The sequence below is a fragment of the Lissotriton vulgaris genome, unplaced genomic scaffold (genome assembly GCF_964263255.1).
Source record: "Lissotriton vulgaris unplaced genomic scaffold, aLisVul1.2 SCAFFOLD_1199, whole genome shotgun sequence".
Classification (NCBI taxonomy): Eukaryota; Metazoa; Chordata; class Amphibia; order Caudata; family Salamandridae; genus Lissotriton; species Lissotriton vulgaris.
Genome location: NW_028251169.1, coordinates 5376 through 77464, shown reverse-complemented (window position 1 = coordinate 77464; position 72089 = coordinate 5376). Strand labels below are relative to the sequence as shown.

The 72089-nt window shown below is 44.9% G+C and overlaps 4 non-coding genes across 4 annotated transcripts; 2 read left to right on the top strand and 2 right to left on the bottom strand.

The window, feature by feature from the left end:
* Positions 1 to 31335: 31335 nt before the first annotated feature.
* Positions 31336 to 31407, bottom strand: TRNAQ-UUG (transfer RNA glutamine (anticodon UUG)). The gene has a single exon. It is a non-coding gene; the product is annotated as a tRNA-Gln (tRNA).
* Positions 31408 to 33302: 1895 nt separating this feature from the next.
* On the top strand, positions 33303 to 33374 carry TRNAP-AGG (transfer RNA proline (anticodon AGG)). The gene has a single exon. It is a non-coding gene; the product is annotated as a tRNA-Pro (tRNA).
* Positions 33375 to 33491: 117 nt separating this feature from the next.
* Positions 33492 to 33563, bottom strand: TRNAP-UGG (transfer RNA proline (anticodon UGG)). Its single transcript has one exon. It is a non-coding gene; the product is annotated as a tRNA-Pro (tRNA).
* An 857-nt stretch (positions 33564 to 34420) lies between these two features.
* TRNAF-GAA (transfer RNA phenylalanine (anticodon GAA)) lies at positions 34421 to 34493 on the top strand. Its single transcript has one exon. It is a non-coding gene; the product is annotated as a tRNA-Phe (tRNA).
* Positions 34494 to 72089: the final 37596 nt, after the last annotated feature.

Sequence of the window (72089 nt, the reverse complement as noted above, 5' to 3'; positions counted from 1 at the left end):
GTAGAGTGTAATTGTGTGGCGTGTAATTATGTGGCATGTGTGGTATTGTTTGGAGTGTGTGTTGCATTAAGTGCAGTGTAATTATGTAGCATATAATTATGTGGCACTGAGTGGTATTGTGTGGAGTGTGTGTTGCATTCAGTGAGTGTAATTATGTAGCATGTAATTATATGGCACTGAGTGGTATTTTGAATGTATGTTGTATTGAGTGCAGTATAATTATGTGGCGTGTAACTATGTGGCACTGATTGGTATTTGGAGTGAATGTTGCATTGAGTGTAGTGTAATTATTTGGCGTGTAACTATGTGGCACTGAGTGGTATTTGGAGTGTATGTTGCATTGAGTGCAGTGTAGTTATATGGCGTGTAAGTTTCTGGCACTGAGTTGTATTTGGAGTGTATGTTGCATTGAGTGCAATGTAATCATGTGGCGTGTAACTATGTGGCTCTCCGTGTATTTGGAGTGTATGTTGCATTGAGTGCAGTGCAATTATGTGGCGGCGTGTAAGTATCTGGCACTGAGTGGTATTTGGAGTGTATGTTGCATTGAGTGCAGTGTAATTATGTGGCACTGAGTGGTATTTGTAGTGTATGTTGCATTGAGCGCAGTGTAATAATGTAGCATATAATTATGTGTCACTGAGTGGTATTGTCTGGAGGTATGTTGCATTGAGCGCAGTGTAATTATGTAGCATATAATTATGTGTCACTGAGTGGTATTGTCTGGAGTGTATGTTGCATTGAATGCAGTGTAATTATGTAGCATAAAAATATGTGGCACTGAGTAGTATTGTGTGGATTGTGTGTTTCTGAGCAGCCAGGCAATACAGAACCATTTCAATTATTTTGCGCACAAACAATCAGAGAAACACTCATAGAAACATAACTGTGCCTGTCTCAGCACTGTATCACACAACTACCGCAAACTGTATCAATTTATTTTCATAGATTGAATAAGTTACACCAAAAGCCAGAAGGCGTCAGTGGACATGATCAGTTGAAATGTTCGAGCCCTTCTCATGTGCAATCCTCTGATAGAGTACTGAGGGCTAGTGGGATCTCCATTTGTCCTGCTCCAATTAGATACTGAAGTGGAGAACGACAGAGAGAAGGAAGGTGGTGAAGGAGAAGAATGCCAGAGCGCACAAGAGGAATGGAAAGAGGGAGCACAGGGAAGAGGGAAGGGAGAGGATTAGCGGGAGAACGAAAAGCGCAGATTATAAAATAGTCAAAGTAACAAGAGACTAGGTTTAAAAAAACGCCAAAAGATTCACGCGTGGATGCACCACACATTGCTGTGGGAAGTTCTGAGCAGCCAGGCACACACAATGGGGGGGCAGGGGAGCGCATTCCTTTAAAGTGTTTGAAGTCTGATGCCGGCTGCAAGCAAACCAGCATAAGTGCGGAGAGAGGCTCACAGGTTGCCAAATGGTGTGCGGTGTGCTGCACCCGCAGACATGCACTGTATGCAATCCGCCTTTGGGTGCTTTTTTGAGAGCCCTTACTTAAGTCTCGCTGAGAACGCATACACGTTGGCTCAGCGACACCTAAACACCCGTGTGTAGCGTCACGTGCTGCTCAGCACCACCTAAAGAATAATGCATATTTGTGCAATGACCACACACTGCACTATCTCATGTTAGCAAAAAAGGCCACTTTATTACAACAGGTTTGTAGAATCCCTTCATCACCTTACAGAACCAAACCTAACTAATACTTTGCAACTCCTGTCATCCCCTCAGAAAACTCTCAACTTGAGTGTGAAAATGTCATTAACAAAATCCCCGTGCTTTCCCACCCCTTTCCTTTCTTCCTTAATTCAGCCTTTTCCTTGCGTTTCCCCCCTCTCTCCGATCACAAATGCAGCAATCAGCCCAAGCAAGCTTCCATAATGTTGTTCCAAAGCCCCAAAACATCATCTTCCTCTTCCACCTGGTGCCCCTTCCACCCGAGGGATGGATATGCCCACACCAGACTTTCCATTCCCCAGGCAAATACAGCCACACAGGAAAACTCTTGGTGCCCCAGCCCCCCTCGCCGTTTGCTCTGAGTAATATGCTTTATTAAGATATTACTGTGCTCCACAATTTTTCATTCCATAGTTTACCCAGAATGTTTCCTCATTTCCATTATATAATAAACTTGCCTGAACTTTGACAAAGTGTTCCATATACTCGAAAAAGATAAGCATCTCTTTCCCTTTCAATTTTGTGTGATAAGATTTCAGTTCCCATTTACATGCAAAAAGCTGGTTATCTCTATTTAACTTCCTTCTAGCTTTGTCCATAGTTGCCTGATTAATCGCCCCTCTCCAATGTCTCTGATGCAGGGCTGCTCCAGAAATAATAGCTAAAACTATATCACCTTTCCCTGAAGTACCAAATCATACATCTACTCATCAGTGGGGCCCATAACACTGCGAGTTACTCACAAAACACTTCCATCCTACTTCATGGATTGGTGAGATTCAGAGGAGAGCTGCTGTATCATAGTGGAGTGTCTACACTAAAACTGAATATTTATACTATTAACACCTGCAGTTTAAATGAGTTTACCATGGCTTTTATTAACAAAACATTTATTTAGACACACCACAAATTTAGTGGACCAATCTGCTAGTAAAAAATTAGGCATAGGAAAATATAAGACTAGCTTAATTCTCCATTTATCTAATTTTTATTAAAAGCAAAGTTTAGCATGTCTAACAGTTATTCGCTTTATTTCTTTATTCAAAGTAACTTTTAAAAGAAATTTTTTATTTCAAATAGTCATTTTCATTTATTTTAAAGATTCAGAAATAGGCATTATTATTTAGATTTCAGAACACAAATATTAGGAGAAGAAAGATAGTTCCCAAAATTCATTTTCTCCTAACTTCCCTAACTAATAACCTCATCTAAAGCTCAGTTCTCACTCAAAGAAATAAAACATTTATTCAAACAAGTCTTACATCTCAGGAAAAATCAGCATTTCCGACAGCATCTCAGGAGGAAATCGAAGAGGAGTTTTTCTTAAGGAAAATCTACATAAGTAATTATCAGCATAAAATCGAGTTCTGATTGGACAATTTGGGGGTGGATGAGCATCACCTCATCATTCTAATATTTAATTTCAGTTGTGTCAGATGAATTTTAAAGAGTCCTTTGTTTAAGAAAATGTCCGGCCTAGTCACGTTCTCAATTTGTTATATCAGGCTATTTTCCCACATTATACAATAGTGAAATCCACAATTGTTGGCAGTCGTCTGTATTCTCGGGGCATGATTTCCTTGAACCACTTTGCTCAGGCACAGTCAGCTCGCATTCATTTCTGTTCAAAGTGCCCATGCGCACTCCGTCTTTCAATCATGGTTTGGCACAGCAGCCATTTTATTACTAGGCCTCACAGGCCAGAACGGGAACTATCATAGAAACAAACACAATTTGATGTTAATTATTGAATTTTTAGCCCTTCTGTTTACCTCCCTCCATACTAATGTTTCCCTGTTAGTTATTACCTAGCAAAATAAGCAACAACTATGCACAATATGCTCACTTGTCTTCAGGTTTCTGCCACAAAATACATAAGAGAAGGCACCTTTATGCCGCTTTTCATTAATTTAAATGTTGCATTAGTAAACAATATGACGACATTACTAAATTAGTCAATTACAGTTTTCCATGCAAGCAGATTAGTATTCCCACGTGTATTTGTGTGTGCATTCTATACTATGTTGGTTAATGTTTTCCACACCACGCAATTAATAAAAATTACAGTTATGAGGAAATTACTTCGCGAGGGGTAAACAAAATTTTGTTTCTCCACCTCGCTTCATCAACTCCTTGGCGCAAACTCTGTCCAAACAATACAAGTGCCAGCCCATTGGCTTTATATGACTGTTAGGTCCTCCTACATCTGTGAAATGAATGTTAAACCTGACATTATTACCAAATCGTTGTCCTCCAAGTGTATAACCAGCATATTAGGATACCCTCAGCTGGAAAAGTTCAGCTAGGATTGATAGTTAATTACCCCATCGCCTACTTCTGGAAAGTCCAAGAGAGTGACCCTGTGAAGAAGTACATTCCAGATATAAGTTGGATAAAAGGTTTCTTTATTCATTTCAAAGAAGGAAAGGATCTCATCCACAGGAGGCACAGGCAGGCAGCAGCAGCAACTGACAGAGTCCTGGCCACCCTTAGAATCATCACAAGACTACATCATAACATTCTATAAGTAACATTCTATAATCAGAAACTACTACACATACATAGCCCATAGAAAGTACATAGAAGGATACACAGAAGGATACCACACACCGTCCCCTGAAACATAAAAAAAACAAAAAACCTATTTCAAAATATAATCATTGAGAATTGCAGGATCACGGGTCAAACGTGAACTTTTTCTGACAGGAACATCGGACTTGACATGATCTCCCCTGTCAGTCACAGTACTATTAGGTAGGGTCTTGCCAGAAGAACCTGAACATGAAGCAATACGATTCAAATTCCAAATCCTTCCATCATTTAGTTTAACAGCATTATGGAAGAGTTTTGTAACATAAAAGGGGGAAGAGAATTTGGCCCCAGAAGATCTAAGTGGAAGACGAACTCTTACCCGATCCCCAACACACACCTTGGTTTGAGCAACAGCATGTCTTCTATCAAAGTTTTCTTTCCTAAAATTGGACTTCATCTCCTGTTTCAATGAACTCAATTCCTTGCAGTGAATCCCTGCTTCCACCGCTAAATCTCTCATCCAACTCTGAAATACGGAAAAGCACAAAAGGAATATCACCTGTGGTGGAATGGGGTGTAACCCTAAAAATCATTGCTCTGTCCATTAGATTATTTTTCCAATCCAAGCCCTGGTCTTTAGAGATCTGAATGGACTCCTTAAGTACGCGATTGAACCTCTCTACCATACCATTACATTCCAGATGGTAAAGTGAACAACGCTTGTGTTTGATACCTTTACTTGCCAAGAAATCTTCCATTTCCTTTGACACCAGTTGCACACCATTACCTGTAAGGATAGTCTCAGGGAAACCTTCCCTACCAAAAACTTCACGCAAGAATTTAATTACATCTTTGGTCTCAATATTTTGAGTTATTTTTATCTCTGGCCAACGCGAGAACATATCCATCATGACCAGAACATATTTCTGACCATTCCCAGAGGAAATGGGACCTAGAATGTCCAAAGCTACGTCCTGCCAACAACGTACCAGCACATCTCTGATAACCATTGGTTGTGTTCTTGTTTTACACACTTTGTCGGAAGAGTTACATTCAACACAATCACGAATCATCCGCTCAAACTGAAGATCAATGCCAGGCCACCAGAAATGTAACCTTATTCTCTCCTTAGTTTTTGATATGCCTTGGTGTCCTTGGTGAGCTAAGAGAAGAATCTTCTCCCTAACAAGAGAAGGGGGAATAAGCTTAGTGCCTCTCCACAACAAACCATCTTTTACTGAAAGCTCATCCTTGACATTCCAATACCTTTTAGCGGGAACACTCAAATTCTTAAGACATGGCCAACCTTTGCTCACCAAGTCACAAACTTCTTGTAACTCAGAGTCTGTACCCAAAGCGTCTCTCCAATCACTTTCATGTACCACTCCTTCAACCACCTCGCAGACCTTGAACTCATCAACTTCCCACGAATCATCCAATGATAAAGAATCCTGGTCAGTTTGTTCCACGACTAACCTAGAGAGACAATCCGCAACTTTGTTATTCACCCCAGGTAAATATCTCACCTCAAATTCAAACTCCTGGAGAGCAATAACCCACTTGCAAATACGTGAAGAAATGGCATCCAAACCTTTTTTATAAAAAACCTCCTTCAAAGGTTTGTGATCCGTGTGAACGACAAATGAATTTCCCCATAAAAAAATTTTAAGCTTCCTAATAGCCCAATAAATACAAAGTGCCTCCTTTTCAATCACCGAATATGACAATTCTGGGCCAACCAAAGACCTAGACAGAAACAAAATGGTAATCTCTTTCCCATCTCTTATTTGTTTGAGCACAGCCCCTAAACCTCAAGAGCTAGCATCTGTGATCAAGATTGAGTCATTATTCACATCAAAACTCTGTAAGGAAGGAGCTGAACTCAAATCATGTTTCACAAGCTTATACTCCTTTTGACACATCTCAGACCAAGAAAACTTCATTCCTTTTTTTAACAAAGCTCTCATGCTAGCAGTTTTGTTGGCAAAATGAGGCACAAATTTGTTATAATATTCTGCCATACCTAAAAAGGTAACCAATTCCTCAATAGATTTCGGTGTAGGCAAGTTTTGTATGGTCTTCACCAGTTTATCCTTTGGTTTTACACCATTAGGAGTTAAGCAATGACCTAAGTAGTCAATCTCTGACAGATTGAATCTGCATTTATTTTCCCTTTAAGTCAGACCTCTGTCTTCAAAACGCTCCAAAACAGATCTAACTCTAAAATCATGTTCACCCTTATACTCATCACAAGACTACATCATAACATTCTATAAGTAACATTCTATAATCAGAGACTACTACACATACATAGCCCATAGAAAGTACATAGAAGGATACACAGAAGGATACCACACACCCTATATCTGTTGATGCACACATTCCGCTGCCCATTTTACAAATGAGTGTCCTACTATCCATGTAAACATTTTAACTGAATGTTAACCTATTCTTTACAAATCTTAAAGTAAAGGAAACATATGAGATACATTGTGAAAGAAAAAACTATTAACAAAAAGATTTTAATTTTCTAACATATTTCTCACAACATTTTGATTTCCATCTCCTGTTCCCTTTGTTCTCTGTCCAGGAGAAGCCCAATCTTGCAGCCTCTGCCACCGTCCCAATACAAAATGAATGTGTCCCAAATACTTCTCATGGTAAACCATTAAAGCCATGGTCAATACTGCCAACAAATTAGATGTCATAACCTTAGCTCCACTTTTGTGGCAGAACATCTCTTCATCCGACAAGCTAAATTTGTTTTGAAAGCCTACAGACTCATGAGCTGGACAAATGTCTGCCATCCAACTCTTGTTTCATCAAAACCCACTTCCCTCTGCCCACTTGACCTGTTTTTGAAGCCCTCAACTAAATCCGAATTCTATCCTTGTTTAGGAATACATCATTTACCTTTATGCCAGTCAGCCCCCATAAACCCAGCAGCTCCCAAACTCTAAAGGCACATTAAAGCATCCATAACATACATAACCGAAAAAGATGTGCCTGAAATATAGAACAACAACAATATTGTAAAACCAACAATAACTGTTGCAGTGACTCAAATGGTACTGATTCCCTATTGAGGCATATGAGAAACCTTTCGTAATAATGACATCACAGAATTCAAAATGTGTTTGTCCATATCAACTCAGTTATCATCTCCCCTGGAATCTGTATTACCATGGCTCTGAATTTAATGCCCAGATTACAGATAACTTCTTCTGGCTGATGATGCCAGTGACTTGTCTACTAACTCAACTGCTCGCATTTCCCCATGCCAAAATGTTCTGGGGCATTTCTGTCTTCCCGCTGTCCACGCCGGGAGCCAACCTGAGAATGTTCTGCCACTGTGAATTGGGATAATGCGTCAGCTATAATTATTATATGTCCCAAGTATAAATCTCACTTTGAAAACAATGTTCAGCTGCAAATATTGTAACATAAATGTGCACAACAGCCTCAAAACTCTACGATTTCTGGGCTGTTACTTATTTACTAGCTTCACAACAGTCATATTATCCACCCTGAACAATACTGTCCTATTTGCAAGCTTTTCCCCCATAACCACAATTCAACCCCCAAAGGAAAGAATACGAGGAAATCAATGCTTAGTCCTTGCCTCAGCGACAGGATGATTCTCTACACACCATTGACCTTCCCAGAAAATACCAAAACCTTTTGTACCTGCAGCATCAGAAAAATCTGTACTTGCCAGATAGTAGCCTTCTCAAAAAAAGATGAAGAAACACCATTGAAGTGCTCCAAAAAAGTCACTCATATACATAGATCTGCTCTTACTGCAGCTGAAATACAGATTCTGTGATGTGGCAGAGAGAGGCATCAGATATTGAAAATCCTAGCTGTATAGAAAATGTTCTCCCTGATCTCACTACTCTGCAGGCAACATTTATGTAGCCCCAAAACATTTTCACTTTCTTGAATTCTAACTTTCGTTCTCCATTTACTGACTCTAAAAAAGATGGCATTTCTTTTACTTTATGTGTAGGTAATCGTGCCATCATTTCAATGGTTTCCAGCTCAATTCCTAAAAAAGTAATCGTTGTTGTTGGACAACCCATCTTTTCAGGGGCCAATCGTACACCCAAATCAAGAGCCATTTCTGAAAACTTTGTAACTCCTGCATACATTGCACAGAACCTTATGTTCCTACAAAGAAAAAATAGCTGCTCAGATAATGACAAATCAATTTATGCCAACACTGTTTCATGAAGAGCCATTGCAGGAAAGTACTAAATGTTTCAAATAGAGTGTACAGTATAGCACAACCCATCGACAAGACTTGTCCACCTACATGACTCCTCCAAATTGCATTCCCAACAAAACAAAATCTGAGGAGGGTACCGGTAGTAAGCTGAAAGCAGACTGTATGTCAATTTTTGCCAGCTCTGCCCCTACTTCTATATACCGTACAAATTTCATGGCAACATCAACAGATGCATACGTGACTCTAGAGTCTGGTTTGAAAATTAAGTAATTCACTGACTGTCCCTCAGGCCATGATAGATGGTGTATTGATCGATTCTCGCCGCCTGCCTTTTTAGGGACAATGCCTAAAGGGGAAGTTTTCAGATAATTTAAAGGCCAATATCAATACGGGCCTGCAATTCTTCCTGCCCGCATTTCTCTATGGCAATTTAGCTTGAGCTTTCTGGCATTTGATTAGTAGATGTTAGATTATCTGTCCACCTTCATTTTTCGGGACCATGATAACCCATTCAAAAACCTTGTTTGAATCTCCACCACAATTTCACTACTGCTTCCATATCTGGATAATACTGCAACCAATACTCTAAAATGTCCAACTTAATTGGAGTATGCACCCTTCTGCCAAGGTTGTAACTGTTGTCCTCTCCCCCTCAATGGTCCATCTTGATTACTATAGTTACCTGCCACCAAACATTGGGTAAGAGAGTGTCTATCCTCACATGTTGAGCATTTGTGTTTGTACCTGCAAAATTATCATGGACAGAAACCTTTATTGAAACCCCACCATGCCGCTGTTGCAAATGCTTGTACCCTAACATACCACCCGTCACTGGTTCAGTGGGTGATGTGGAAAGAGCCGATAATTCACCACTAAACCACTGGCTGTATGTGTAGTTGCCGGTGGAATGCGTAGACGACATCTATTACAGCCACAACTCAGAATCAAGTACACCCCATTACTTGTCTGTATTTAAGCTCAACCTTGTTCTAAAGTCTTCATCATAGTGTAGATATGCATAGCCACCAAAATGCATTTAAGCCTTCCCAATAATATCCATATATTTTAAAATAGCAATAGCTCTGCCACTATGCTTCTCCCAATTAATGCTGACATGAATTAAAACTGCTGATGTCCAATTCTCCATATTTAGGCAGACTCCCAACCTTCTTGTGAGCTTCCATTCCTCTTCCTTAGACCTCTTCTTTGCTTGAATGTCTTGATGAACTCTTTCTTTGTTGAAAATAGTAAAACTGTAAAGGATATCATCGCATCCCCATTGGCACGGTCAAGCAGTTTATTAACTCTGAGGATCGGAACCCTACCATTTTAGCTACATTCCCTTGTATCCGAGATGAACTCTTTTCCAAAATGCTATGGTCAAGTCGGGCTCTCCAAAAGACCCTTGTTATGTTATGTTATGTTATGTTAATTTGGATTTGTTTAGCGCTTAATAACAGAAAGGTCTCTAAGCGCTATAAGAAGAGGGGCGAACGATCTCTGTAATCCCCTATCCTGTATTGTCCCTACTTAACTCTTCGTTATTCCAAGGATGTGTCCCTCAGTCACTCATCGTTGCACTTGTAATTCCTCTTCAGAAGAAATCTGGCAAAGATCCTTTATTGTTAAAAAACTTATCATCCCATCTCTCATTTGTTTTTTCTGGGAAAACGGTTCGAAGCTCATGTAGCGCAGTGTCTTTGTTCTCATTTCGAGGTTACAACTCTTAGGTGTGTGTCTAGCTGGCTTTCGACCTGCAAATTTCACTGAGGTAGTATCTTGTCTGTGGAGCGTTAAAGCATTGCCATGTCAATTTATATTTTAGAATTGTTTCAGGATATGTCTATTGTGGAGTGATTTCCATTTTATTCATATTTGAAACGTTTTTTATTATTCAAGCAAATAAAAATTTGTATGCATATATCCTTGTCAGTAATACATGATATGCGGCAGGAGAGTGATGTAGGATCCACTTCTGCATTGGTTCTCCTGGATCTGTCAGCAGCTTTCGACCTGGTCGACCATAATATATTGGTGGACCGCGTCGAAGCGGCTTAACTTTGCAGCTCAGCCTTGAGCTGGATTAAATCCTTCTGGGTGAATCGGACCCAGTCAGTCTGGCTTTCCCCTTTAAAGGCACCAGAAGTACATCTGGATTGCAGGGTACCACAAGGCTCCTCTTTTTCCCCGCACCTTTTTAGCATCTACATATATCCTCTCTTTCATTCATTAAGAAACATGAACATCACAATCTACAATTACGCAGATGAGTTGCAGCAACCCTTTAGGCTTGATCAGCTGCTAGGCTGATCCTTAATATCCAGAAAAGGCACACTGCACTGGCTCCCTATTAGGAAGTGAATCTCCTTCAAATCCTTGTGTACGGTTCACAAGTCCCTGCATAATATAGGTTCACAACAGCTGAAAGCCATGAAATGGTACACGCCTGGGAGGACTTTGAGATATTCATCTCAGAAAAAACTGAACATCCCTAGAGTTTGCAAAGCCAGAAGGGGCAGCTGCTCCTTCTCGGTGGTTGCGGCCAAACTTTGGAATACTCTACCCTCCTCGATCTCCCAGATGGAATCCCTTCCAGTGTTCAAAAAACTGCTGAAGACCTGGCTTTTCTCAGTTTAGTCAGCAGCCTCTCATTCTCCTCTCCTCTTCTCGTCCGCTCAGCTCCGTGGTACCCTCGGGTTTTAGTGCGCTTTATAAATCCCTGTCCTATCCTATCCTTGATGGCTCTCCGGCCTCTAAGAAGAATTTCTGAAATGCGATGCATTTTATCTGCAATTGGAAGAGTAGTAAATATCTCACTGAGGATAAAACAGAGATCATCATCATGAGCAGTAAATTGGATTATTGGAAAAACTCCTTTTGGCCCATTGATAAAGGGGAATCCAACGTCCCCAAAAAAATTGGCCAAAAGTTTGGGAGCTATTTTTGATAAAGAGCTATCCTGAAGATCTCATTCAGGAGCAGTAATCTAGTCCTGCTTCTTATATTTCCGAAGGATTAAAAAATAGCCCTTTTCCTTACTTGTTAGCCCTGGCTCAAATGGTAATGGACTTGGTTATTTCCCGTCTTAATTATGCAAATTTTCTATATATCAGCGGACCAAAATGTTTACCTTCTAAACTCCAGATTGCTCGGATTCAAGCAGCACGTCTCCAGTATAAACAGGCTAAAAACTGTCAAATTACTCCTCTTTTGAGAGACCTTTATTGGCTCCCTCTGGAGCAAATGATTATCTTTAAAATAGGCTGCATTGCTTTTAAGGTTCTTGCTGAGGAAGGTCCTCTTTTATAAAATCCAGACTTCGCTCTTCTTCACAGAATTTTCTGACCACACCCAAGTATACATTGGAAAAGGATGGGTGGCAACAGATTCTCTGTGCTAGCTCCACAGATATGGAACTCCTTTACTCTCATAAAATGGCTGTCTATCGACTACTTGAAGTTGAGACAGGCACTAAAGACCTGGTTATTTAGTGCAATCTTGTTGGAGTTCTCTGAACCTCAGCGCCAGAAAACCTTATGGTGTTTGTGCGCTTAACAAGCTCTCATAACATAACATAACATAACATAACATAACATAACATAACATGAAGTAACTGAAATATATCCATGAATTAAGGTTTTGAAATTCAGGTGGGACCCTACCAGCTTAGCAATACCCATATAAGGTAGCCTCTTTCTATAATCTGATTCCTTCTTATCCGTGTCTATACCTTGATCATCATGTTTGTCACTCTTGTGAGCATCATCCTTTTGTAATCTTTTATCACACATTGGCTTTGTTCCGCCATCATTATTATTCCTTTTCGACTGCTGTGGAATTACCCCTTCATTCTTTTGTGCTAGCTCATTACAAACCTCTACCACTTAAGCATCGCCCACCCTTATTGACGTTTTCTGAACCTTCACTGAACCCTCCTGTAACCTCCACAACAACAAACATAAGTCCCTCCCTTTCTGTAGTTGGGAGATGTTTCTGTCATCAGTGTCAAGGGATTCCAAAATACTTCTTTTCTTTTGTCTATACTGATGTCAGTGTGTGTTCGGTCTGCTCCAGACCTCTGCAAGACACCAAAAGTACTCTTCCTCTCCCCTAGCACCCGCTCTTTCCCTTTATCCTGGTTCATAAGTTGCCCACCCATGTCACACTCTCATTCTCTCAATTCCCCTTCTTCCAAGTCCTCACTGTCCTCATCATAGTCCAACTCCACAACACCGTCCATACCAGTCATTCCCACACCACTCACACCTGTCTGTTCACTGTCACCCACACCTCCATCATACAGCCTCCATTATTGTGACACCATATGTTGTGTACTATCCCTCGGTTCAGGAAAAGCTGCATATGCCTTACCCTGTGCTTCAGGTTAACGTACCGAGCCGCCTCATGCTCTATTGGCATCCTTGAGCTTCTCTTACCTGAGATGTCCGCTGTGAACCACATAAAACCATATGGCTGCTATGACCTTATGATGTGCCAGCACTAGGGCCCCACAAACCACTCCAACTTGTCTATCCTGATCTTGCCTAACTGCCTAGTCATCTACTCATACCTAATTTCCAGTCCATTTTTGCACTGAGAAACCATCCATGTCTTGAGCTGTTCCCACTGGGACTACTGTTTCCACTTTAGCATTGTCTCTTTGCTGAAAACTCTGTGCTTGTGTTCTGGGTTGTCATAACTCTGCAAAACTCCACTATAAAGTTTTTTTTAAACATAGGCTGTCCAGAATCTGCTGCTTCCAGAGGTTTGTATTTTATATATAAATTATGTGCATCAAATTTTTGGTTTGGTGTGTTTTTAAATTCACCAAGGTACGACTGGATTACAAATACCATCATGGCCTGTGGTGCATCAGTTTGTATGTATGCATGTATAGGCATTTATATAGCGCACTACTTACCCGGAGGGTCCCAAGGTGCTTCGACCGCTGCGAAACCCTTCCTGGCTTCCCTTAGAGATGGTCCCTTAATGGGTATCTCCAGGGTGAGACCAGGCACTCCCAGCGGTCTGGTGGGGCCGTTAGTGAAGATGAGGCAAGCTAATGCCCAGAGTTGCTGAGTGTGATCGCTGATCAGAGTGGGCACCGAGGCGAGAGAATTATCGAGTCCGCTGACCCTGGTCCAGAAACCTGCCACGCCGGGATTCGAACCCTGGTCCCGGGCCGTCCTCTGCTCTCAGGTCTGCCGCCTCTAACCAGTGAGCCACACTACCTCACACTACCTCCCTTGGCAGCCTGTGAATCGTTTCTCTCTAGTCTTGGCATGTGAGACTTCACTCATTGGTTTCTCTCTGCCTCCTGACTCCACTCTGTCTTCTCTCTGCCCCTCCTCCTCAACCGCTGACTGTCCTAGCACCAGGATGCATTTGGAGTGTCAGCTGCGCTTTATAAATACTTTCAATTCATTTGTTGCTCCACTTGCTGCACTCATCAGAGAGTTTGGTTTTATGCTGGATTCATATGCAAATGATTCACAAATTGTCATCTCTGTAGCCAAACAGTCTGAGGCCACTGCTGTCAGCTTCCATGCTTGTATGACTCATATCATGAGATGGATGAGCAGTAATTATCTCAAGATCAATACCGACAAGACCGAGGTGATGGAATTTGGCAATGGTCCATCACTTTGGTCCATCACGGTGGCCGGCAGAGGCGGGTCAATGCCCTGTCTCGTACAATAAAGTTAAGAACCTTGGGGTTTTATTTGATAATCAGCTTAATTTTTCGGGCCAGATCAATTGTGTAACTTCCTCTTGCTTTTACATACTGAAACTTCTTAGGAAGATATTCCCTTTTATCCCCCAGGATCTGAAGAAATCAGTGGTTGTTGCCCTCATCCTTTCGAGGCTCGACTGTATATAGGCATCGAAAAAGCCCAGAGGTCAAAGTTACAGTCGATTCAAAATGCTGCTGCTCGGCTATTGTTAAATGCAACCACAGGTGATGGACAGAATGCAGAACAATGTCCAGCCGTCTTCAGCCCGGCTTGCTTGAATCCAGTGGTGTGGAGTGCATGGGACTCACATCTGAGCATACCCATCCCACTCGGAGTGACAAATGCAAAAAACACAGGTGATGGACAGAATGCAGAACAATGTCATACATTCACCCCAGTACAGAGATCTGGGCCTAAATCCATCGTTTTTGTGCACTCCACACCACCCCAGTTCAGACATGGCCATCTGCAAATCAGTCTGACTCTGTGCCTCCAGGGAACAGTCTAGCCCGAACTGCCAAGCCATGCCTTCCCTGGACCGGAACCAAGCTTCCGAGGACCGGTTTTTGGCATTCCAGCCGTCTTTAACCCGGCTTGCTTGAATCCAGTGGAGGGGCCTGTGAATTTTGGAATCTCTTCTCCTGGTACACTCCTACTAGAAACTTTAAATCTACTGATGCAGGTTTTATTTGCATTTCCAAGATTCGTAAGGCCAGACAGGGAGGCCGAAGTCTGTCACACTGTGCGGCCAATTTATGGAATCAACTGCCCATTTCTATGAGATTAATGTCTGATAGGCTTCTTTTCAGGAAGACATTAAAAACACGACTGTTTCCACCTTCTTGAAATCAGTTATAGCTGCTACGATCCCCTATCTCACCTTTTAGCACCAAGACGCCTCGGCATTTGAGTGCTCTATAAAACTATATTATATCATACATCATATTCATTCACTAAGCGCAGGCTATTCGCTCCTCAGCTCCCACGTGGCACCCTCCCCCTTTTCATAGTGGAAACACGCTGTTCTGCAGTATTTGATGAAACAGGTATACTTCTTTCGCACTCCTGGTGGCCACCAGACCAAGGACCCACATCCACTCCTTCCAATAATGCCAGAAACCTAGGTATCATCATTGACAACAAGCTCACCATGAAATCACAGATCAACGCTGTCTCCTCTGCCTGCCTCCTCACTCTGTGCATGCTATGTAAGATCTTCAAGTGGCTACCCCTACACACAAGACACACAGGGACACAAGCCCTCATCACCAGCCGACTGGACAACGACAATGCCCTCTATGTATAAATCGCTGCACACCTTCTACCGAGACTTCAATTTATACAGACCACCGCAACCAGACACATCCTCAACATCCACCGATGAACCCACATTACACCCAACCTCAGGAAACTCCACAGGCTCCCCATACAGAAGACATGTCAATTAAAGCTGCTGGCCCATGCACACAAGGCTCTACACAACCAAGGACCCACATACAATTAACGATTGCCTCAACTTCCACCAACCATCGAGAAGACTACTCTCCACCTACCTTTCACTTGTCCATACTCCCCGCATCTACCAAAACAGAAGTGGCAGACACTCCTTCTCCTACACCGTGGCAAAGACCTGGAACATCCTGTCATGTCTTTTAGGATAGTCCCTTTGTGTATACACCATTTTACAGACATCATCCCATCCACACGACTATACAGTTCTAAACAGGTGACTTTTACCTAATAGCTTGCTCCTTTCTCTTAGTCTTCTATCAGAATCCCTGTACTTGACGTACATAAACATGTCCCCAGGCACACCAGATTTATTCGGTATAAGGGTCACCACTTTTTTTATCCTTGGCCAATAGCCAGCTGTGCATGATCGCACTTGTTTAAAAAAAGCATTGGTTATTATTTACAAAACATTTATGATTGTTTTCAAAACATCCATGATTGTTTTAATAAAACATATCAATTCTAGAAAAACCCTAGAGTGACCACTTTAGTATAAAAGACCTTCACCCCCTCCCCCCCTACGAATTAGAGGAGAATTCCTTCCTAGCTGAGACTGGGGCCTGCATGTCGAATCTCCAACAAGCAGGTCTTACATCCCTTGCGGGCTGACACCCTCAACGAAGAGAAGGGGACCTTCATTCCCAACCATCAGGTAGGGGGGCTGGTTCTTCGCTGGGGTTTCTTGGCTACAGATACACATAGCTATACGCATATACACCTACACATCCAGGGTAGGCTAGGTACATTTTTGCAAAATTACTTAAGACGTGCATTTTAGGAATATGCAAGTGCTACTGTTTTTATCTGAACTGTTTCTGTACATCTTCTTAGCACTATGGTAGAAATGTATCTACTATTCACTATATTGGTACTAGCAATCTCTTTCGTATGCTTCTGTCTCCTGATTGTCGCAGCGCATATGTTTTACGCAAGGTTTTCTCTGGACCAATAATACTTATTGAAACATCCTGAGCACCATCCTGTTCTGAGAGAAAGCAAGCACGTATGTCTGAGCTGAACAAAATGTGCTGTATTGTTTTCCAAGATCCCTGAGGAATCAGGGTTGTCATGTACCTTAGGTGCCAGTTGAGTTTTTTATAGCATTTGTAAAGTTTCTTGTGCTGACTATGTGTTTTTAGATAGTGCACCGATATTGCACAATGATTCCTTTAATAATTATTATCATAACGATCGCCTAATCTTGGTGCGCTGCGTACACTATCTCCTGTATTTTTTTTATCTCCTGGTTCCTATCCTCCCTGGTCCACCACAGCAATTGCTGATTGAGTGGAGGGAGGACTTACAGGTAATTTGTTCTTACTTCCGCAAGTCCATCCGGCGGTATCCATCTTGGGAGGGAGAGAGCCTAGTCTCCTCCCAGAGTCACCAGCCTCACAGTATTTAACTTGGAGATGGCACCGATGAAAGCAAGCCCGTCTGTGCCCATCCGTGTCTCGAACGCGTCCAGCACCAGAAATGCTGCCCTTTTACTATCAGGTAATTGCTATACTAGAGATTCTATCTTAACCCTAAATAGTAACCCTCTAAAATGTAAAAACAATCTGGATGTCGCAAACTGGAAGGGACCAATCTGTTGCAATAACTGCAAATTAACTCTCAGGCCTACACAGAACCTATTAGCCAAAAATGGGGCTAAATTAACCTGCCTACGCAGTGGTCTTATTAACGCCCGTTCATTGTGCAAGCATGCCCAACATATTTATCACCTAATAATAAAAGACAAACTAGACTGCCTTTTGTAAAACGACGAACTAGACTACCTTTTGTAACAGAAACCTGGCTGCAAGCCAGATATAGTCAGTGCACTTCCCACTGGCTACCTTATTTATAGGCACAATAGACCAGAACAACGTGGGTGAGACCTGGCTATCATCTACCGTAGCTCCCTGAAATGTTCACTATCTGAATTTCCAGACCTTAAAGAAGCAGAGGGCATCAGTTTCTGTCTCCAATTAAAGGACTCCTTCGCTTTTGCAGTAGTTCTGCTTTATCGCTCACCAGGTTCTATAAAGCCCTTTTTGAAAAGTATTCTAGACATTGTAAGCTCAATCCCCCCAGATTCTCCAATTTTACTTTGTTAGGAGATATTAACATCCACCTTTACTCAGTTGATAACCCGGGGGAAATAAACTTCAAGGAAATCATGGACACACTTGACCTGGAGCAGCGGGTTTTTACTGCAACTCATTACGCAGGTCACACACTCGATAGTATCTGCTCCAACCTTAAAACCCTCAAAGTTAAGGCTCCAGTTAACTTAACTTGGTCTTATCATAAGCTGATACCCTAAGAAATCAGATTCCAGCACATGTCAAACCCCAAGGGGCGCACTCCGACCTTCCAATAGGCCAAGCCTGGGTGGGAAGAGATTACAGCCCTCCCTGCCCTTATATCGAGTTGCATTCGTGTGCAGACCAAACCTGTGAGGAGATCCAATAGTAGATAGCCAATCTTTCACACAGTGGATGTACACCAGAGGGACCGTTTCACATATTCAGGTCCATGAGACAGCTGCCCGCAAAGGGAACCCTCCGCCCCATGGTATATTCAAAACCTGAAAGAAATACAAACCCATTGTAGGACCCTAGAACGCAGAAGGCGTCAGAACTATGAGCAGACTGAATTAACCAAATTCAAAACGGCTCTCAAAAATGATCACATCCACATTAAAATAGCCAAAAAAGCCTACCAAGATAGTTAAGATAGTTAACGCTTTCACTAACCCGAAATCACTGCAGCAAGAAATCCCCCATCACAGTCTCTTTGTGAGAGTATAGCAGATTTCTTTGAACAGACCGTTCAAGCATTACAGCTAGATTTTACTATACCCCCTCGTTGTTCCACAGGCAACAACGTCGTCCCAAGCAAAGATAGACCGACCCAACAAACATTTGGGCCTATTAGCCTTGACCAATCTCGCCAGGCAATTCTTGCTATTATTGATATTGTAAATCCAGTTACAAACAAAATAGTTAATGCATCCCTGTCATCAGCAAAAATTCCTATAGAATGGAAGCTTGCTGCAGTAAAACCGCTAAAAAAGAAACAACTCGCTGACTTCACCACTCTTACTAATCTCTGACCTATCTCCCTACTCCCATATCTTAGCAAGATTACAGAAAAACGAATTAACTCCCAACTCACGGCCTACCTGGAAGGAGCAAACATCTTACACCCTAACCAATCTGGTTTCATACACCAACATTCTACAGGATCAGCTCTTCTATATATGGCTGAAACTCTCAAAGCAGTTAAGGATCAAGGAAAGAATCCGGTTCTGGTCTTATTAGATCTATCGGCAGCATTCAACACGGCCTCACATGTCATTCTTCTAGACCATCTAGAATCTAACGGCATCTCCCACTTAACTCTGGCATGGCTTAAAGGGTTCTTGCAGAACCGCTGACAAGTCATCATCCTTGCCAATACAAATCAACAGAAAAACTCCTGTTTTCCGGAGTCCTGCAGAGTTCCATTCTTAGCCCAGTGCTCTTTAATGCCTAGATAGCCCCATTGATCAGTCTGATATCGTCCTTTAACATCAAGACTATGTCATCTCAAAAACTCCACACAGGCGGAAGAGCATTTCCTCTTATGTCTCACCGCAACCGCAACCTTCCAATGGATGAAAGCCAACTATTTAAAGTGCAGCACAGAAAAGACGGAAATCCTCCCATTGGGACAATGTAACACCATCTCCACCAATATATGGTGGCCATCTGATACTCCCCCTCCTCCAAATACAGTAAAAGTAGCCAGAAATACCACAGCAGCACCAAGGCTAAGGCAAAGGTGCTATGGCGCAGTGTGACACAGTCAGGAGCATCTGGAGTAACAGGAGCTAAATAGTCAAGGAACTTACAAGAACACTTAACAGCCCCAAGAGCTACGGAAGCAGGATCAACGAAGTGCAGGGTATGCTCAGACGTGAGTCCCTTTTTCACTTTGCCACTGATTCAAGCAAGCCGGGCTGAAGACGGCTGGAATGCCAGAAACCGGTCTTCGGAAGCTTGTTTCCGGTCCAGGGAAGACATGGCATGGCAGTTCGGGCTGGACTGTTCCCATGAGGCACAGGGTCAGACTGATTTGCATAAAGCCATGCCTGAACTGGGGTGACAAAGTGGGCTAAAGAACGGTGATGGATTAAACCCAGATCTTTTGACTGGGTGTGAGTATTTGATTGATTCAGATGCTCCGTCCATCACCACCCCCTTTTGCACCGCTTTTGGCCGCCATAAGTGTGGCAGGGTATGCTCAGATGTGAGTCCCTTGCTCCCTTTGCCACTGGATTCAAACAAGCCGGGCTGAAGACGGCTGGAATGCCAGAAACCGGTCCTCAGAAGCTCGTTTGCGGTCCAGGGAAGACATGGCTTGGCAGTTCGGGCTGGACTGTTCCCATGAGGCACAGGGTCAGACTGATTTGCATATAGCCATGTCTGAACTGGGGTGGCAGAGTGGGCTAAAGAACGGTGATGGATTAAACCCAGATCTTTTGACTGGGTGTGAGTGTTTGATTGATTTGGATGCTCCGTCCATCACCACCCCCTTTTGTACCGCTTTTGGCCGCCATAAGTGTGGCAGGGTATGCTCAGACGTGAGTCCCTTGCTCACTTTGCCACTGGATTCAAGCAAGCCAGGCTGAAGTTGGCTGGAATGCCAGACACCGGTCCTCGGAAGCTTGTTTCCGGTCCATGGAAGATATGGCTTGGCAGTTCGGGCTGGACTGTTCCCATGAGGCACAAGGTCAGACTGATTTGCATATAGCCATGTCTGAACTGGGTTGGCAGAGTGGGCTAAAGAATGGTGATGGATTAAACCCAGATCTTTTGACTGGGTGTGAGTGTTTGATTGATTCAGATGCTCCGTCAAAGGAATACATTATGCTGAATTACATTGAACATCCCAATACATTCCATCATGAGTACTAAATTACCAGCCCTTTTTGGCACAGGAGTGGACAAACTCAGGGCCAAAGCCGGACTAGAGCTGGGCAAAAGCCAAGACAAAAAACCAAATCTAAGCAGAGCTTAGCTTGGACTAATCTGGACTAATTTGGATTGCAACAAGCAGTTGACCGTAAAAAAAACAACCGGCTAAACCAGAACTTTGAAAAAGGAAACGAAAAAATTACAGTCAAAAGCCAAAACATAGCCACTCGCCCGCAGAGGATGAGATCATGCAGGTTCAGGTGGACCCGAAGCATCCTCAAAAAACCCTAAAGGCAAAGAAAACCCCTAACGCCGATCAAGGGAACACAAGACAAAATAAAATTGTATTTAAACTCTATGCGGACAAAAAAAGGAACATCAATAGCTCCACAAAGTCCACTAATCTCCCCAATTGCAACCAGAGCCAGGAAAAAACACTGGAAAAAACGGAACAGGAACAACATCAACTCTGAATTCCAGCAACACCACGCCACACCAACAGCACAACCTAGGAGTTGATCATTTATCATATCAAAAGATTGGACACAGTGCCAGCATAACCCAACTGGAGCTTCTCACATCTGTAATAGAAACCCTCCATTCATTAACAAAGGCACTAAACTGGCAATCAGACAAACTGGAAGTCCAAATAGATCTAATGAATACCATAGCTCATTACATCGCGGAGATTGACATTAAACTGGACCAACTGAATAAACTCTTAACATTGCCCAATCAAAATACACATTAGAACAAAGTCCCTGTTCCTGCGGCCCAATTATATACAAACTGAGCCTCCTTCCTAACCTTATAGAACAAATACTGGCGCTCAGAGAACCAAGCCCGCCTCGCTTGAAGCATACAGTAGTTGACAACAATACACAATGCACTCCACTTAAAAAGACAGACAAAGAAAAACAAAAAGTAAAGAACTCCAAAAAAGCAGGTCCCACGTCAGACATACCTGTCCCAAAAGAATCAAACTACATTAACTAGGTGTCAAAAAAAAGTGAAAGGAAAGCAAGGAATAAACAATCTGCAGGGAACATGGAGCAAGAGGTGAAACTGTTCCCTATATTCACCACATCCAAAAAAAACGTTCATGCACTAAACATTACAAGATCGTCTGAGGACCCAATGGACCTATCAACCGAGTCACCAAAAAAGCGGCCCCTAGCAAAAAAAAGGAAGGAATGACTTATTCTTAAAGGAAGAAGGTGACCACTTTACAAACAGTACAGCGGAGTCCACACGCGACAGAAAAGACAGAGTAGCGAGCCCCAAGACGAGTGCGGGCCACGCAACTCAGAGAGACCAAACACCAAACCAACAGAGCAAGTCTCGCCCAGAGCAAGTCTCGCCCAGAAGACGTCGCGAAGATAAGCGCCCGTAAAGGAAACATGGGTACCCTCCAAAAAAGCGAATACACAGATCGCCCACATAGTATTGAGACATAAAAAGGAAGAGCAAAATAAAAAATCCACGTTGCACGGGCCCAAACCCAATGCCAAACTGGAAAAGCGGACGAAGGGATAACATGTACCGCACAAGGCAAAGAAACCTCAAACCCCCAACAAAGTAAGACACAAAGTACGGTACGAGGGAATAATGACCGAATCCAGTTTGTAAACCCAGGCAATAACCAAGAGGATACTTCTAACACCACAAAAACCCCGGAAGGCAATGATATCCGGAAACTCCCGTTGGGACAGCCAAGAGCCCACCCCCCACTGCTGATGTAAAGATTCTACTACACCATGGAGGCCGAAGTGTAAATATAAACAACAAGGAAGAAGCTGTCCACGGGGGAGGTTCAGAGGCAGTCCATACGAGGGAACCACAGTTCAAATGCAACACCAACAGAGAAACTGGGAAAGAGATTAATCAGTCCAAATGGCCACTGTCATCAATTACATCACAACATGCCGAGTCAAGCATCAGTGGAAAGCGCTCAACACAAACACCCACCACGACAGGACCACACCACGAAGCTAACTCCTACTGTAGGACTGACCATGAAGCCAGTGCATGAAGCTGGACTGGGAAAGACGAACAACACCCCAAACAATTGCTATTTACTCCAGAATATGTGGATTGACAGAGTGGTCTCCGCCAATTCAAAATCTGCTACTCAAAAACCAGTCCGAGGTAAAAAGAAGCCCAATGCCCCCTGGTATACTCCGGCCCTCACTGACTGTCACCTTAAGTGTAGGCTTTTGGAGAGAGAATGGAGAAAAACCTACGACCCTACTGCCAGATCCTTATACATTCTCCAGAGAAAACAATATCTTTCCAATATAAAAAAAGAAAAAAAGGCATTCTTTACTCTAGCAATAGACTCAGCTAATCAGAAACAACAAACGATTTTCAATATTGTAAAATCTTTCACTCATCCCAAAGCACTGGCACTTGAAATTCCTCCCTCACAAACCCTCTGCGACCAAATCGCAGATTTCTTTGAGGAGAAAATTAATAATATTCATAAGGACTCCCCCCCCCCTACCCACGTCAACCCAAGAGCCTGACACAACTATTCCTTTACTAAATAAATTCACACCAGTTTCCCTACAGCAAACGCAAAAAGCTATTTTGGCCTGTAAATCAGGAGCCCCTACGGACTCTTGCCCCCCAGTCATCCTGCACCACCTTATTGAGGCCGTCAACCCCCTAATCAATGCTATTGTGAACGAATCTCTCAACTCTGGTATGGTTCCTACTGATTGGAAGAAGGCCATAGTTAAGCCCCTCATGAAAAAGCAAAATAAATCCCCTACTGATTTGTCTAATATGCGCCCAATTTCCCTTCTCCCGGCGCTAGGCAAAATCACCGAGCGATTAGTCCATGAGGAATTAAAAAAATTTGTGGAAAACAAATGCATCCTGCACCCACAGCAATCCGGCTTTCGCCCTGGCCATTCCACAGAAACCGCTCTGATTGAGCTATCAGACACCATCAAGTTCTTGCAGGATGAGGGCAGGCAGGCTGTCCTCATCCTGCTCGACTTAACCGCGGCCTTCGACACCATCTCACATGCGATTCTAATCAATAGAATGCGTGAGATTGGTGTCTCGGGTTCCGCGCTTGCTTGGATAATTTCATTTCTGTCCAACCGCTCTCAAACGGTTTCCTTAGGCTCTTTTCTTTCTGGCGAACGATCCATCATCTCAGGTGTGCCTCAGGGTTCCATCCTGAGCCCTCTCTTTTTTAATGTATATATGGCCCCCCTTCTGACGTTGATCGAGTCTCATGGGATTCTTGTGACATCCTACGCTGACGACACCCAGCTTGTCGTCACTATTGACAAAAGACTCCCTGATGTTGCCATTAGATTTCAAAACTGCCTGTCAGAAGTCTTTTCCTGGCTTAACCTGAATCATCTAAAATGCAACAGCGCCAAAACCGAGATAATACCCCTCGGTAAAGGCACACTCTTTTCCCCCAAAGACTGGTGGCCTCACAACTCCGAAGCACCACCGAGCGCGGTTGTTTCAGCCCGCAATCTGGGAGTTCAATTCGACGCATCCCTTAGCTTCGATGAGCATGTCCGTATTACCGCAGGGCGCTGTTTCAGTATGATCAGGCAATTAAAGAAATTTTTTAATTTTTTGCCCATTTCAGCCAGGAAATCAGTCGCGGTGGCGCTTATCCTCTCCCGGCTGGATTATTGTAACGGCCTCCTAGCAGGCATTAAGAAATCCTCTCTTAAAAAACTACAAAGTGTTCAACATGCAGCAGCCAGGCTTGTCCTGAAACTTCCCCGCAGGTCCTCGGCCTCTGCAGCCCTCAATGCCCTCCATTGGCTGCCCCTCCATAAGAGAATCTTATTTAAGCTTCTAGTTACTGTCTTTAAAGCCACCAGGTGTACGGGCCCATCTTACCTGATTAAGCGCTTCCAGCGTTATATTCCAACTCGCTGCTTGAGGTCATCAGGCGCTAATCTCATCTCTGTACCCCGAATAAAATTAAAAACCAAGGGCGGAAAGACCTTCTCATTTCTTGCTGCTAAGGCATGGAATCGTCTCCCACCCAATCTTAGGCATACCCCCTCCGAAAGCCTTTTCAGGAAATCCCTGAAGACTTGGATTTACTCTCAATCTGACCCCTCAGTTCTCGCAGCCATTTGATCCATGCTCCCCATAGTTGATCATCTGTATGCTCAGCGCCAAGATGCTCCTTCCGGAGCGAAAGTAGCGCTTTACAAATGCTAATAAATAAAATAAATAAAAATAAATAAATAAATAAAATATGAAACACAGGGGGTGCACAACATTCTAAATAGAGGCAATATACTTAAACTCTTCGCAAACATCTAAGGGCTACAACAGATAAACTCAGCGCATTTAATTTCTGTGGAATTCTGTAAGCAAGAAAACATGAACACACTGAAACAAACTCCTACGACATGGCAAACGGAGGAGATTACACAGCTAATAATGATTTTGAAGAACATATTTGACACATGGGGCATAAGACTCTCAAGACCGGTAAAACCACTCTACCCAGGTCCACTTAGGGAACCATCGGTGATGAAGAGCAAAACAGGACGCACCCCAGACAAACAGGAGCAGGTACACTCAGTACTCCGGAATGCAAGAGGGCACAGTCCACCACCGGCAAAACACAGTGTGGACAACTTAGGAAGACAAGAAAATACCCAAGATGACATTGACTACTGGAGCTGGTTAGCTGGAAAACTGCACAAGGAGAAAGATAATTGACCCTACAAAAACAGCCATCAAATAACATCCAAGATATCCTCCATTTAATATCAAGGAACATAGCCGGTGCCAGGAAATGGCTAGAAGACGGCTGGCCCCTCCGTACTTGGGCATCATGCGACATCATCGCCCTACAAGAGACATGGGCACTAGAGGAGCTACCATTTGTTGGATAGACGCACTTCAGCACTCCAGCAGAAAAAACTAGCAAGTATGGCCTTCCAAAAGGGGGGCTATCAGTTTACATTGCGACAGACATCAACATCAGATCTGAGCAAATAGCCCCACACGGGCCAAACGTGCAACTAATAAAACTGTCTCTTCCTGGAAGAGCGGCCCCCGTATTACTAGTGAACACTTATGTACATCCTTAGTGAAAGAGAAGCAAGCCCAGTTAAACCAGCTAATACCTACAATCAACGCCATACAAAACTACAACCCTACCTGGGAAATCATCTTAACAGGTGATTTCAACTCAAATTTAATCTACACTCCAGAAGAGGACAAAAAGCTACCTGCAGACAATGAATTCTGGAACGTGACACTACAATAGCAGCTCAAATCAGAGCGCCATGACCCAGCAGGTCAACACCTGGTAACAACCTTGGAATATCTGGGCCTGCGGATCCTTAATGGTAGAACTCCAGGTGATTACCCTCCAAAGTATACTCATCTTGGAGGGTCGACAACATCAAGACTCGACTACACAGCATTATCACTTCCATTATTGCCCTTCTTACAGCAATTCTCAATTGAATTCACGACAAAAAGTGATCATTCATACCAGCATAACTATTTCAACTTAAAGCCTATCAAACACCAAAACAGTAAGAAATTCGAAGACATCTCCCTTTCAACCAACCTGAAATGATTGAAATGGTCAACAGACAACATTGAAGACCTTCAAATAAAAGTTCAGGGAATTAAAACAGAAAGAGAAACAAATACAGATAACCAGTTTCAAAACTAGGAGAGTTTGATGGAAGAGTTAGCAACAATTAAAAAAGCACGGGCATCAATACATAATATGCCACTCTCTAATGAACTGGTTAAACTCAAGCTAGAAATAAGGAAAAATGCAAGAGCGCTAAAAAAAACAACCACGACATCCACAGACTCGGACCAAAGACAGAACCTTAAGAAAAAATACAAAAAGGCAATGTGGGAATACAAAAGAATACGGAAGGGCGACTTTTGGGCAAAACTACTCTGCACGGCAAAGAACACCAACTCAAGTGCATTTTGGAGAATAATCAACGGGCTAAACCATCCTGCAAACCCAATACCATCAATCGTCCAAGAAGCTGACTGGGCCGTACTAATAACAAAGAGATTTACGGACACAACACCTCAGAAGCACCTAGAATGGGGGCAGAGAACGCAAGAGTCGCCCAAGGCATGGTTGGAACAACCAATCAATAACAACAAGCCCACACAATGAACAAACAGCTCCCTAACCTGTGGACGGCACATAACGCACTGCTCAGAAGAAGCATACCTGAGAGAAGAAAGCAGGGCAGTTCAAGCACCAGGTACGGGCCAACAGTCTACACTGCACTACTTAGAAGAGGCACAATCAACTACGAACTATGAGATAGCAGACATACTCAGACACCCAGGTTTCAGTGAGGGAGACATAAGAAGAACACTTAGGAAGAGCTGTGGCAGTGGGGCCCCAGGTCCAAACGACATCCCCCCAATAATTTTTAAATCCGACCCGGATTTCTATAGCAGAAGATTAAAAAAAACTGTTTGAGGTGGTGTAGAGAGAGAAAATCAAATTCCGTCAAGCTGGCAAGGCTCAGTAATCACTCCCCTCTTCAAAGGTGAAGACAGAACATCTCCAGCAAGCTACAGGCCGATAGCACTTTTTGATGTAGACGCGAAGTATTACGCCTCCCTCTTCCTAGAAGATCTGACTACCTGGTCTGATAGCACAAAACAAATACTGCCTAATCAAACAGGCTTCAGGAAAGGGTGTGGGGCACTAACAAACATGTTATCACTCTCACTGATAGCTGATAAATATATACAAAGGAAACAGCAGCTGCATCTCTGTTTCATCGACTTAAAGGCGGCCTTTGACAGCGTAGAGCGCAATATTCTATGGGGAAAACTGTGTAGCTGGAATGTCCTGGATAAAATACTCAGAGGAATACTGCTCTTATACTCCAACACATGGATGGAAGTAAAAGTAGGAGATGGAGCGCGGCTATCAAGAAAGATTAAAACCAGCAAAGGGCTTAAAGAAGGCTGTGTCCTGGTCCCGCGTCTCTTTAATCTTTTCATGGCAGACCTTGCGCCAAGGCTTAACAAGATCAAATCTCATCCACCCAAATTAGGCACTTTACCTCTAACCCATTTATCCTACGTGGATGACGTCATACTGAGGAGTCTAACCAAGATTGGCTTACAAAGGTCACTTGCGGGAATGTCGGAATTTATAGCCAATAATAACTTGGAGATAAACCCCACAAAAAGTAAAACAATGCTCATCACCAGACGACGGACTGTCAACCAACATATCCAACTGGAGGGTAAAAGCAGTGCCTAATTACAAGTACTTGGGATTCTACTTTGACAATCGGCACAATCACCAGCAGCAAAAAGCCTACTTCTTGCAGAGAGAAAACGCTTTATCGTTCGCCTTCAGGTCCCTCTCTGAAAAGCTTAAGGGGACATCATTTAAACCTCTACTGGCAACAATAAAAGCCAAAATGCTACCTACGCTATCATATGGCAGCATAGCTCTCCAATGGAAAGATGCAGCCCTGCTTAACAAAGTACAGATGGCAATCTACAAATCAGTCTTCCAAATTCATCAGGGAGCATCACCAGCGCAGACCAGATTAGAATTTGGAGTAACACATGAAACGCTGGGAAGGAAGTATGCAACCATCAAGCATTGGTATAGCTTGAAACAAAACATAGCAGCCTCGGAACTGAATAAGGCCTTTTGGGATGAAATAGAAAATGACGCGACATGTTCCAAACAGACTTAATGCTAAACTATGTGACACTGGCGACAGGGCATGTAACAGCAAACCTGAACAGCAGGGAAGAAAGAGACCTCCTAGACCTGCTCCTGACAGCAGCCCTGAAGATAATCTTAACGAACTGGAAGAACACGGCGAAAGCAAACTTCAAAACATGGATCAACTGGGTCACCTTCCTAAGAGGAGCAGACAACATCACGGGCAACCTCTCGAAAGAACATACGCCCCAAGAGCACATGTGGAAACAACTCGACGAACATTTAAAGAAGCCACACTAACACCCCCTTCCCCCCCCCCCCCTCTCTCTTTTTCTTCCTTCTTCCTTCTTCTCTCTCTTCAGCACTGTTGTAAAACTGCCAATGTATATGCCACTTTATTTTTTCAATAAAAATCTTTAAATCAAAAAAAAAAAAGAAAATGACGCAAAGTCCCCATACAACCAATTCCTAAAAAAGCCTTAATAGACACCTGCACAAGAGAACTCTGGGAAACTAATCTGCCTTACCCTGCTTTTAAGCAAGCCATAAATAAATCAGCTAAATTCCACTCTCTGCTCGCGGAAAAAACACTTTTAGCATGAGAAAACATGATTGGATGGTAATATCCAATTACAAATCACTCAACCCACCTCCATACTTAAGAATTACGTTCCCGGTCGACAGAAAACTACAATTAATGGCCCTAAGTCTGGGTAAATTCCCATCTATCATGGACCAGCCAACTTGGGTCCATGACGGGCCCAAAGACTGCAGATGATGTGGGAATGGCAAGGAGGACTTTATCCATCTTGTCAGCATTTGTCCGAACTTATCCCAAGCACGAGGCACCTTTCTAAAAAAAGCCATGAACTCCAGAGGTATAAGAACGTGCAGATCGGCAATTATGGCGACCTTAGACCCAACTGACATTCCATTGAATTGTCAACTAATAAAGTTCCTCTTAGCTCATACACATGCACTAAAATGTAACCTTGTGCCCTGCTCACAAAAAGGAAACAGGTCGGCCAACTCTGAAGTAGTGTGTACTCCCGAATACAACACAGAACAACACTAGAACATTGGGAGGAACACTTTACATGGATCAACAAATGCTTCCGATCTTTTTTAAAATAGTACATTGTGTATGTTAAAATGACTATATTTAAGTAAATAAATAAATAAATAAATAATGTTTTGTATATTATCGCAGCTATAACGGAAAATTTTATTGTTTAAAAAACAAAAAAGTAGGAAAACACCAAAAGTTTTATTCGTAGCGTCTGATTTAACAAACGTTATTGTTATGGTTTTAATTAACTGAAACAATAAACTTTTCTTCTATTGTTCTAGCCAGAAATCTGAGAATTAGATTTAATGAGCACTAACCTTCAATCAACAAGCTTTAGCCGTAGCTGGGACCTGCTTTCATATTTTAAAATCAGTTTTTTAAAAATTTGATTTTCTCCCCATTACGGCCACACAGGCAGTTGCTGTGGCCCTAATCACGTCTAGATTGGACTACTGCAACAGCCTTTATGCAGGGGCCAACAAGTGGGTCCTACATAAATCCCAAATGGTTCAACACGCAGCAGCACGTTTAGTGCTAAAATGGCCCAGGAGATCATCTGCATCGGCGCCCTGGAAGCACTACACTGGCTACCTATCCATAAAAGAGTTTTGTTGAAGATTCTTATACTCACCTTCGGAATCTTTTACTCTTCATGGGCTCACTATCTTCGGTCCAGATTTGTGCGCCATGTACCTCTTCAGAGCCTTAGATCATCTAACGTCAATCTATTAAAACCACCAGCGTTCAGATATGTCTCAAAAGGAGGAAAATCAATCACTGTGATAGGCTTCAAAGCCTGGAACCAACTTCCTAACAATCTCCGTCGTATCCAATCAGAAACGCTCTTCAGGAAGGCTCTAAAAACCTGGATCTTTGCAGCATCTGACGCCCTATTCAGAGCGCTTATCTAACTCTTCTTTTTCACCCTGAACTATTCAGTTTTGTTCCATCTCAGCAATCCGCTTAGAGCCATGATGCACCCTGGAGCGATAGTTGTGCTGTAGAAGTGTACGTTAACATAACATAACATGTTCAGTGGTTGCCAGAGACTACCTACAACACTGTAGAATACAGGGGGTGGTAGTGGCACAGGTGACATATCCTGTGGGGGTGTCCGGAAGCGGTCGGGACACCAAACCCCCAGTTTAGGTCATCCAAAATGCACAGGTCCTGAAGGACCCCTAGGAACTACACGACAATCCTCCCTACGCACCTCGGGATCACCTCACTTCCGGAATTCCGAATGGTTCCCAAGAGCTGGCTGTTCCATTAAGCGTCTGAGGCTTGTAAGCGCCTGGATACTCTTTCGGATGATTAGCTGCATTTTATAAATCATGATTGATTTATTGACTATCCTACCTCTATCTCAATATTATCCTCCACAGCCGAGATACTTCGCCTTCGTTTTCTTCCTCTGTTCCTCAAACATGCTACCACTGCAGCTGCCACCCCACCTGAAGCTTACCCCGACGGCCTGACCATACCAATCTACACCTGTTCAGGAATGCCCGGCTTCAATTAATCCGTGGACATTGCTTTCCTCACCACGTCACTATTTGCCATCACATTTATTTATAGGTGAAAAAATTAATACAGTCTTTAAAAATATGGCCTACACTAAAATATGCCTCAAATATTTCCTACCTATCAGACTGGAAATGGCTCCATGGTGTGCCTAACTACCTCATGCTGCCCTACTTATACATGCTATAACTTAACCCCGCCTCCTCTTAACTCTACCTCTCTCCAGTCTGTGCACAAAGTCACACCAGTGGGAGACCAGCTTTGCTCCCCAGGGTCCCATCAATGTCTGCAGGCCACAGAGACCACAAGAATAAAAACAGGAAGAGATACACATGGCTTCTCTGCTCACTGCTGAAGACCTAAACAAATTTAAACGAATAAAAGAATTAAAAGAAAAGCTAACTCAGGTTCCACCGAGATTCGAACTCGGATCGCTGGATTCAAAGTCCAGAGTGCTAACCATTACACCATGGAACCAGCTGTCCAATACACCGTCAAATTTCAGTAATGTAAGGACAAGCTGGTGCTGTCAGTCAATATTGTATGATGTATTCTTTGTAGTGTATTTCAAACTTTACATAGTAAGGAGGAGAATTTTACAACTGTTAAAAAAACATAAACTTAAAAGTGGAAACAAATAAAACGAAACATCTAATGCTTTAAAATATCCTTTTAGAGCAGTCCCTTAACTAGCCCCGAGAGTTGTTGCTCTGCTGAGAAACTTTGTAAAAGAGTCCCCGGGTCACTGTGAGGGCACCCCCCCCCCTCTCTCTCTCTTACACACAGAAGAGTTGTGTACCAGGTACAGGAGTCCCCTCTGGTGTCTGATGCTGCAGGGGCTCCAGCCCTCCCCTTTAAGGGACCAGCAGTGAGAGCACAAACCGCACCGGTGCAAACTGTGGACACTGCAAACAGCGGCTTCATGCTCACAGCTGATGGAAAACACTCCAACTCCTCAAGTCTTTTAAACCCCTGGAAACCAACACAGCCGAGATTGATGTCATTAAACAGACACACAAGACAGCCGAGATTGATGTCATTAAACAGACACACAAGACAGCCGAGATTGATGTCATTAAACAGACACACAAAACAGCCGAGATTGAGGTCATTAAACAGACACACAAAACAGCCGAGATTGATGTCATTAAACAGACACACAAGACAGCAAGGGATTGATGTCACGAATCAGACAAACAAACACAGCACAGAGCGAGATTAATGTCATAAACCAGGCAAACAACACAGCGGGTAATTAATGTCATTAAACACACAACGCAGCGCGAGATTACTGTTTTAAAACTGAAGCACAGCACATGGTTAATGTCAAAACAGACACCGAAAGCGCCTCTCCCATAGCACGGGCGGAGCAGGAAATAAACGAGCATTTCACACGGTGAGAGCACAGGAAACGGGTGCTGTTTAATGCCTCCCCCTACTTATAATACTATGTACTTTTTGTTGTACACTAAAAGACAAACAACGAATAACCCTTCATAATATAAATCTGTTGTTGTTGCTCCAGGTCATTAATGCCACAGCAGCTGTGCAGCATGGGCTGGGGGAGGGTCGGTGTAAAGCTCAAAGACTGAAGGAAGCGGAAGACGAAACAAGTGAGATTTAATAAGACTTTTGGTGTATTTAGGTTTGGAAGGAATAAAAGAAAGGAGCAAAAATGTTAGGGTACTGAAAAAGACCATCTTCCCATACCGGGAGTCAAACCCGGGCCGCCTGGGTAAAAACCAGGAATCCTAACCGCTAGACCATATGGGAAGCTGCACACTCAAGCTTCCTCTGCAGCATTACACACTGTTGACTCCTCTGCAGAGGGGCTGGGTCAGTGCTGCAGCAGTAGCGCCTACAGCTCGAGAGGAGCTTTGCCGGTGTTTCCATTTCTCAGACTGGGAGTCTCAGAGACTGAAGGAGAGAAGACGCTTGACAGCGAGGGAGGGCGCTTCAAGCCCTCTGGGTGTCATGCACGGGAACAGATTCACCATCAGCTGCATGACGGGTCCCTGAAGCTGGGGGGCCACCAGAGAGACTACTTGGGGTCACGGGGGTTCCCCTGCACCCCGAGTGTTGTGACAAGTGGAGACACACGCTGCTCTCTTTGCAACTACTCTCTCCTAGAACTATCTGCAGAGTCGCGAGATTACTGTTCCCTTCCACTTCACAGTGTTGAATACAAGGAGTAGACATATTCTGCAGGCAGCGCCTTTCTCGGTCAGGGGTCTCCTGGATTCAGCCTTTGAGGCTTTTAGTGTGCTTTCAGGGCACTGGAGAATCCAGAAAAATCAAAAACAAACCGACAACGCCAAAATTTAGGAGCTCTTTGAAGTGCATAGGAAGTTATGTAAAATATCTCCACATCTGGCTCGTTGGTCTAGGGGTATGATTCTCGCTTAGGGTGCGAGAGGTCCCGGGTTCAAATCCCGGACGAGCCCTTATTTTGTAAAAAAAAATGTACAGAATATTTCTGTGTCATATCTATTTTAAAGTGGAAAAAGTAATAAAAGAATATAATAGTGGTAAATAAAAAAAAATTGAGGTGACAAAAAAGAGGGCTCGTCCGGGATTTGAACCCGGGACCTCTCGCACCCAAAGCGAGAATCATACCCCTAGACCAACGAGCCAGCTGGTGAGCCGTCATGGAGCATATTGAAAATACTGGTCTGCCATCCACATCCTGTACCATTCAGTGGTCCTTTCACGTGGAAGTGCTGCTGTAGGGGGCAGTAGGTTTATATTTAAACCCTTTCACTGGAACGAGGCATAAACGTTAAACCACAGAGGAGGAGCTCTGGGAAGAACTGGGCTCAGGCGGTGGGAGGGGCCTGTCGCCTTGGCTACAGATAGATGTGAGGCCATCACACGTAAGAGAGCCGCGAGCGGTGAAATGAAAAACGCGCACTGGATCCGCAGTGTTTAGTGCGAGGAAAGGCTTCTAGGCCCTCACCAGCGTCAGCAAGGGATCATGGTTAAGAGGCAGCAATTTAAAAAGTAGCTCGTATTGAAGGACACGACAAAGAAGCAGTGCCTTAAATGACATTTACGCATTTGTTTTAAGTGTGCCTGTGAAATTCGTATGCTTGTGCATGTAAAGTTGTTGTTTTACACTTCTATATGCAAAAAAATCCATTTCAATATTCTCGTTTAATTTACCAAGTGGTCAGTGTGGAGGGGGTGATTGAGGTCTCTCCAAGTGAGGGGAGGAGGGGCCAGGATTAGGCGGGTGCAGTTTACCTGCTCGGATTGGTTGAGCTTTGGGAAGAGTCACAGCGTCGATGACGTCACTGCTTAACATGCCAGCTGCCTGTAGTCTACACTGCTTGGAGGAGAGCAGCGCCCCCCAGCGAGGGCTCTGTCAGTGTCAGGGCGGAGGAGAGGAGAGAGCTGGACGCCTGGTAATCAGACCCATAAACTCACCAATAATGCAGGATCCCCCCATGGTATGTAAAATCAGAGCGGTCACACGAGAGTGGAAACTACCGCCGAAATAGCTCAGTTGGGAGAGCGTTAGACTGAAGATCTAAAGGTCCCTGGTTCGATCCCGGGTTTCGGCAGATGCCTTTTGATTGAAACATATTTTAATCAGTACTGCATAGTCAAACGTTAAACCCTCTAAAACTTGTGAAAAGAAAACGCTCCAGCTCCTTTCTTCCTTTCCCCTCACTTCTTACTAACGCCCTCTTTCCATATTTTGTTTATTGACACACGTTTCTTGCAATCCAACTCCGTGTTAGTCTCACAATTTAGAAAATAATTCCCTCGGGTCTGAATCCGTGTTCTTATAATATGTAGCCCCTGAGCTACTTTAGAGCAGAGCGGAGGACTGTAGTGGAGTGACTGTCATCCTTAGGTCGCTGGTTCAAATCCGGCTCGAAGGACTTTTGCTAAATCTTCATTTTTTCCCCTTCTGCTTACAGTACAAAGCGCCACTTTCTCAGACCCCCACACGCCGGGGCTTTTCCTGCCTCCTCTCTTCACCTTTGCAGCCCAGCTCTCTCCTCCGGCTCGTCTCCCCCCCCCCCCCCCCCATCATCAGACAAAGCCAGTCCGGGGCCCCCCCTCTGAAGCAGCCCTGGGAGCTGGTTGTGGTGACTCTGGCATCAGGGGATGCTGCTGAGAGCGTCTGCTAGGAGGCGAGGGGGAGGAGAGTGTGTTTTACTGCTCAGCAACTGGTTAGACATCGGATCCTCGTTAGTATCAGTATCCCCGCCTGTCACGCGGGAGACCGGGGTTCAATTCCCCGACGGGGAGGATGAGTTGTTTTAATTCTCAATCTATATTTTTAGTATGGCGAGAGAACATTTATTTTAAAGATCATCTGTAATGAGACACTGATACTACAGAATACGGACACTTGTTTAATGAGCTTATCTCGTTAAACTATTAACTAATGTAATCGCATAACTTTTCAAATCAATCACGAACAATTTTTAAGTCAGACACTTTTTGGAAAGGAATTCTGCCTATTCATTTTAAGCTTCTGGGTACTTTAATGAAATGGAAACGTGCACGACGGGATATTATTTACATCAAAATCAAAGGACTACATGATATATAATATGCTTTTAAGCAAGTGGCTTCTTCACACTACATGAACAGTGGCGGCTGGTGACATTTGAAAGTGGTAGGGCGTAAAATGAAAATCGTACTGCAGACGACAGACAAGCAATGCAAACAGGCTGCTCAGACAGCTACAACTAATTTAGCCTCTTCTACTGGCGCACATTAGCAGCTCAGACGGCTCTGCGCCTCTGCCAGCCAGCGATAAACTACAGGTGCATCCACAAAGCTGCACACGTACAGGCGTCCAATTTACTTCACGCATTGTTTCAGCACCAAACCAATTGAAATATTCTTTGCAATCTATTACGCATTTTTTTATTGTATGCACGGTTCATTAAACAACATTGAAATTTCAGCTTCGAATAATAGTAACCCACCACATTATCTGAATGAACAAAAAGCACCGTTAACCACATTTGCTAAAGCTTTGCACGGGCGCACTACACACTTAAAAGATGGATTCTGTTTACTTATTATTGTAAATGCCCACCTACGCAGCTATAAATCGCGCTGCATCGCGCTAGTCCAATCGTAACTTTCTAAATAAATACGCAGCCAGAACTCTTAAAACAGCAATCACTGAATTTTAATGCACAATGTATTGTATTGTATTGTAATTGCATTTATATAGCGCTTACTACCCCTGACGAGGCGTCGAAGCGCTTTTTCGGCGGGTAGCACGCTACTCCGGGACCCACAGAGGATTAGTTTTGAATTAGTATAGTGAAACATGCAAGTACATTTTAAGTGGTGGATATGTTAGTCAGTTATTTGGATTTGGAATGATAGCAGAAGGATAGAGTAGGACAAAGGTTAGTATTTATTTATCGCTCGCTTGTTGACGCATGCTATTCAGGGAGCCTATAAAGGATTAGTGGTGAATTAATATGGTGAAATATGAGGTAATTTCAGTGGTGGATATTAGTGTGTTACTTGGCGTGAGAAGGATAGAGGATGGATAAAAGGGAAGAAAGATTTGCATTCATATAGCACTTGTTACCCCTGATGGGTGTTGAAGAACTTTTTTGGCGAGTAGCACGCCACTCCGGAACCCATAAAGGATTAGTGTTGAAAATTAGTATAGTATGAATATGAATTAATTTGAGTAGTAGATATGTTATTCAGTTATTTGGGCAGTATATTAGTATAGTTGAATATGGAACATGGAATTTGAGAAGTGAACATGTTAGTCTGTTAATTTTGATAGAAAAAGGATAGTGGAGGGATAAAAGAGTGAAGGATTTTTTTTTTTTTAAGAGAAAAAGGGCAGCATTTGAGGCCCTAGTCCCGACCAGTCTCGAACAGGCCCAAACAGGCAACTACCCTTGACCTCTCCACCCTTAGCCTTGACGCCCGGGCTGAGACGCCCTAAGGCTGGCCCTTTTTGTAGCCCTAAGGTGACCCCTTCAGCCAATGGGAACCCTAGCCCTAACACTATCCAATCACACCACTAGCCCTAACAGCCAATGGTACAAGTAGCCCTAGTCCCTACTTCCAATAGAAAGCCTAGCCCTACTCTTAGTCCCACAACTGGTCCAAAAACCAATCACACCAGAAGCACTAAATCGCTACTTCCAATTAAAGGTCTAACCATAGCCCTAGTCCCACCCTACTCCCAACAACCAATAACATTGGAAGCCCTAGTCCCTACTTCCTATAGAAATCCGAACCCTAGCCCTAGTCCCAACCCTGCAATGATTGAATCACAGACCGAGAAACCAATCAGAACCCTCAAATACCCAGCCAATGAGGACATTAACCCTAACCCAATAGAAACACCAGATACAACCACCAATCAGTGTACACATGTGCCAACCATCAGCACACTATATAAGGTCCCAGCAACCTCAGACAAGGTTTGCTGGTCAGGGAGTTGGAAGCTGCTTGCTCCTGTTCAGAATCTCCTAGGAGACAGACAGGCTCAATCCACAACTTTGGACTTCAGCAGGTAAAGGCTTCACTAACTCGAAATCTAACAATACTGTTTGAATAAAGCTTTACTCCCCCTGCTGGCCAAAAAACGAAGTGCACAGGCCCCAGTAAATACAGTTTCAACAGCTCACAGAAGCACCCTCTGATGTAGAAAATCCCTGTTGCTGGGGGAGGGGGGGCAGGGGGGCTGGCCTCACTGGCTTGTGAACACAAAATGGTGGCTGGGGCTGCACTGTTTCAGCACACAGGCCTAAGCGCAGAGCAAAGGAGAAATTTGGAGGGAAAACAGATTTGTCACCAAGGAATGAGAGGGACAAACTACAGAAATTGGACTGCAAATCCCACAATTCAACACACTAAATGAAGGCAATCATGGGCAGGGAAAACCACACATTTAAAACACAACACAGGTGATAAAATATGCAATTACAGGCAGGCTAAAACTACAATTTTTAACTGTAACAACCACAGGCATAGACAGTAAACACAGAAAGTGAAAATCGTTTTTTAAATAACTTTTTGTCTTGGGAAGAGACAGCACTAGTCTGTCTCCTTACCACTTCCTGGACTCTGCTCAAAGCAATCTGGGGCACATGTGGGCTGCAACTCACAAGATGGAGGAGACTGATTTGGGGTTCACCCAGCAAGGCCTTCAGGGGCCTGGGCAGATGTGAGAGGAGGGCTCAGGCTTGCCTGGTAGCTGAATAGCCAATGGTCTGTTGGCCTGGGGGTGGGGTCTGGGCAGCTGCTTGCTCCTGTTCAGAATCTCCTAGGAGACAGACAGGCTCAATCCACAACTTTGGACTTCAGCAGGTAAAGGCTTCACTAACTCGAAATCTAACAATACTGTTTGAATAAAGCTTTACTCCCCCTGCTGGCCAAAAAACGAAGTGCACAGGCCCCAGTAAATACAGTTTCAACAGCTCACAGAAGCACCCTCTGATGTAGAAAATCCCTGTTGCTGGGGGAGGGGGGGCAGGGGGGCTGGCCTCACTGGCTTGTGAACACAAAATGGTGGCTGGGGCTGCACTGTTTCAGCACACAGGCCTAAGCACAGAGCAAAGGAGAAATTTGGAGGGAAAACAGATTTGTCACCAAGGAATGAGAGGGACAAACTACAGAAATTGGACTGCAAATCCCACAATTCAACACACTAAATGAAGGCAATCATGGGCAGGGAAAACCACACATTTAAAACACAACACAGGTGATAAAATATGCAATTACAGGCAGGCTAAAACTACAATTTTTAACTGTAACAACCACAGGCATAGACAGTAAACACAGAAAGTGAAAATCGTTTTTTAAATAACTTTTTGTCTTGGGAAGAGACAGCACTAGTCTGTCTCCTTACCACTTCCTGGACTCTGCTCAAAGCAACCTGGGGCACATGTGGGCTGCAACTCACAAGATGGAGGAGACTGATTTGGGGTTCACCCAGCTGTGGTGATCTCGTGCTTCAGCAGCAACATTAACTAGGCGCCAACCATCACAACGGCCCCGTTAATAACAGACTGACTCGGAATAATAAAATAAAACCATCACAACAGCCTCGTTTTTAACAGACTGACTCGGAATAATAAAATAAAACCATCACAACAGCCCCGAATAATAAAATAAATGTAAAAAAAACGTACCTTGGCTTCCATCTCTGACTCCGGACTCGAGTCCATTCCCGAGACTGCAGACTCCCGCCATCCTGGATTTCAAATGCCTCGTCGTCAGAGTCGTCACTAAAGGCTGCAGGCAGCCTCCCTCCCCTCCATGGCAGCCGGCGCGGATTGGTTCGGCCGGCTGCCCTAAATACGTCATTCCTTCTTGTCTGCATGCTGCAGAACGGAGAGTGGGAGGAGGCAGGGGGGAGCGGCTTGCCCACTGTTGCTAATACTGTCTGTTTGGACAGCCTCTCAGGCTGTCCAAACAGTCCATATTCACAACAGTGGGCAAGCCACTCCCCCAAGCCACTCCCCCCTGCCCTGAGGCTCGACTCGTAAACAGGAAGTAAGTTTGCTGACTGCGTTCTCGCCGTGCAAGAAGGGCAGGCAGAAACAAATGGTAGTTATAGATAAAATAACTACTATTTGTTTCTGCCTTCATCTCGCACGGCGAGAAAGCAGGGGGGGCGGCGCCCAAACGCCCCCATGGTAAAACCGCCACTGTACATGAAAGAAAGGATGGATCGGGCTCTGAATGAGGAAATGTTTTATATGAAAGTGAAACTTTTTTTTTATTTCAAAAGATTTTGGTAGACAAGTTTTTACATATACAGTACAGAGGTAGTGAAGGCAATACTGGTCTCGTTATAGCGCCGTCAGTTGTAGTTAGCATACTATACATTTGATGGGACTTTTATAGTGCCAATATTGGCCCGCACACCATACCCCCAAAATCATGATGCACATCATAAATAAGTAGACAAGACAACTTGTTGTTGGTAAAAAGCAGCTGCAGGTTTATTAGCATAAAATGCCAAAACATGGTGGGTTAACTTACAGATGATCCAAAGGCAAGCTCCCCCTCGCAGCTTGCCACCTGATAGGCCAAGTAGCCAGCGGCCTTGGCCAGACGGTGCTTAGCGGTTGTGGTGAGAGGATAGTCCGGTGAACCATTGGTCCACCCTCTAGCTCACACCCCCCCTACGAGGGGCAGAGCGTTCAAGCGACCCCCGGTTGTCCAGGTAACCAACCGCCCGTAGGATAACGGGCCGCCGTCGCACCCCCAGGATCCACCGCACAGATCTCCCAGGGATATTAGGCCTCAGCACCCTTCGTGCTTCTGCATAGGGTACTCCTGAGTACCTTTCGCCTCTAGATCATCCTGTAACTCCTCCACAGCCCTGGATGTGGCGACCGGCACAGACAGGGCCCCCCACCTGAGCTAACCTCTTAGACGCAGCCTGCTGAGAGAAGGGCTTCCTGAATGTCCAACAGAAATAAATCCATGCCTACTTTGGAAAGGTGGACTCCTTCTTCGTCAAGGCAACCAGAGGCTTTGGCGTGAAGTTCCCCATGTCGAATGAAGCCGAAGCACATCAGCTCTGCGAACTTACACATTGCGCAGTTTACCTTCCTTCGCGCCACTTCTATCGCTTGCCCAGAGCGAGCACCTAGCTGTTGGACAGGCCTCGTGGCATGCCCGACCCCTCCCCGCATGGCGGGTCTCGAACTACTACTACCCCTGTTCCCCGCACAAGAACCACACCCGCAGCCCTCCGGGACAACCCCCAGCTCTTCCCCGATGGAAACCAGATTCGTAACCACAACCTCTGCGGCTGGCCCGGACCCCTTTCCCGAACCACCGTCCCCGGCCCAGCCGCCATCTTGGACACCACCATGACCAGGCCTCGTGGCCTCGGGTCGCCCTCAGCCTCAGGACCAGCCAAGCTCCGACATCGAGGCACCACCATCCACCCAGGGGGTAAGGAGACCACTTGGCGAGTCAATGGAAGAAGGAGTGTCGATGGCTCCCCTCCGCCGGGTTTCGATCGCCCCCAGCCTCCCTGGGCGCTGGCTCCACCGCCCTGCTGGGTGTCTGGACTCCCTCATCCCGGACCCCCCGACCTCCAAGTGCGAGGGTCCAGACATCAAAGGGCGCCAGACCTATAACTGGGGTGGCTCCAGACCAGGAAGGCAGTTGTATCCTGGAGTCGAGAGACACCGAGACAAACTCATCCTTGGAGGCCTGCTGGCACTGCCGCGGCCCATCTTCGTGAACCATCCTTGAAGGCCTGCTGGCGCTGCCGCGGCTCATCCTCATGAACCATCTTTGAAGGCCTGCTGGCGCTGCCGCGGCTCATCCTTGTGAACCATCTTTGAAGGCCTGCTGGCGCTGCCACGGCTCATCCTTGTGAACCATCTTTGAAGGCCTGCTGGCGCTGCCGCGGCTCATCCTCGTGAACCATCTTTGAAGGCCTGCTGGCGCTGCCGCGGCTCATCCTCGTGAACCATCTTTGAAGGCCTACTGGCTCTGCCGCGGCTCATCCTCTTGAACCATCTTTGAATGCCTGCTGGCGCTGCCGCGGCTCATCGTCGTAAACCATCCTTGAAGGCCTGCTGGCGCTGCCGCGGCCCCTACTTGCGAACCCTCCAGCTCGAGGATTGAGAGCTATACCCCAGCTACCCCTGTACCGGCCCGGTACTGAGACTGTCCCGCTACCCCCTTTTTCCCAGAGACTAGAATTGAAGGGATCATCGTATCCTGGTCCTGCTGTATCGTCAAGTTTAACCTGCCTAAGAATACCGATAAAAGTGTACAGAACCTATCTTTGTGTGGCGTCCATCTGTGGGGGGGTAGTTGCTCGTCCGTACGATCTAAGGAGAGGGCCCTCGCCAGGAGGCCTCTCCCCCTTGCTCGGCCGACCCTCCGGGTCCCCGTCTAACACTAGCCAAACCCGGCGTGGTGTGATCTCAGACCACCATAGTTCGCAAGGTCCTAATAAATTGCTGATCTTGGTAATGTTCACTTTCATGTCCCTCAGGAGGAACCTTTTACCTAGGATAGGCAAGTCATTCCCTCCCAAGTGCAAGATAAGCACATCTGGGGGTGGGCCAGTGATTCCTCGCCACACAAACTGAGTTGTGCTAAACCCATGATTCCACTTCCTGCTTTCTGCCCACCGGGCCAACTTGGAAACCCCTCGTGGCCCAGCACCCAGACAATTGTTCCTGGTAAATAAAGAGAAGTGTTGTATGTAACTTATTTATTAAAACATGCAATAAAACACACTGGTAAAATTACCACACTGCAAAACAAACACAGCAAAACACAGTACGTGGGACAGGGCTAAGAGTGCCCAAGATTCACAGTTGCTGCCTCACGTCCCAGAACAAAACTTAACACATATCCTGTGCTCACTGAGCACTACCTGTTGCTGTCTGGTCTGATGTACCTTTTGTAACAGTCAGATGACCATCTCCCTAATTGTTTGATGCCCTCTACGTGTACCCCTTCAGTGGATGCAGTTGCGGCTGCACCTATGCAGAAAGAGTGGGTGCTGTACTTTTTGCCTAGCGATGAGACACCTGCCGAAACCAAGCGAGCGTGCATGCCATGTTCCACTTGGTATTTAGTAAGCGGCGTGCCATCTGCATACAAGAAGAGGTATCCCTCACTGGAAGGGCAGATGGCAATGTAGGTCGTCAGGAGGCTCACGGGGCAACATTTGGGTGAGCCTAGGCTTTGTAACCAAAGTTCTATCCCCCTTCCCCTCTGATCAGTTTTGGATTGGCGCAGGGTGATCTTGAGCGTGTCACCCAATACCACAACGTCCTGCAGAGACAATGCTACACCTGACATGTCATTCTTGGATTTGGCGACCAGCTCAGAGATCCTGAAAGCGCCAAAGAAGGCTAAACTGAAAGCAGATGCAAACGTATTTGTAAAGCGCTCTGTTACCCCGGAAACCAGTGTATCCTGGCACTGTACTCATACCACTAGGGAACCAGTCCTGGCTTTTCCCCGTGAAATGTCCACTCCTGGGCATCCCCAGGGTGCAATCTGGCAACCAGGAATCCCCAGCACTGTTGGCAGCTGTTGTGTAGACTAAGCAAGCTATTGCCCAGAGTTGCAGCGTGGGACTCATGTTCAGAGTAGGCACAGAGACGAGAAATCAGGTCAGAGGAATTATGAGCCCAAGAACCACCAAGATCAGCCGAGGCAGGAATTGAACCCTGGTCCCAGGCCAGACCTCTGCACCAGGGACTGCCTCTCTAACCAGTGAGCCACACTTCTCCACAACAACAAGGCAGACTTGTGAGCAGCGGAAGTAACCTGAGGCAAACACAAGATCATACTCTGGAGTGTTGTAAAATCAATAGGAGATCTGTTGTCAGGCACTTTGGGTGCACCTCTAGCCCACCTTTTTAAAGCTGCCCTGGTGGCAAATGCCCTGGTAGGGTCCGCCTGTCCTTTCAACTTGGCCTTGTGACTAATGGCTGCTATGTGGCCTGAAATCCAGGAATGGCTCTTTTTGTTATCTTTTGCCCACAGGATGAAGGCCTGGACTTTCAATTATGCTGCCTCCTCAGAGTCTTCCCAAGGCCCCACAGTGGCACACATTTTTTTACACAAGCCTTGTATCTAATGATAGTGTTCGGCGCCAGTGACATCTCCCCCAGGGCCCTCATCCGGTTCACCACTTCAGAAGGTACCAGAGGTGCGCTGGGAAAGGGGTGGCTTCCTCTCTCGCTCTCGGCCAAGCTTCTCAGAACTGTTGCCACTGAAAATGAGAGAGCGTCAGCAGCGATGTTCTTGATACCCTGAATGTGACGCGTCCTGCATTCAACATTGTTATAAAGGCAAGTACGCATCAGCTCGCACAGCAGGCATAGAACCAGGGGGCAACTAGCAGAGTGAGAGTTGATGGCCTGGACCACTGCTAAGTTGTCTGACCACAGCAGGACCCTTTTGGCGGACAGGATAGCAGGCTATAGGTGGAAGGCCCCCACGATGGGGAAGAGCTCAAGTACTGTGATCTTAAAAGTAACCTTTTTCTTAATCCAGGCGTTGGGCCATTTCTCTGCGCACCATTCCCTGTCTAAGATGGCCCCAAAACCGTGCCTGCCTGAGGAGTCCGTGTAAAGGGCAAGGTCAGGGCTGCCCGCCTAGGGAGCCAACCAAATCACTGCCCCATTGAAATTGCGCAGAAACTCAGCCCACATGGCCAGATCGTGTTGAATACTTTTGCTCAGTTTCACCATGTGGTGCTTTTTGGATATGTTAGCAGTGGCCCTGGCTAGTCTCCTGGCAAAGACCCTACCTGCTGGTATGATTCTAGCAGCAAAATTGATCAGGCCTAGGATGCCCTGGATACAGCCCAGGGAAGCTTTGTCCAGCCCTACCAGCGCTTGAATCTTGTTAGACAGGTCGCGCACCTTATCTTCTGGTAATCTGGACTCCCCCGCAACCGTGTCGATCTCTATTCCCAAAAAAGTCAGGATTTGTGCTGGCTGCACTGTCTTACCGGGGGCACGGGGGACCCCCAGGTGGTCTGTAAGGAGAACAAAATCTGCCAGGACCTGTGAGCACAGCTGTGTCCCGTCACTCCAGATAAACAAAAAGTCATCCAAGTAATGAGTCACCCCCTCTACACCGTATGTGTCTTGGAGTGCCCATTGCAGGAAACAACTGAAAGCTTTGAAGTACGCACAGGACACAGCACAACCCATGGGCATACATTTGTCAAAGTAAAACATGCCGTCGAGCTTGAAACCTAGCAGGTGATAGCTGCTCGGGTGAACTGGTAGTAACCTGAAAGCTGACTCAATGTCTGCTTTGGCTAACCAGGCCCCTCTGCCCGCTCTCCTGACTAGATCCAATGCTACGTCCAGCGTGGCATAAGACTCAGAGCATGCTCCTTCTTCTAGCCCGTCATTGACGAAGTCCCTTTAGGGTAGGAAAGGCGGTGTATAAGTCTAAAGGCACCTGGTTCTTTTTTGGGCACGACCCCCAAGGGAGATACAACAAAATTCTCAAGAGGAGGGTGCAGGAAAGGACCTCCTATTCTGTTCAGCGATCTCTCTTTTTCCACCTTCGCCCTCACCACTAAAGGTTGTTCCTTGGCAGATCTAAGGTTGTCAGCATCCCTGCTTCCCAGAGCACCTGTGAAGGGGATCCTAAAGCCTTCGTGGAAACTAAATAAAAGCAAAGGGCTGTCTGCCTCTAAGGGATAATGCCTGAGCAAAGGAGTGATGTTGTCAAGGATCACAGGGGACCCTCTCAGTGGCGCTAGCTGGTGTGAACTTGGTGGAGGAGGGGGTGAGACTGGAGAAAGAGAGTGCCCAGAAAGCTTGCTAAACTGCAACGGGGGAGGGACTGAGAGCGTGAAAGGAGAAGCCAGACCCGGAGACTTGCTGCCTGTCCCCAACTTACTGTCCCCCCTTGCTAGTTGGCTGGGTGCTCTGTTTGGAGTGGCAAGAGGCTGAGGTTGCGTGGTGGGGTCCCCCACAAGTGTTACAGGCATGTGCAAATTTACATGTCTTCCCCCAGGAGCAAGACCCATTGTTGAAGAGGCGACAAGTGCCAGGGGGAGATCGCTTGAAGCCACCTCTGGCCCCACCTCCTCTATGGCCTCCTCGAAAGGAATGTTTACCCTTGCCCCGAAAATGGGGGGATCCAGTGGTGAAGACTGCCCACTGGGAGGGCTGCTTGTTGATCCAACTGTAAGCTGGACCCGTGCTCCCATGTGCTCCATCCAGGGCTGCACCTCCTTTTGATCTCAGTTCATCTCTGGGCACTGAGACATTTTCCTTCTGAACTCCCTATCGCAGTTGATCCATCCATTACCACCCCATTTCAAGGCCTCATTGTGGATGATCCTGGAATATTGTACCAGGCCTGGGCCCTGTTCAGGAAAACGTTCCATGGTGACAGACGCTAGAATGGAGAAAGCTTCTAGCCAGTTGGCAATGTTCTTTTCAGGCCATGGCTGATACTTTACCTTTTTGTCATCTTCCTTTCCCCCAAACTTTCTAGCATCCATGCCTTCCTGACCCAACATGAGTAGGGTAAAGATATCGATAAACTCCCTTTTCCAAAAGCCCTCTTTGGCAGCTTGAGGTACCTGCCAAGCCAAGGAGCAACACCCAGAAAGGAGCGGGGCAGTGGAGATCGCAGGGACAGGTGAAGGCGAGGGAACAAGCAAAGGGCTGGTAGCAGGAGTAGCAGGAAGCACCCCAGAGGGAGCGCTTGTGGCGGCAGAGGGCGTGATAGGAACCAGTGCAATGGCTGCGGAAGAAGCGGCGGGGGAAGTCCCCAGCGGCGCCACACTCGGCGCACCATTCGGAATAGTGTTAGCCACAGGTGTGGTAGCAACTTGCACTGAATCCCCCTGCTTAGCAGCCTGCACCGATGACCAAACAGTGGAGGCTGCCAGAACAGGACTCCCACTAACCACGCTACTACCCCCAGCTTGTGGTGAGCTAGCAGCAGAAACCCCCCCTTGGAAACGTCCTATAAAATTGTTCAAAGTGTCCAATACTTTGGCCAGATCATCTCTGGTGGCGAAATTACCTTGGGCAGCCTGATTGTCCTTGGAGAGGACCGGGGGCGGTGGTGTAGCACTTGCCCCCTGTGACTGGACCTCACGGGGGTTCACCACCGATTTGCTTCGTGTCAGCGGCAAAGATTCCTGGGGAAAATCCCTAACAGTGGGCTTTCAGATCTGCTTGGGCCTGGAGGGAGCGGCATCGGTACTGTTCTGGGTATCGAACAAAGGGGATTCCGACGGGAAACCAGAATCCTCCGGCTCTGGCATGCTCAACAAGTTCTGTGCCCAAGCAAGGCCTTTCAGTTTTGCCAGCTCCATAAAGTCTGCCCACACTGCGTCCTGGGAGGTGCCCGGCAACAAGTTCTCCTTCTGGGTATTTTCTTGAAAGAGGGGAGGGGAACTTTGGCTGTCCATTCTCACTTCTGTTCGCTCACACGGGATCTGGGGATAAAAATTAGGATCAGCCACAGCACACACATGGAGAAAAGAACCTGGCCGTCTTGAGTAACAACAGGTGCGTGTCCCAGACCCCTCCATACTTACATTACAGTGGTGCGACAAAGCGGAACAAAACATTTTGCGATCGATTCGGAGTGACTCCGCGAGGGAGAGTGAGAAGGGGCTATGGAGGGAAAAAGGTAACGTTAGTTGGCGCACTTATAGGTGACAGTTTTCTAGACAACACACTGTTGTGTTCCCTCTCCCTTTCTGAGTGTATGCGCCCCCCCACTGTGTCCACACCAAGGACTGGTCCCTCGCCATATACCTGTCTCTGGCCCGCCAATTGCCACCTGTGCCGCCTTCTTGTCCTTTGTGCTGATTATTTTGCTTTGTATTCTGAAAAATAAAAGAAATTGTCACAACGTTCCTTCCATTATTTACAATGAGTTCTATAATCTGTAGTGCTCCTTCTGCTTCCGGCATCATGCCACAGTGTTCCAGCTTCCTCTTAGCCAGTCCTCGCCAGCTGTACACGTACTCTCCTGAAAGTACACACATGTTAGTGCCACCTTAAATGTAACATGTAACAGCCCTGATTGCCCTTCTAGTTATTCCCCAAACAAAAACACCCAGGGCAAATGGTGTCAATACAAAAGCTCAACTAACTTGCTGCGAGACCTATTGCATTGCAAAAGCTTGTTTATATCATGCGCTTCACGGGAATGTGTACAAGATCACTGGCCTACCTCCCGTGCCTCCCCCATGGGCGCTGCTACTTGCACTCAAAGGGGAGCAGCCACTGCGTAATAAAATCGCGAACTAGACCCAGGCCAAATTGGGTAAGAGAGCGCAAAACATGCACCAGATACGTGCCAAGAAACAGACATGCATGATGGATATGCACATAGAAAAAGAGGGATTACCCAGAAACCAACGGACGTTGGGCGCGGTGACCGAGACTCAAACCCGGAAACTCCAAGTCCGAGGACGAGCGCTCCAGCAAAGACCAGCATTACTCCCAGGAAATGCAGGCCTGCCTAATGACAAGATCTGAAAGCCAGGAGAGACTCGCGGACCGACTGAGGAGTACGGACCGAGGGGGGAGCCTCCTAGTGCCATGGGAAAACTCTCCCGCAATTGGAGTGTGCACCGCAACGCCGCAAAAGAGCCCCGCTGGCCATGAAGAGGCAAGCGGAGACTCAACAGAAACCCCCAAGTAAAAGGAGGGCCGACACAGGAGATCGCCATGGCCTATGATCACCAGGACGGAACATGCACTGCAAGCAGGAGGGGAGACCTTAACCCAGGGGAAAACCAGTGTTCGCCCTCTCAGCAGTGCAAGGGGGAATGCCGGAGCGCGTAGACCAGACCCGCCAGAAACGTGCTGCATGTCCGGCCAGGGTGGGGCGAGGAAAAGGGGCACAACCGAAGTTCGGAGGTATACTGCCCTTGCCCCTAAGTGATTGCAGTAAGCACCTAGCACCCCGTCCCCGGCACCATAGTGGTGGCAACGGTGAACCTGCCCCAAAATGGCCACCCGCCCACGCCCCTCCCCACTCGCCGAGATGACCAACTGCCAGAAAATGGCCGCCAGAGGTCCTGCCACGAGGACGAACAAGGGAGCCCCGGGAAAAAACCTGCAGCGGAGGGGAACGACCCCACGCCTCATGAAAAGCTGGAAACTAGCTGCAGTGCCAGTGACTGCTCGGCCAAGGGGGACACAGGAAAGAACCACCTGTGGGGTTCCCTCAAACTGAAACCCCGGGGAGGACCTGGAGAGGGAGCTAAACCCGGAGCCGCTACCTGTCACAAGAGGAGCGAGACGCTGAGAAAACTCGAGGAAAACTACAAACCCGGGCAGCACCCCATGGTATCAACTCCGGCTAGCAGTAACCCGGACGAGGCCAACTCCCAGGCCCCTGAAACATAATCATGGAGAGCATAGGCCAGGTATGGGAAGGGTGAGGGGGGCGGCGGGCCCTGGACAACAATCAACCCCAGATTCCTCCCACCCAGCTGGCCCCGGGCAGGGAGAGCACCTGGACAAAGAGATAAAGGAGCGACGAACCCAGGGAAGGACCGGCCCTGACGAATACAAATACAAATAACCATAAAATAAACACATGCTTCCCCCTGGGCATGAAGGTACAAAAACATAGAAATAAAGTCCCGACAAGAAACCAGGGCGGAGAACCCGGGAAAGTGCCCATCCCTGACGAAAACAGTTACACATAATCACAAAAATACACACATGCTGCCCCCGTGCAGGTAAAGAAACTACCGTACATGAACAAGCCCCCACTGAAAACATGGAGCGGAGAGCCCGGAAAAGTGCCCAGCCCTGAAGAAAACAAACGACACAAATATTTAAAATACACATAGTTTCGCAAATAAACGCCCCAGCTTCAGCGGCCCGTTACTAAGCGGGCCGCCCGGCCCATCTCGACCCCCCTGATGGGAGGAGCGGGCACGAAGGGGGAAAGGACTCTCACCTCTAAGCCAGCAGGTCCTGGGCACCAACATCGAGGGCAGCAAGAGCACAAAGAGGCCGCTCCGAGGGAGGGGGAGGCCTAAATACCCCGCCCCCCCTAACGGAAGTGACGTCACAGCAGCGGCCCCAGCCGCTGAACACCAGAAGGCTGGTGCGCTTGCCATCTTGTGGCACTACGGTGTCCGCCCTCTTATGAGGGTCACCTGCGGCGACGAGTCGGGCGTCCTGCATACATTGGGTATACATACACGACCTATGCAGCCTATAATGTTCTTGTGTGTTGCCTTCATGAGAAGGAAAAGAAAAGTGGGAGATAAGAGGAAAGTGGGAGATAAGAGAAAAGGAAAGGGCGGACAGGAAGAATGGTGTTTTAGTTAGCAGCCATGAATCCAGAGCTTGCAATGGGAGGCAGCTGGACGAGGGGTGACGAGACATGTGGGCTGCTGAAGGTGGTCTGTGCTAGGCCAGGTAGTTGTCCAGAGTATGCCACATCTCGCCCTTTGTGCGGCCTTTTGGTGAGTGTTTTAGTGTTATGTTGTCCGCTCCCATTAGGAAAGTGATCCAGTTGAACCAACTTTTGAAGGATGCTTTTCCTGTGACTTTCCAATTAGAAAGGATTGTTTTAACAGCAGCTGTAAGCAGAAGGTCAATCAAGTCCCTATCGTTTAGTGACTGGATTTCTGGAGCCATGAACGCAGTGACTACACTTGGGCGGTCTGGTTTTGGTGTGTACCCCGTTACGTTATATATAAATTCCCTTATTCTTCCCCAGAATGTTCTGACTTTGAAGCAGTGAATGATAATGTGCGCTAAGTCTCCTTTTTGTTTGTGGCAGTTCCAGCATAGGTCGTTGTTACTGAGCCCGAAAGTCGCCAGGCGGGCTGGGGTCTAGTACGACCTATGCAGGAGCCAGTATTTGGTTTGTGCTAGGATTGGGGTGACTTTCTTTTTTGCTGCTGATGTCCAGAGGTGTGCCTTTTCTTTCTCGTTGAAGTGTCTGGTGTGCATGGCTTCCCAATAGTCTATTGTTTTGGCATTTAATCTTGCTGTCTTTGGGCATAGGAGTTTATATAGGTGCGACGTTTGGTGGCCGATTATGTTTAGGTTAGGCATGTATTGGGGGATTGATGGGACTTCTTTGTTCAGGTCTGCTCTTGTGAAAGCTGCCCTAATTTTCAGAAAGAGGTAGAGTTCTAAGTCCAGTAGGCTTTGCCCTTGTTTTAGGCAGGTTGGGGTATTGTGCGTCTCAAGTTGGCTGGGGGTGGAGATACCCCGTTCCGTCCATGAGTCCATACTAAGTACCTTGTCTTTGTATTTTATTTTAGTGTTGCACCAAATAGATTCCCATCTTGTGTTTCTAATGCTCTTTTCCATTCTTTTGTCGACATTGAGGAGGGCATTCTTGGTATTTTTGAGAATGGTGTTGTTGGCCTCTGGGTGTTTGTTGGCCGTGAGTAGAACCACGGGGTCAAGGTCAGTTATGATTGCTCTCTCTAGCGCCAACCATGCCGGCGTGTATTCTTGCTCTGGCGTGAGCCAGTATATCCCTTGTTTGGCTAAACAGGCTATCTGGAATGTTTTGAAATTGGTAACTTAAAAAAATATTTAAGTGTAATGCTTTAGAACTTACACTGTAAAAGCACAAATGCCACTGAGCAGTGTAATGCTTTAGAACTTACACTGTAAAAGCACAAATGCCACTGAGCTGAAGTACACTCCCCCCCATCCTCATCAGAGATTGTACATTTCCCAGGTCCAGGCATGACCACCAAATCCAGGTCAGGTGTTTGAACTGCATTCTGGGACTTCTAGACATATATATATATATATATCCAGGAAGACTCTCAACACCACTACCAGCTACGATACGCCGACGAAGAAGGAGAACAGACCACACAGATTGGCAAGATGTTTTTCGTTTATTTTCTTGCTGCCAAGTTCAACAGGATATATATATATATATATATATATATATATATATATATATATATATAGACAAACCAAAGTCTCCCTGTGCGATAGCGACTTGCCTCTGCTTGCGCCAGGAACACAATGCACGGACCAGTTTCTGCGGTGCTCAAAAATTGTTTATTCGCTTGCCGGCTTCCTCATAACGTTTCGGCACTTCAAGTGCCTTGCTCACATGACAGCGAACTAAGGTGAAAGTGATCAATTTAAAGTGCAAGTGCTGTGTAGTCATTGGGCTCCAACACATAGAGCTAGAAAACAGACTTCAATTCAAATGCTGGTCAAATACACTGCGTGTAACATCCTTAGTAAAATACTCGAAAATACATAGTAAAATACAATATAAATACATTAAAGGAATATTGCACATTTAATTTGTTGATATTGTAAAAATCAACAAATATTTTTTAACATGGTTTCATAATATTTGTTAAATACATTATTCACCACATATACGACCATCATGGTTCGAGATGTTCATGCATATCATCCAAAAATAACAATGTCTGTATTCAAGCTTCCCTGTGTTTAAATGTTTGTATCATATAGATACTGTGTTCTAGAGCATACAACATCAGATTCTTAGTTGAAAAAGTGCTATTTGATTTGTGAAAAGTGCAATGTGCATACTATTCATTTACTGACTCCACTTATCAAAAACTACTGACTGAGCCCAGTCAGTAAAATAAGATGGATGGCCGTTACTCAATAATAAATTCAAAATTAAATCCAATATTTGCAGACAATCATAACATCCTGTAATACATAGATCATTAATCACCTGTGCTGAAAATCATTGTACAGCTATTGTAAATAGGCATCCTCCTTCCAACAAATAGTACATAATACTCATGAGGAAATAATCACAATTTTGCTTGAGTCCAGAGTTTTAACTCAGAGTAAATATAAAATTAATGATGAAATAGAATTGCAGCCTCATGGATTGGGAAGGTCCTTCAAGTACTTGGCTGGGATATTGTTCATTCTGATTAATAACAGCACTGTAATGAAAGGAACATAAACTCCTATTATTGTAGAATACCCATACAATTACAATTACAACACCTGGATCTATTGTGTAATTGAATTGCAGGTATCAGACCTCTTCCATTCAGTGTCCACTACCTAGTCCATATTTATGCAAGATTTTGAAACCACATTGACCAGTTAATAACACTTTAAGGAAATAAATAAGACATTTAAAACCCTTATATATACAACGTTTCCATTGATTAATAACACCTTCATGTTATCTATAGAATAATGGTCCTTGCTGTTATTAAATATGTTAATTTCTTTCACTAGTGCAGACAGGTATAGAGGTCTTCTGTTACATTCAATCCATTAGGTTGTTTGCTATTGAACTGTAAAATATATCTGGTCTCAAGTTTTCTGAGATTGGCCTCTCTATTGCCTCCTCTCCTGCTTGGCAAAATCGCATCCACCACAAAATATTTAAGATCTTTGTTATTACTATTGTAGTGGGATCTAAAATGCAGTGCCACAGGATAAGTATTGTCCTGTGACGAAATAGCCCTCAGGTGCTGCAGAATTCTCTTATGGACAGGGAGTTTTGTGCTGCCCAGATATTGTAGTGGGCAGGGACATTCCAAGATGTATATAGCAAATATAGCAAATTCAGTTTTGCATGTTAATGTCTTGGTGATTTTATGTTCCCTGGAACTGAAACCATCCTGGTAACTCATGCGATTAATCCCATGCAAACATGCCTTGCATGATTTGCATTTGTGGAAACCTCCCCTAGTATGATACCACAATGTTTTAGTGAGTACCTCGGGTACCGTTTCCACTAGTCTAGTTCTCATGCTAGGCGCCCTGCTGTATGTTATTGAGGCCTGTTTGGGTAGTTTATGCTCTATGATGTTATCTTTTAGAACCATGGGCCAATTTCTGTTAATGATTTTTCTAACTTCTCGATGTTGAGAAGAAAAACCCGTAATAATTCTGAAGGTCTCTGCCTTGGGATTGCATGGGGGATCTGTGATTGCTGCACTTGTTGGTGTCTCAAAGAGGACATTCTGTTTTGTTAGTAGGGACAGGCGATCTAGATTTGTAGTTTTTCGAATGACCTCATCGATGATTTTTTGTGAATATCCCCGTTCCCGGAACCTAATGGAGCTGGCTTGCTGCGCCTCTACTAGATCCTTCTCAGTGCTACAAAGTCTGCGAAGACGCAGCATTTCACCATACGGTATACTCATAATGAGGTGACCGGTTGGGTGCTGTCAGCGTGGAGTGTAGTATTGCCAGCTGTTTGTTTGCGATACAATTTAGTTTCAAGTTTATTATTTTGTATATATACTAATGTATCCAAAAAGGGGACTTGTTGCTGACTTAACTCCTATGTAAACTTTATGTTGAGACTGTTGTCATTAAGACGTTCTAAAAATCCCATGGCCTCCTCCTTACTCCCCCTCCACACCACAAACAAGTCATCAATAAATCGATGCCAACTAATGACATGATCCCTCATTTCCTGCTCAAAGCGTATATGGAGGACCAGTTCCTCCCAAGCTCCCATGTGTAAACATGCAAAGCTTGGGGAGAAACTGGCCCCCATAGCCACTCCCTGAAGTTGTATAAATAGCAAATTGCTAAACATAAAAACATTGTGTTCAAGGCAAAACTGAAGCATTTGAATCAACATTCTATTATGTTCATAACAAGCAGAATCTCTTCTCTCTAGATAATACTGTGTTGCTGCCATACCATCAGCATGGCGAATACTGGTATAGAGAGATGTTACATCGAGGGCTATTAGCCAATCTCCCTCCCGTACCTGTATGTTGGTCAGTTTGGATAAGAAGTCCCCCGTATCCTTGACGTAAGACTTCAGGTTTTTCACGTAGTTTTGAAGGAAGTAGTTGATGTAAATGGATGTTCTTTCCAAAAGCCTAACCGTGGCTGAGATAATAGGTCTGCCAGGGGGGTTGTTTCTGTTCTTATGAATTTTGGGGATGAAGTACATCGATGGTATGATTGGAAAATCAGTCTTAAGATAGTTATATTCTGGTTCAGCCAAAAGTTTCACCGCTTTCCATTTCACTAAAAGATTATATTCCTGTTGCATATTCTTAACTTCATCCCCTTTTAATTTCTCATAATGTTCCCTGTTGTTCAGCTGTTGAAATGCCTCTTTGTTGTAATCTGTCTTGCTGAGAAGTACAATGTTTCCTCCCTTATCACTGGGACGGACAATGATATTATTGTTGGCCTTGAGATTTTGTACCAGGGATTCATAGTCAAATATTCGTTGGTCATAATAGTATTTCTTTTTACTGATTTTGCCATGTAACTCCTTCAGATCACTTACGATGTTCTCGTGAAACACGTCAATCGAATCCCGTGGCATTATAGGGCAAAACGTTGACGGGGTTTGAAAGGAGTGAGTGGTTTGTTAGTTATTGATTGCGTACCGGCTGCGAGAGATAGCGACATTGCTTCTGATACATTGCTCTCACTGAGTTCCATAGTGAGATCGTCCTCATCCTCGTTGGTCCACAGTGTATTCAATTCCTGTGTTAACGAGGGATTCGCCTGTGTTTCGTTGTTCTCCAATATTTTTTCATTAGCTTTCACCTCATGATATTTCTTCAGGTTTAATTTGCGGGTGGCTTTGTAGAAATCCATACGGGTGGCCGCATAATTCAAATTGGTTTTTGGGGCATATGAGAGTCTCAACAGCAAGATGTTCTCCTCTTTAGTATTAAGGTCATAGTTCTCAAATTCACAATTGTCTGTTGGGACTGGGCATTCACTTCTTCTGCCATTGGCCCCTGCCCCATCTTTTCGGCTGTCCCTTGCTTGCCTGACCCTGTCCGCGCCCTCGCTCTCTGTCTCCTCCTGCGGACGTAGTTTTTCCACTTTCTCCGTAGTACTTTCTCGGCCCCGGTCTCAGGGATTGGAGGCGTTCCTCGCATAAAAAACTGATCTCTTCCCCTGGAGATGGTTTTTTGCTGATGTTACCAATTCTGGATTGCCTTAGCTCAGGATCGGTGTCACTTCCTGGACCTGAGCTGAAATCTGAAATCTCAGATTCCTCAGTGTTAGGTTGCATTTGTTTGTTGTTTTTTCTGCCCCGTGTTTTCATTTGGGCATTACCCATAGCCCCTCCAGTGGCCTTACGTATGCCATCATATTTCCTTGAGAAGGTGAATATTTGTCCGAGATCATAATCCTGTCTATCTCGGGCAAATTTATATGTCTTCCTCGTTATGATCTTTTCCTCCTCTTTTTTCAGTCGGGCATTCATTTCCGCCAGAAGTTTAGTTCTTTCATCCTCCGTGCCCAGGGTTTCCAGTTCCTCATACAATGCTGCGATTTCATCCAGAAGTTTGCTGCGATCAATTTCGGTGTATTTAATAAGTATTAATACCAGACGTCTTGAAGCCTCTAAATTGCTGTCTGCCCACTCTCGCATTAGCTCCGGATTGGGGTTTTCGTACGTTGGTGATGTTAAAATCCTTAATCCTCTCGGTGTCCGGTTTACCTCGATGTACTTTTGAAGGGATTTTGCTTCCCACCATTTGCTTTGTTCCTGGCGGGACTTTTTCTCCAGGATTTTAATCTTGCCATTGAGGGTGTCGGTACTTGGCCCCCCTTGTGGGTTTGATGCGTCATGTGTGGTGGTATTTACACTCGGAGGTTCATCCGAGAACATAGTTATAGCTCTCGCCTCCCTATACCTCACGCTGTCAGCCGACATGTTGTTTAAGCGATTTACTTTATGTGGAAAAAACCGATAAATGTAAGTTCCAACAACTAAAACATTTTGCCTCCTTACCGCCTTGCTTTCCGCCACAAAATCCGACAAGTTTGTACTCCGGTGTCTTTAGGAATAGCTCCGTCCCGTCGCCTCTCAGTACAACTGCAGGCACGGTTCTTGCAGGTTCACAATTACTTCCGATTCATCTTGTTCGGTATTCGGGGTCAAACGTCTTCCTCCTTCCAGAGGACACAGAACGCCGAAGGAACCTCCGGTGGGGATCCACTTGCAACGACGTTGACCAGATGGTTTATTATCCGTGGAAAGGGTCTCGTGTTCGGTCGCGCAGATCCAATAAACCATAAATATAGACAAACCAAAGTCTCCCTGTGCGATAGCGACTCACCTCTGCTTGCGCCAGGAACACAATGCACGGACCAGTTTCTGCGGTGCTCAAAAATTGTTTATTCGCTTGCCGGCTTCCTCATAACGTTTCGGCACTTCAAGTGCCTTGCTCACATGACAGCGAACTAAGGTGAAAGTGATCAATATAAAGTGCAAGTGCTGTGTCATCATTGGGCTCCAACACATAAAGCTAGAAAACAGACTTCAATTCAAATGCTGGTCAAATACACTGCGTGTAACATCCTTAGTAAAATACTCGAAAATACATAGTAAAATACAATATAAATACATTAAAGGAATATTGCACATTTAATTTGTTGATATTGTAAAAATCAACAAATATTTTTTAACATATATATATCGCTGCTCACGAAACACCAATGCGAGGCAGTCACAGGCGGGTGCAAACAATGCAAGGGTGCACTCGCATATCTATTACCGCTCCAGTACACAAAAGTAGATTTCCTCCACAGGGAAAAAGCACTCGCAGGGGCCGTTTGAATCAATTTATTGCGAAACAAACACAGCAAACAGCCTGTTGGTGCCAGTTCTCATTGAAGAGGATAACCCCTCCCCTTGGAGTCCGGGTAGATTATCAACAGTCCAGCGTCACCTTGACTACATAATCGTAGCATGACGCCGATTCAGGGAGGAGCTTGGACAGACGATACATGCTGGTCGTCTTTTCCCACTGAGACCCGATCACAAAGGGAATCTTTTAGAATTATCTCCTCTTCATTTCTAACACTGATATTGGGTTACTTGACTCATAATTATTAGTTCATGCATACCTTTCCATGTATCTATTCGGAATACGATGACTTGTATTATTTTGAAAATTGTTTACTTTGTGGGGCTATGGAAATGCACGTATATTTGTGTTTGTGACCAAGGACCAGAGTTTTCTTAACATAGATTATCTGGCAAAGTGATAAGATTTACACCATTACAAAATGGCGACTTGGTAAAAACTCACTAAAACCATTTGTATCGCAAGTCCGTCGCTCATGTCTACAGCATTGAATGTAAACATAAATGATGGGTAGGTCCTGGCGCAATTTGTGTGATCAAGCACTCCGTGGAGTGCGAAACGCGTCACGTAGATTTATGAAGCAATAAATCTAACTTTTGGATTATTTAGTGAATTGTGTCCGTTGTCCTTAACCTGAGTGCCCGTGAGGAACGCCGTGTTGTTTTGGATATTAAGTCCGGCTGCTCCGCCGGTTCGAGCCACTCCCACAAAGGCGAAGGGTTGCAGCAGGAGCATTTGATTTTGGAATATTGATGAAGCAACCTACGCGGTTTCAGAAGGAGTCCTAGCACCGAGAATACATTGGAATCAACCGGACATAGCTGAACGGGACGCACACTCTTCGTGGAGAATACGTCTACGGAGGTAAGCGTTTCTGCCGGCTTACACTTGAACTGTTGATGCGCAAGGACGTAATCCTGTAACTTCCCCTGTTTAAATTGCTAGCACCAAGGGGAACATTTAAACACAGATTATTTGACTCTGAAACAAGGGGGAACCCTGTATTTAATAGGGAGGTAATAGGACACAATAACACAGTCCACTCGAATTCTCCAAGGGTAAAACGATCATCTTTTACCCAGTAACTGAAGATGGATGAGGAAAAAGAGAGGAGGGAAGCAGCTATGTCCCTTTTTGCGAGAGCACCGGGGAAGGTAACAACACTCCCCACACCCGCCAGGGCAGATAAAACTATCATGGACAGACTACGTAGATACGAAAAACTCCACAAACTTGAAGTCTCAAAATGGTGGGAAGCCACATCATTACAAGATTACTTGGATAAGAATATGATACCCAGGGGACTGAGAATATACTTGATACCATCTTATGACTCTTTAGACCCACAAATGCTTGAAGATTGGTCAGAAAACGCTACAAACAGCTCTAGGGTAATGATGCAAATTCTAATAAAATATGCATGGGCTGATAGAATTAAAATCAAAAAATAAATTGAAGAAATAACTGAGGAACTGAATAAACATGATGATCAAGAAACCATCATTAAATTTCTCGAAGAAATGAAAAAACGTCTAAAAACTTTGGAAGACGATATCAAAAAGAGAAAACAATATAAATTACACAGAGATTGCGGAGACTACGAATCTGGTAGAATACTCACGCATAGCAAGAAATATGATCATCTTTATGAGAATCAGACACAAACACACCAGACCATACATATTAATGATGTAAATGTAAATGTATTTGAGCTTATATAGCGCACAGCTACCCACAAAGGGTTTCCCGGCGCTTGCTTAGGGAACCCGTCCTGGTATTCCCCTGTGAGATAACCCCGGCAGGGTATCCACAAGGTGAAAGCCAGGCATCCCGCCGCGAGGGGCCGTTGTGGAGATTAAGCAAGCTATTGCCCAGAGTCGCAGAGTGTGAACCCGTGAGTTGAGAAGGCACCAGAGCGAGAATTATCAAGTCCGTGGAATTTTTGAGCCCAAGACCCGCCGAGGCGGGGAATTGAACCCTGGTCCAGGGCCGATCTCAGCTTCCGGGTCTGCCGCCTCTAACCCCTGAGCCACACTTCTCCACAATGATGAAACTGCGACGGAAGAGGAAGACAATATAGAATCATTGACCGACATGTCAGATTTAACTATGAGCACGGAGAGCATCAAATCAACGGATGAAACAGGACCAAAAAAGAGCAATTTTTTATTGCAATAGCGGCTCATGAAACAGAGCCGGGAAGCCACAAGATCTTCAACAAGACTTCAGGAGAAAAATCAAGCACAAGCCCCGAACACAAGAGGAAGACCAAGAAATATCAGACAAAGAGGAGGAAGAAAGGGAAACAAAGGAACAAACAGAACAGAAAATCATACACCAGTGGGAACAAGAAGGGCACAACAGAAGAGAAAATAATGATGGATGACACACAGGTAAACAAAACCATAATCAATTTATCGGATAAGCATATAAGCCAAAAAGACAAAAGAACACTTTGCTTAGGTTTGTCATTTTGCCCTACTGTAACGATGAATTATGTTGAAGACAAGATTGACATTTTTAAATTTTGTAGGAAATTGAAACTGAAGAAGTGGCACAAATTGAAACCCAAAAGAAATAAAAGACAACGAAAGAATGATCAGAATATAGACAATGACAACATGATAATAGGAGATATAGACAATCTAGTGGCCATTGATGAACTAACTAACGAAGAGGAGGAATTAAACCTAAGCAGTGAAGCCAGGAGAATCCTGGATGTCTTAGAAATCCAACACAATCATGCTGCAGACACTAACTTCAAACCCAAGTCTACCTTCACCCCCAAAATGAATCACGATAATATAGATTCTTTTCAAGATCAGATAGGTAATGATCTATTGGAACTAAGCAGACGGAACTGGACTAATACCAAGAAAAAAGTAAAATTTAACATAACTGCAACTCAGAAAAAAGCCATACAAGACCTTGCTAGTGATCCCGGTATTCTCATCCGACCTGCGGATAAAGGTGGGAACATTATCATAATGCCCAGAGAAATGTACATAGCGGAAGCCGAAAGACCATTGCATGATGGGAAAACATACAAGATATCGAATCGTACTGAGTACAATGACAGCATTAAGGACATTTGGGAAAAACTAAGTGAATGGAAAGATAAGGGTTGGTTGGAATGGGAGGAATTCTGCTACCTCAAAAAAGATTATCCAATTTTACCCATCCTATACCTTCTTCCCAAGGTACACAAATGTATTGACAACCCCCCTGGTAGACCGATCATCTCTTCTAGAGGATGCGTACTTGAGAATATCTCACGTTACATTGATCATTTCCTTAGAGATTTTGTCATGGATCTTCCTACGTATGTGAGAGATACCAAAGATGATTTCCTTGACAAAATCAACAAAGTGAAGATTGACAAAGACTGCTTGCTAATAACCATGGATGTAAATGCCCTTTACACCATAATTGAACACAGTCAGTGGATGGAAGCATGTGCCAGATTTCTAAAAAGGAGGCATATAAGATTTCTGGGACATACTACCATGTTGCTTCACATGATAAAACACTGCCTTGAAAACAACTTCTTCTGTTTTTATGGTGAGATTTTCTTGCAAGCCCATGGTACCGCAATGGGTACTTCCTTCGCGCCGAGCCTGGCTAACCTCTTCATGGGAGCATGGGAGGCAGACATCCATAACAACGCCCAATTTAAAATGGACTTCCAGAAAGACCGATTGTGGCTTCGTTATATAGAGGACATTTTTGTCATCTGGTCAGGAAACAAAACGGAAGCTGTTGAATACATTAAAAGACTGAACAATAACACCCGTAACATCAAACTCACTAGTAATATCAGTGATAAAGAGGTGGAATACCTAGATACCAAGGTCCAGATTACTGGTAATACCATCAAAACTGTACTCTTTAGAAAGAATACGGCAGGTAACTCTCTGCTACACGCAGATAGCAACCATCCAGATAATCTGAAATGGAGCATCCCCTATGGGGAACTCCTAAGGGCCAAAAGAAACTGCAGTAACAATCTAGACTATCTAACAGAAGAAAAAACGATGACACAGAGATTCCTCAATCGAGGATATCCTATGTGGGTGATTAAAAAAGCTATCAAAAAGGTATCTGAAACTGAGAGAGATGACCTACTAACAGCTAAATCCAATAAAGAAGAGGAGGATTCTACAATCACTAGAGTAATCCTCACTTACAATGGGAACTCCAAACAAATACACAAAAGCATAGCAAAAAACTGGAATTTACTGACATCTGATCCCATAATTGGAGACCGTTTACCTAAACGCCCCAGTATAACATACAAAAGAGGACGTACCCTAAGGGACCTATTGGTACACAATGACATAAGCACTAAAACTGTCCTCAGAGGTATTGATATACAGGGTTTCTACCCATGTGGCCATTGCAAAGCCTGTGCGAATAGCCACATGAAAAAAGACTTTTGGAACCCTAGTATCAATAAGATGCAACAAATCAAACAATTTCTTACATGTACCACTCCGTTTGTAATCTATGCTTTAACCTGTCCTTGCGAATTGATATATATAGGAAGTACGACACATATGGCGAAAAAACGAATACTAGAACACACTCGAGCTATCAGCAACTTAGACCAACAATACCCCATAGCAAGCCATTTCGAGAGTCATCATTTCTCAGATCCCAAAAAACCTACCTATTATATACTTGAGCAGGTTAACATTGGCCCGAGAGGAGGTAACCGTTTGTTGAAACTAAGAAAAAAAGAGTCTAAATACATCATTAGTCTGTGTACCCGTTACCCCAAAAGGCATAATATGGACGAGGAATATAATGTACATTTACAAGAATGAACATGAGAATGTTGCACTAACTTGTGATTTACTATACTATGCATGTATATATAACTCCGTGAAATGTAGATCTATACCAGCTTCTATTCAAACTGTGACTCCTTTTCTCTTTTTTCTCTCTCTCATTTTCTTCTCTCCAACAGATACAAAAAGGGAGGGATATGTCTAGATTGAATGACATGATTACCCTAAACCTTTTACTGTGGTCTCCTCTTCTCACATCCATCCAAAACGAAAGTATCATTTTTATTTTCATAATTTATACACTTTATGTTTAATTTGTGTAAAATTGTACCGGAATACTACACTTTTCATGCATTATGTTAGACATATTGTCTGATGAATTTTAAACTTGTGAGCTTCACCCCTTTATAAACTTGAGTCCCTTTCCACTAACCAGGAATTGCTATATGACATGTCTGTAACCCTTGTGTAATATACGGAGGAGATCAAGGTTATTGAAGCACCTAGCCCCCTTGTTTCTCACTAACAAGAGATATAGCCGTGTTACAAAGTTAATTGTATGGCTTTAGTAGCTTGATGCCAGTTCTCATTGAAGAGGATAACCCCTCCCCTTGGAGTCCGGGTAGATTATCAACAGTCCTGGGTCACCTTGACTACATAATCGTAGCATGACGCCGATTCAGGGAGGAGCTTGGACAGACGATACATGCTGGTCGTCTTTTCCCACTGAGACCCGATCACAAAGGCAATCTTTTAGAATAACCTCCTCTTAATTTCTAACACTGATATTGGGTTACTTGACTCATAATTATTAGTTCATGCATACCTTTCCATGTATCTATTCGGAATACGATGACTTGTATTATTTTGAAAATTGTTTACTTTGTGGGGCTATGGAAATGCACGTATATTTGTGTTTGTGACCAAGGACCAGAGCTTTCTTAACATAGATTATCTGGAAAAGTAATAAGATTTACACCATTACAAAATGGCGACTTGGTAAAAACTCACAAAAACCATTTGTATCGCAAGTCCGTCGCTCATGTCTACAGCATTGAATGTAAACATAAATGATGTGTAGGTCCTGGCGCAATTTGTGTGATCAAGCACTCCGTGGAGTGCGAAACGCGTCACGTAGATTTATGAAGCAATAAATCTAACTTTTGGATTATTGAATGGATTGTGTCCGTTGTCCTTAACCTGAGTGCCCGTGAGGAACGCCGTGTTGTTTTGGATATTAAGTCCGGCTGCTCCGCCGGTTCGAGCCACTCCCACAAAGGCGAAGGGTTGCAGCAGGAGCATTTGATTTTGGAATATATATATATATATATATATATATATATATAGATAGTGAACAAGGCAGCAGCGGGCGCTGAAACGCGTAGATGTTTTCCTCGTTATAAATAAAGCCCAAGGGTGTCTAGAAATCTTACCTGGAGTGCCGGATGATTATTTTCCAAACCGTTGATAGTCTGATATTCAATATATATATATATATATATATATATATATATATATATATATATATATATATATGTGTGTGTGTGTGTGTGTGTGTGTGTGTGTGTGTGTGTAAATATATATATATATATTCCTCCAATCCCGCTTCCGTTCAAAACTGGCTGACACATGCTCGACGGTACACCAGGTAAGCTTTATTTTCACCTTCAGGGCATTTTACTGATAATGGCAAGTCGCCATCGCTGTCCCTCTGGCAGACGTGTTTTGGTTTAGATTGCCTCTTCAGTGCCACTTAAGTGTGACAGGGTGCACTGGTGAGGGTCTTTTGAAAGTCCAGTGTATTAATCCTATTAGATGGTATTTTGCGGCCACAGAAAACGGACTGCAGGATCCGGTCCGTGCCTCTCACTGCATGCTGGTAGTTTGAGTCCATTTCAGCTCACACACTTCCAAGTCCCCACTCAGTCAGTAGGATGCGTTCTTTCACATGCAGCACAACAAAGGAAGAGCACTCGTCCAGGTTGTGAACATAGTCCAGTGTCTATGCAACAAGCAAACTAGTAGTGCCCTGACGTTGTCAGCAAGCTGGTCGTGTTCTTCCTGTCGCTGCACTTTGAAGGTGATTCCGCTCACCTGGAGACACGTCTTACGGCGGACGATCCGCCACTCTCTCCCCTGCCGGGTCTCATAGAAGCCCCTGCTGGGGGGGGGGCGCTGCGATGCGTATTTGGTACGCTCTCTCCACAGGTTTGTTGGCTTTGTGCAGAGCACCAGAATGAGAGGCGTGCCAGTCGTCAAGCACCAACCACCTGACTACATACTCCTCCAATCCCGCTTCCGTTCAAAACGGGCTGACACTTGCTCGACGGTACACCAGGTAAGCTTTATTTTCACCTTCAGGGCATTTTATTGATAATGGCAAGTTGCCATCGCTGTCCCTCTGGCAGACGCGTTTCGGCTTAGATTGCCTTTTCAGTGCCAGTTAAGTGTGACAGGGTGCACTGGTGAGGGTCATTTGAAAGTCCAGTTTATTAATCCTATTGGATGGTATTGTGCGGCCACAGAAAATGGACTGCAGGATCCGGTCCGTGCCTCTCACTGCATGCTGGTAGATTGAGTCTGTTTCAGCTCACACACTTCCATTATATATATAATCGATAATCTCTCTCCACAAGGAAAAGAAGTTGGATCGCACAACAATACTCCTTTAAAGTAAATTCCAAGTATTTATTTTAAACAAACTCCAAACACCAACGAGTTTCAATCTCTAACTGAGATCTTGTTCACGGTATATATATATATTTCTCCAATCCTGGTTTCGAAATAGTAAAACAGGCACCGACTCCGTGGGATGTGTTGTTAAAAGAACATCTTTATTCCATGCGATGAAACCCAGATGCGTTTCGGCGGACGAGTCCGCCTTGCTCACTACATCTGGTTTACGCTCAGGTAAGTTTGCATTTTATCATGTTACACTCGTGACACAAAACAAAAGTTAATCTTCATGGCAACAGGATCCGGGTGAAGGACATAGAAGAGTTCAGAAAAGATGCAAGTCATACTTCAGTATTGTACGAACAAACGCAATTATAAATGATAATTGAATTAAAATGACATCCTCCAACTGCATACCCAAAGTGGGAAACTTATTTGTTATAATGTCACAAATAAAGGAACGAATATTGCAGAATTTATAGACATGAAAGACAAAACATGAATGAAAACATGAATGAAAAACACCCGCTGTAGAAAATGTTAGTGATGCAGGCTGCGTGCGCATCATACTGCGAGGCTATGCGAAAATGGACCCATATTGACATGCTGCCTGTTTAGTCCTTTCCTAGCCTTCTCACTGATGTATTCCTCCCCACATGTAATGTCTGCCTAATATCAGTGACGAACAGACGCCAATGCATGTTCCCCTATTCATTTTGCCTGGTGTGGGGTTGCGGGGGTCTGACATGCATGCATGGTTATTTAGCCCTAGTGGGCCTAAATGCGGGGGTTAAAAAATTCTGAATTAGTATTCACAATGTATCAGTTCCATTTCTCTGGCGCTTCATGGATTTGTGTGTGGTTGCCAATATTGTGTTTATAAAAAATCTAAAGGTCATGTGTAAAAAATATTTACAAAAAATAAATGTGTGTGAGTAAACGAGCGAAGAATAAACAATTATAAAAAACAAGATTATGAAAAAGAGAGGAGTGAGTTAGATGTTACGAGGATTGGGTTTGAGAACAGAATAGGCCACTGCAGCAAATTCAGCACTGTTATGTTATGTTAGCAGTTTGTGTAAGCGCAACAGCTGCCCCAGCGAAGAGGCGTCCCGGCGCTGAAGATCAACAGGTGCAGTACCGATAGGGTGGAAGAAACTGGGACAGGCAATCCTAAGGAGGGGGAAAGAGATGGGTCTTGATGGCTTTCCGGAAGGCAGACAAGTTCTCCATAGAGCGAATGTTCATTGGCAAGGAGTTCCAGAGCTTGGCTCCCAGCAGCCGGAAGGAGCGACTGCCAATGCGACAAAGTTTCGTGCGAGGTATGATCACTAGGTGTTGACCTAATGAGCGCAAACTACGTTGGGGCACATATGGCGTCAAAAGCGGGCACAGGAGATCTGGGCACCTGGATTTAAGGATCTTGAATGCCAGACTAAGAGTTTTGAACTGAATTCGGGATTCAATTGAAAGCCAGTGCAGCTTTCTGAACGTGGCTCTGGCAGAGCATCTACAGGGAAGACCCACCAGAGTTCTTGCTGCCGAGTTCTGAACTCTCTGCAGCCGTGCTATCTCAGCTTTGTTTGCGCCCAGAAACAGTACACTGGCATAATCCCGGCGAGAAAGGATCGTGGCTTGTACAATAAGCTGCCGAACTTTAGAGTCGAAAAACTTCAGTATAGGATTGAGGCTCCTCAGCAGGCCCACGCAGGTAGCTGCCACTTTTTGGTGTGGGTCTGGAAGCTGAGCGAGGAGTCCATCCAGGCTCCCAAGTTTTTAACTAATGATTTGGGTACTGGGATGGTGCCCAAAGAAGATGGCCACCAGTGCTCGTTCCAGTGGGTGGTGTTCTTCCCGACAAGCAACACCTCCATCTTGCCTGCATTAAGCTGCAGGCAGTTGTCCGTCATCCACTGGGCTACTGCAGTCAACCCGTCCCTGAATCTCAAGGCCGAAGTAGATGGCCCTTCAGTAAGAGTGATAACCAGCTGAGTATCATCTGCATATGATACCAGCGTAAGGTCCCACTCTTTAGCTACTACCGCAAGTGCCTGCACATAGAGATTAAAGAGGGATGGGCTGACTGTAGAGCCCTGAGGGACTCCCTGGCCGATGTAATGGGACTGAGAGAGATACGGGGGTGCTGACACCCGGAAGGATGAACGAAACCATTCCAGGGCGAGACCGGTAATCCCCACTGTCTCCAGACGGTATAGCAAGATGTCATGTGATAGTGTGTCAAAGGCCACGCTGAGATCTAACAGAATCAGCGCAGCACTCTGACCGGCATCAAGAATCATCCGGAGATGTTCGGTCGTGGCCAGTAGGGCAGACTCAGTGCTATGGCCCGGCCTGAACCCATTTTGCGATGGGTCCAGAATGCTATTTTGGTGCATATTTTGGGACAGCACATTGTTAACGTGGGCCTCCGCAAGCTTAGACACCCATGGGAGCAGGGAAATTGGCCTGAAGTGTTCTGGTTTGGAAGGATCCAGGGTAGGCTTCTTAATGATAGGGGAAACCCATGCCTGTTTCCAGGCAGTAGGGACACTGGCCATAAAAATGGACAAATTGAGTATCAAGGCCAGAGGTTGCTCGAATTTATTTATTATTTATTTCGCGATTTCTAAAGCGCCTGGTGACCCGTAGGCATCCCCGCGCTATTAAACCTGTCGATATCCAGAGGGGGGAGGAGGGAGAGTTTAGTTGGGAAACAGGAATGTTTTAAGTTTCCTGCGGAACACTATGTGGGAGGGTTCCAGACGTAGGCTGAGGGGGAAGAGCGCCAGAGATTCAATGAATTGTGCCAGCCTCATGGGATCTGCCGGAGAGCCGGACTTGACTTTCCTGCAGAGTTTAATCAGGTCATCATATGTAATTTCTGGTATGAGCGTCAAGGCGGCGCCGCCATTGTTGGTATTAGCGGGGTTGTGTAGATCCAAAGAGTGCTGCGGGAATGACCTGTATATTTTTTGCACCTTTTCTACAAAGAAAATGGCAAGGTCCTCGCACTGCTGTGCGGAGGTAATGCTGGAGGCTGGGGTTCTCCTACTCTCGAGTTCTTGCACCAGTTTAAAAATGCATTTGGTGGGATTAGAACTAGATTTAATTTCTTCCGCATAGAAAGAGGCACGTGTGGAGCAAATTGCTTTATGATAAGGTTTTTGTTTAGCCAGGTACAATACTTTATCCCCATCTTTATAGTCCCTTCTCCAAGTTCGCTCTGTCTTCTTGCAATCTTTCCTCAAGGATCTCAGGGTGTCATTATACCAAGGGTTGGAGGGGGATCTGCGACCCTTGGTCCATTTGGCTGGGATGAGGGCATCTAGTCCCCATATAATCCAGTCATGGAAGGGGGTATGTGCAGTGTCGGGGTCCGCATTGTCCCCCCTAACAAACATTCCTAAGGTGGTATGGAGGTCCTTAGGTTTAAGTTTATGCCAAGGCCTCTTGAAAACCCGGATCGGCCCATCTTTAATGAATGGATCCATGACCTTTAAGGTGGCTTTGATTAGATAGTGATCCGTCCATCCCATGGGTTTGGGCACACCCGTCCTGACCTCCGGGATGTTGGTAAACAAAGGCTCTAGTACATGCCCTGCCGAGTGCGTAGTGGTCTGGATTAAGGAATCTAATTGTAAGGCCGCTAAATCCGCCAGGAGATTTTTGATAATAGGATCATGAGTCTGGTCAAAATGGAGATTTAAATCTCCTAGAATCGAAAAGTTGTCCGAGCCCACTACCAAGGAACTGGCCACCTCAAGAAGAGATTCAATAAACTTAGAAGCAGGTCCAGGGGGTCAATAAATGTAAAGCCCTGACAGAGTAAAATGTGGGCTTATGACAATCCTGAAGCTGGCGCCTTCACAGCCCCAGATATCTTCCTTGATGAAGGAGCAAGCATATTGATCATTTATAGATAACTGCTATGCCGCCGCCTCTAGCATCCCTATTTATAGTCCTAATCAGATAGCCTTCTGGCAGCATAAGATTCGGTAAACTAGCCATGTCATCGCGAAGCCACGTTTCACATAAACGAGAACATCAGGGGATTCATCTAGGATGAGTGTGCCTCCAAATAGTGTTTAGCGAGGGGCCTAACATTCAATTGGAGGACGGTAAGAAGAGCTTGCTTAGACGAACCCAGCCCATGTCCAGGAGACAAGGCCTAGGTGCAGCAAAATCACAGGACTTACATTGTAAGCATGTCTGTCCTAGATGACCCGGTAGCTCATCACAGTTCTGGCCAGGGTTCAGTGCAAGTAATGTCTCCTTATCGTATTGTCGGACTTCCTGTGGACCTTGGCCAGGGGGACAGGCGAGAGGCGATGTCCTGGCGATGACGGGCGCAGACGGGCTTGCTTTTGGCGCGCTTTTGGCGCGCCCGCTGCACCCGCCCGCTGCGCCGTCGGGGATTGGAGTTCATTTAGGGAGGGAGGGAGGGCGGGAGGGACCCGCAACTAGAGCGCTACCCCTGCCCCACCCAAAATGGCGTCTACCCCACGTTCGTTACATCCTATAATTACAGATGTACGCTCATGGCCTCATCAGCATTCATGCCATTAGGGATTTTGCAATCTAACATGATTATATATCTGGATTCAAGTCCTCTCAGTGCTAACTGTCTGTTTCCCCCTCTAGTGTTCTTTTTTATACTATCTATGACAAAATAGGTCAGATCCTCTGCTTTGCCGTTATGCTGTGAGTTAATGTGGCGAGCCACAGGATACGTAGGGTCGTCATTCCCGATGGCCCTAAAATGTTGTGGTATCCTCACATGTACGGGATGGATAGTGCTGCCCACATAAAATTTGTTGCAAGTGCACCGCAGCACGTACACTGCGAAATCGGTTTTGCAGGTGTAGTTCTCCCTGATTCCAAGAGGAGTCTTTCTAAGTGGGGTGGTGACTGTTTTGGTGTTAGTTCCGTGTTTACAGGCTTTGCATTTTGTGCATTTATAGAATCCTTTCTGGGATTTGAGCCAACTGCCCCCTTTGTCCTGTGTGGATGCATTGATTTGGCTCTTCTAAAGGTTAACTGTGGCAGTTTGGTGGAGGAAGAGCCTATAGTGATATCACAACGTACTAATGGCCAGTGCCTGTACATGATTTTGCGTAGGTTGGAGTGGTATGTATTGCACCCTGTGATTAGCCTGGGTGTGTTGTTTGTTAGTTCACCTGTGGATTTCTTGCCTTCTTTGCTTTTGTAAAGTACTACATCCTCCCTGGTAATGGCTGTGCTCTTCAGTTTAGCTCTCTCTAGGGTTTTTGTCTTATTGCCTCTCTTGCTGAGTTGAGGCTCTGAGTGGATTCTTGCAAATCTTCCTGGGTGCTGCAGTTTCTCTTCATTCGTAGACATTCTGCACAGGGAATGCTTTCAATAAGACTGGTGGGGTGGAAACTTTAGGTGTGAAGAATGGCATTCCCTGATGTCGCGCTTTCTGAATGTTCTAGAGTGTACTTTGTTATCCCTGTGGTACAGTTCTAGGTCAAGAAATACTATTGACTTTTTGCTGGTGGTACAGGTAAATTTAAGGTTGATGGCATTGCTGTTGATACTGTCTGCAAATTTCAAGGCACTCTTTACAGTGCCTCGCCATAGAATAAAAATATCATCTATGTAATGCTGGTACATTACCACATAGGTAGACCTTTCCGTGTTGTATGCCCTCATGAGTATTTGCTCCTCCCATCAGCCCATATGCAAATTCGCATAGCTGGGGGTGAAGCAAGTACCCATGGCTGTGCCCTGTGTCTGTTTGTATAGAAGCCTATCAACCATAAAAGTGTTGTTGTCAAGCACCATTCAGCCATGTGTAATAACATTAGAGTGTGATGGTAAAAACCTAAATCCCTTGTGCTTAAAAAAATGCTTAAGCGCATCATGGTGCCTTATACTTGTGTACAGGCTCTGTACATCTAATGTTACAAATACATACTGCTCGTACCAATTACAATCAAAGATTTTGGTTAAAAAGTCTCAAGTGTCTCTCGTGTAGGCTGGTAAGGCTTGTACAAATGGTTGAAGAAAATAATCAATACATTTGCTTGTGTTTTCAAACAAGCCTCCAATGGCAGATATAATTGGTCTGCCTGGTGGACACTCTGCATTTTTGTGCACTTACGGGATTAGGTATAGTTGTGGTGTCACAGGGTAGTCATTCTTCAAGAAATCTAGCTCTTGTCTCGTGATAAGGCCTTTCCCTCTCCATTCGAACAGACACGTGTGATATCTCTCCTTAATGCTGAAGATGTTTGTTGCACTAAAAAGGGTATAACAGTCTTTGTCCTGTAGTTGTAACATATCCTCTTTATTGTACATTTCAAGGGGCCAGAAAGGTCATGTCTGCTACACTTAGAGAGGTAGGTGTTGCAGGCACTGCCCCCCCCTAAATCTCCTTCATTGGTTTTCTCTTTCATGTTGAAGAAGTATTTACATAGTTTAAATTTTCGTGTATAGTGGTACAAGTCTATTCTGGTCTTCGTATAATCAAAGTTTGTTTCTCTGCAGTACGACAAAACCTAGAGCAAGTGTTTGTTCCTCCTCATGTGAGATGTATGACTGTGTTAGCTGTCCCTGTTGGGTCTATTATCTCCTTCTGTTCCTCCTGTATGTGGGTTATGTTCTTTGAGCCATGTTTGCGCTATACTCTGTTTTTCTCATTCTGTTCTTTGAGACTGAGTCCTGTTTTGCATTTGTTCCGACCAATAAGGGATATGAATCGTCACATAATTGGTGGTAGGAAATCCCTGGTAGGTGGGTCCGTCCAAGGGACTCTTAACTAGTTCATTACAAGGGCAGCAAATTTATTGGAAAAAGAAATAGCCTTAACCGAGAGGAAGTTATCCTTAGAACTATTACAAAATAAACGCTCCTCCCTGGGTCTTATCCAACTCGCCACTACCCCCGATTCTAGGGAAACAGAAAGGGTTGTAGATAGAGAGATCGGTATTCCATTGCAACTACAAGATCAGTACGTACTCACTGATTCTAGTAAGGAGTATGAAACTGACCCCTCCCATATTATAACTATCACTGAGGGGGCAAGCCAACCCAAAACTGTTGCTCCTACGAAGGTGGACATTCACTAAAGCCAGGACAGGGAAACAAAAGGAAGCGCAGGGGAACTTTTCAAGCGGGTAGGCGTGCAAAAACTACTAAAACTACCCCAGGTGTTACGAAGGCTCTAAACCCAAATAATGAAGATAGAGAAACTCTGCCCTATTGCCCACCCCCACCTACACCCTCTAACTCACTTCTTGAATTAATGGGAGCTATGGAACAGCTATTGAAATCCCTCCTGCTTCCCTTAGTAGAGAGAGTGAAACGGGTCAGTGACCAATTGGAGTCCCTTAAAGAAGGTATTAAAACCAATACTAACCAGCTTGATGTCTCGGCCGCTCCTTTTTTAAATCCGATATCATCAGGGCAACCGATAGAGGATAAAATGACCACACCACAGGTTTCCAAAGATGGAATCACCACTAGTTCACAAACAAACAAACAGGCACCCTTGAAAGCTCCCATAAGAGAAAAAGAGGGAAACAAGGGAGGCCCAGTAGGTTTACCAGTTCCTAAGCCCATACAAGCTACGAGGGAATACCTTTTGAATAAATCTACATATGGTACCTTACAACATA